General features: G+C 46.3%; 13 non-coding genes across 13 annotated transcripts; all 13 read left to right on the top strand.

Annotated features, from left to right (window-relative positions):
- Positions 1–29292: 29292 nt before the first annotated feature.
- On the top strand, positions 29293–29364 carry trnae-uuc (transfer RNA glutamic acid (anticodon UUC)). Its single transcript has one exon. It is a non-coding gene; the product is annotated as a tRNA-Glu (tRNA).
- A 5279-nt stretch (positions 29365–34643) lies between these two features.
- On the top strand, positions 34644–34714 carry trnag-gcc (transfer RNA glycine (anticodon GCC)). Its single transcript has one exon. It is a non-coding gene; the product is annotated as a tRNA-Gly (tRNA).
- Positions 34715–35670: 956 nt separating this feature from the next.
- On the top strand, positions 35671–35742 carry trnae-uuc (transfer RNA glutamic acid (anticodon UUC)). The gene has a single exon. It is a non-coding gene; the product is annotated as a tRNA-Glu (tRNA).
- Positions 35743–36778: 1036 nt separating this feature from the next.
- On the top strand, positions 36779–36849 carry trnag-gcc (transfer RNA glycine (anticodon GCC)). The gene has a single exon. It is a non-coding gene; the product is annotated as a tRNA-Gly (tRNA).
- Positions 36850–37803: 954 nt separating this feature from the next.
- Positions 37804–37875, top strand: trnae-uuc (transfer RNA glutamic acid (anticodon UUC)). The gene has a single exon. It is a non-coding gene; the product is annotated as a tRNA-Glu (tRNA).
- A 4172-nt stretch (positions 37876–42047) lies between these two features.
- On the top strand, positions 42048–42119 carry trnae-uuc (transfer RNA glutamic acid (anticodon UUC)). Its single transcript has one exon. It is a non-coding gene; the product is annotated as a tRNA-Glu (tRNA).
- A 1018-nt stretch (positions 42120–43137) lies between these two features.
- trnag-ucc (transfer RNA glycine (anticodon UCC)) lies at positions 43138–43208 on the top strand. Its single transcript has one exon. It is a non-coding gene; the product is annotated as a tRNA-Gly (tRNA).
- Positions 43209–46274: 3066 nt separating this feature from the next.
- Positions 46275–46346, top strand: trnae-uuc (transfer RNA glutamic acid (anticodon UUC)). The gene has a single exon. It is a non-coding gene; the product is annotated as a tRNA-Glu (tRNA).
- A 2041-nt stretch (positions 46347–48387) lies between these two features.
- Positions 48388–48459, top strand: trnae-uuc (transfer RNA glutamic acid (anticodon UUC)). The gene has a single exon. It is a non-coding gene; the product is annotated as a tRNA-Glu (tRNA).
- A 1035-nt stretch (positions 48460–49494) lies between these two features.
- Positions 49495–49565, top strand: trnag-gcc (transfer RNA glycine (anticodon GCC)). Its single transcript has one exon. It is a non-coding gene; the product is annotated as a tRNA-Gly (tRNA).
- A 954-nt stretch (positions 49566–50519) lies between these two features.
- trnae-uuc (transfer RNA glutamic acid (anticodon UUC)) lies at positions 50520–50591 on the top strand. Its single transcript has one exon. It is a non-coding gene; the product is annotated as a tRNA-Glu (tRNA).
- Positions 50592–51627: 1036 nt separating this feature from the next.
- trnag-gcc (transfer RNA glycine (anticodon GCC)) lies at positions 51628–51698 on the top strand. Its single transcript has one exon. It is a non-coding gene; the product is annotated as a tRNA-Gly (tRNA).
- Positions 51699–69374: 17676 nt separating this feature from the next.
- trnae-uuc (transfer RNA glutamic acid (anticodon UUC)) lies at positions 69375–69446 on the top strand. Its single transcript has one exon. It is a non-coding gene; the product is annotated as a tRNA-Glu (tRNA).
- The last annotated feature ends 268 nt before the right edge of the window (positions 69447–69714 follow it).

Here is a 69714-nt window from a genome sequence, read left to right as displayed (position 1 = left end):
AGGTAGCAGTGGGGAAATTAAAAACCAGAGCGTGTCAGGAAGGGGCAGAAGGTATGGAGTAAAAGGTAAAGTAATAAAAAGGGCAACAGCAGGAACTAAGTGACACAAAACATATTTGAAAGTTCTCTATCTGAATGCACGTAGCATTCGTAACAAAATAGACGAGTTAATGGCACAAATAACTACATATGTGTATGATCTTGTGGCCATTACAGAAACATGGCTGCAGGGTGACAATACCTGGGAATTAAACATACCAGGTTATTTAACGATCAGGCAGGATAGGCAGGAAGGAAGGGGAGGTGGGCTGGCTATGTTAATAAAGGAAGGAATCACTGTAATACAGAGAAATGATATTGGGTCAAAAGATCAGGAAAATGAAACAGTTTGGGTGGAGGTAAGGAATAATAAGGGGAAATAAACACTAGTGGGCGTATTCTATAGGCCTCCGAACAGTGGCAACTCTGTTGGACGGAGTATCAATCAGGAAATAATTGAGGCTTGTAATAAGGGAACATCTATAATTATGAGGGATTTTAACTGTCATATTAATTGGGCAAATCAAATTGGGCAGGGCTGCCTTGAGGATGAGTTCATTGAGTGTATTAGGAATGGTTTTCTTGAGCAGTATGTAACTGAACCGACCAGGGGGCAAGCAACCTTAGATCTGGACCTTTGTAACGAGACAGGATGAATTAAAAATGTCGTAGTAAAGTATCCCCTTGGAATAAATTACCATAACATGGTTGAATTCCATATTCAATTAGAGGGTGAAAAGGTTGGATCTCAAACAAGCGTGCTAAGCTTGAATAAAGGAGACTATGAAGGTATGAGAGCGGAATTGAGTAGAGTGGATTGGGAAAATAGATTAAAGGGTAAGACGATACATGATCAGTGGTGTATTTTAAGGAGTTATTTTACAACTTCCAAAAAAAATATATTCCACTGAGAAGAAAAGGGTGTATAAGGAAAGACAGCTATCCGTGGCTAAGTAAAGAAATTAAGGAGAGCATTCGACTAAAATCAAGGGCATATGAGGTAGCCAAATCTAGTGGGAGGATAGAGGATTGGGAAAACTTTAAAAGACAGCAAAAAATAACAAGAAGATTGATTAAGAAAGGGAAGATAGATTATGAAAGTAAATTAGCAAAAAATATAAAAACAGATAGTAAGAGTTTTTATATTTATATAAAAAGAAAAGGGGTGGCTAAAGTAAATGTTGGTCCCTTAGAGGATGAGACCGGGAAATTAATGGTGGGAAATATGGAGATGGCAAAAACACTGAATGAATATTTTATATCAGTCTTTATAGTAGAAGACACTTAGAATATCCCAACACTGGACAAACAGGGGGCTAAATCGGGGGAGGAGCTAAGCACGATCAAAATCACTAAGGAATTGGTACTCGGTAAAATAGTGGGACTCAAGGCGGATAAATCACCTGGACCTGATGGCTTAAATCCTAGGGTCTTGAGGGAAGTGGTGGTAGGGATTGTGGATGCATTGGTAATAATTTTCTAAAACTCCCTGGACTCGGCAAAGGTCCCGGCAGACTGGAAAACAGCTAATGTAGACAGGGCAGTAGACAGAATGCTGGAAACTATAGACCGGTTAGCCTAACATCTGTGGTATGTAAAATTTTGGAGTCCATTATTAAGGAGACAGTAGCAGGACATTTGGATAATCATAATTTAATAGGACAAAGTCAGCATTGTTTTATGAAGGGGAAGTCATGTTTGACAAATATGCTGGAGTTCTTTGAGGAAGTTACATATAGGGTGGATAAAAGGGGAACCAGTGGACGTAGTGTATTTAGACTTACAAAAGGCATTTGACAAGGTGCCACAAAAAAGGTTATTGCTTAAGATAAAAAATCACGGAACTGGGGGTAATATTCTGGCAAGGATAGAGGATTGGCTATCTAACAGATGGCAGAGAGTTGGGATAAATGTTTCATTCTCAGACTGGCAATCAGTAACTGGTGGTGTTCCGCAGGGGTCAGTGCTGGATCCCCAACTCTTTACAATCTATATTAACGATTTGGAGGAGGGGACCGAGTGTAACATATCAAAGTTTGCAGATGATACTAAGATGGGATGGAAAATAGTGAGTGAGGAGGACATAAAAAACTTGCAAGGGGACATAGACAGGCTAAGTAAGTGGGCAGAGATTTGGCAAATGGAATACAATACTGGAAAGTGTGAGGTTATGCACTTTGGCAGGAAAAATCGTAGAGAAAGTTATTATCTTAATGGCAAGAAAATGGAAATTACTGAAGTACAAAGGCATCTGGGGGTCCTGGTGCACGAAACTCAAAAGTTTAGTATACAGGTGCAGTAAGTGATTAAGAAGGCCAATGGAACGTTGGCTTTCATTGCTAGGGGGATAGAATATAAAAATAGGGATATATTGCTTCAGTTGTACAAGGTATTGGTGAGACCGCACCTGGAATACTGCGTACAGTTTTGGTGTCCATACTTAAGAAAGGACATACTTGCTCTCGAGTCAGTACAAAGAAGGTTCACTCGGTTAATCCCGGGGATGAGGGGATGGACATATGAGGAGAGGTGGAGTAGATTGCGACTCTACTCATTGGAGTTCAGAATAATGAGAGGCGATCTTATTGAAACATATAAGATTGTGAAGGGGTTGGATCGGCTGGATGCGGGGAGGATGTTCTCGATGATGGGTGAAAATAGAACTAGGGGGCATAGTCTTAGAATAAGGGGCTGCTCTTTCAAAACTGAGATGAGGAGGAACTACTTCACTCAGAGGGTGGTAGGTCCATGGAATATGCTGCCCCAAAAAGCTGTAGAAGCTACATCATTATATAAATTTTTAACAGAAATAGACAGTTTCCTAGAAGTAAAGGGAATTAAGGGTTACGGGGAGCAGGCAGGAATTTGGACATGAGTCTAGGTTCCGATCGGTCATGGCCCTTTGGGTAGCAGAGCGAGCCCAGGGGCCGTGTAGCCTGATCCTGCTCCTATTTCGTGTGTCTAATTATGTTAGATTCAGGAGATGCTTCTGTGATAGTGGATTGGCGGTTGGGATCAGATCAGCCATGATCTTGTTTAATGGTGGAGCAGGCTCGAGGGGCCGATTGACCTACTCATGCTCCTATTTCTTATGTTCTTATATTCTTATGTGTGTTCGGGCAGGTCATGGTTAGTGTGTCAGTTTCTGTGAGATTGGTGAGGTGGTGGTCAGTGGGTCAGTTTCACTGTGTTTCGTCTGTATTTGTTCAGTGTGTCAGTTTCTGTGTGCTCGTTCTGGTTGTGGTCAGTGTGTCAGGTTCTGTGTCTTCTGTCAGGTTGTGGTCAGTGGGTCAGTTTCTGTGTGTTCAGCCAGGTTGTGGACAGGCGGTCAGGTTCTTTGCGTTTGGTCATGTTGTGGTCAGAGTGTAAGTTTATGTGTGTTTGGTCAGGATTTGGTCAGTGTGTCAATTTCTGTGTGACCAGTAATGTTTTGGTCATTGTGTGAGTTTCTGTGTGTTCGGTCATGTTATGGTCAGATGGTCAGTTTCTGCGTGTTTTGTTGGGTTTTTGTCAGTGGCCCAGTTTCTGTTTGTTCTGTCAGGTTGTGGTCAGTGGATCCGTTTTTGTGTGTTTGGTCAGGTTGTTTTCATTTGGTCACTTTCTGTGTGTTCGGTCAGGTTTTGGTCAGTGCGTCAGTGTCTGTGTGCACCGTCAAGTTGTGGTCAGTCGTTCAGATTTGGTGTGTTCGGTCAGGATGTGTTCATTTGTTCACTTTCACTGTCTTCGGTCAGATTGTGGTCAATGGGAAAGTTTCTGTTTATTTGGACAAGTTGTGTTCAGTGGGTCCTTTTCTGTGTGTTCAGTCAAGATTTGATCAGTTAGTCAGTTTCTCTGTGTTCCGTCAGTTTGTGGCCAGTGGATCACTTTCAGTGCGCTCCATCTGTGTGTGGTCAGAAGATCAGTTTTTGCTAGTTCGGTCAAGTTGTTGTCAGAGGTTAAGTTTCTGTGTGTTCTGTCAAGATTTGTTCAGTTGGTCAGTTTCTGTGTGTTTGGCCAGGTTGTGGTCAATGTGTCAGTTTCTGTGTGTTCCCTCAGGTTGTGGTTAGAAGGTCAGTTTCTGTGTGCTTGGTCACAATATGGTCAGTGGGTCAGTTTCAGTGTTTGTTCAGTCAGGTTGTGGTCCAGGGGTCCGTTTCTGTATGTTCAGTCAGGTTGTGGTCAGTGTGTCATTTTCTCTGTTTTCGGTCAGGATATGTCAGTGGATGATATTCTGTGTATTCGATCAGGTTGTGGTAAGTGGGTCAGTTCCTCTGTACTCAGTCAGGTTATGGTGAGTGGGTCAGTTTCTGTTTGTTCATTCAGGATTTGGTCGGTGGGGCAATTCCTGTGTTCTCGGTCAGGTTATGGTCAGTGGGTCCGTTGCTGCATGTTCAGTCAGGTTGTGGTCACTGGGTCAGTTTCACTGTGTTCGGTCAGTATTTGGTCAGTGTGTCAGTTTCTGTGTGCTCGTTCAGGTTGTAGTCAGTGGGTCAGTTTCTGTGTGATCAGTCAGGTTGTGGTCTGTGGGTCAGTTTATTTGTGTTTGGTCAGGCTGTGGTCAGTGGGTAACTTTACATGTGTTCGGTCAGGATTCGGTCAGTGTGTTAATTTCTATGTAACCAGTATGGTTGTGGTCAGTGGATCTGTTTCTGTTTGTTTGGGTAGGTGGTGGTCAGTGGGTCAGTTTCTGTGTGATCGTACTGTGTATATGCTCGGGTTGTGGTCCCTGCGTCAGTTTCTGTGTGTTCAGTCAGGTTCTCGTCTGAAGGTCAGTTTCTGCATATTGGTCAGTTTGGGATCAGTGGTTCACTTTGGTTGACTTTGTTCAGTATGTGGTCAGTGGACCAGTTTCTGTTTGTTCGATCAGGTGTGTCAGTTTCTGTGTGTTCTGTCAGGTTGTGGTCAGTAGGTCAGTTTCCATTTGTTCGGTCAGGTTGTGGTCAGTGGGTCAGTTTCTGATTGTTTGGGCAGATGGTGGTCAGTGGCTCAGTTTCTGTGTGATCGTACAGTTTGTCATCAGCGGGTCAGTTTCTGTGTGGTTCGTCAGGTTGTGGTCAGTGGCTCAGTTTCTGTGTGTTCGGTCAGCTTGTGGTCAGTGGATCAGTTTATGTATGATCAGACATGTTGTGGTCAGTGTTTGGGTTTCACTGTTTGTTCCGTCAGGTTATAGTCAATGGGTTAGTTTCTGTGTGTTCTGTCAGATTGTGATCATTTGGTCACTTTCTTTGTGTTCGGTCAGCTTTTGGTCAATGGGTCAGTTTCTGTGTGTTTGGTCAGGTTGAGATAAGTGGGCCGGTTTCAGTATGCACCATCAGGTTGCGGTCAGTAGTTCAGTTTCTGTGTGCAAGGCCAAATTGTGGTCAGTGGGACAGTTTCTGTGTGCTTGTTCAGGTTGTGTTCAGTGGGTCAGGTTCTGTGTGTTCCTTCTCGTTGTGATCAGTGGGTAAGTTTCTGTGTGCACCGTCAGCTTGTGGTCAGTGGGTCAGTTTTTGTGTCTTCAGTCAGGTTGTTGTCAGAGGGTCAGTTTCTGTGTGTTCATTCAGTTGTGACCAGTGGGTAAGTTTCTGCGTGTTCTGTCAGGTTGTGGTCTGTGGGACAGTTTATGTGTGCACCATCAGGTTGTCGTCAGTGGGTCAATTGCTGTGTGTTTGGTCAGGTTGTGGTCAGTGGGTCAGTTTCTGTGTGTTCGGTCAGGTTGTAGTCAGTGGGTCAGTTTCTGTGTGCACCATCAGGTTGTGGTCAGTGGCTCAGTTTCTGTGTGCTCTGTCAGGTTGTGGTCAGTGAGACAGTTTCTCTGTGTTCTGTCAAGTTGTGGTCAGTGGGTATGTTTCAATGTGTTCAGTCAGGATGTGGTCAGTGTGTCAGTTTCTTTGTGCACCGTCAGTTTGTGGTCTGTGGGTCAGTTTATCTTTGTTCGAACATTATGTGGTCAGAGGTTCAGTTTCTGTGTGTTCAGTCAGGCGGTGGTCAGTGGGTCTGTTTCTGTCTGTTCGGTCAGTATATGGTCAGTGGATCAGTTTGGTTGAATTCGGTCAGGATGTGGTCAGTGTGTCAATTCTGTGTGTTTGGTCTGGAAGTGGTCAGTGGGCCAGTTTCTCTTTCTTCGGTCAGTTGCAGCCAATTGGTGAGTTTGGGTGCGATTGGTCAGGTTGTGTTCAGTGGGGCAGTTTCTTTGTGTTCGGATAGGATTTGGTCAGTCTGTCAGATCCTGTGTGTTCGTTCAGGTTGTCGTCATTGTGTCAGTTTCTGCTTGTTAGTCAGGTTGTGGTCAGTGGGTCAGTTTCTGTTGCTTCGGTAAGGATGTGCTCAGTGGGTCAGTTTCTGTGTGTTCGGTCAGGTTGTGGTCAATGTGTCAATTTCTGTGTGCTCGGTCAGACTGTTGCCAATGTGTCAGTTTCTGTGTGCTCGGACAGGTGGTGGTCAGTTTCTCAGTTTATTTGTGTGCTGTCAGGTTGTGGTCAGTGGGTCAGTTTCTGTGTGTTTGGTCAGTTTTTGTTCAGTGGATCAGTTTATGCGTATTTGTTCATGTTGCGGTACGGAGATCAGTTTCTATGTGTTCAGAAAGGTGGTGGTGTTTGGGTCAGTTTCTGTGTGTTCAGTCAGATCTTGGTCACAATGTCAGTTCCTGTGTGGTCGGTCAGGTTGTTGTGGGTGAGCCAGTTTATGTGTGTTCGGTCAGGTTGTGGTCAGTGTGTCAGTTTCTGTGTGTTTGGTCAGTTTGTGGTCAGTGGGTCAGTTTCCGTGTGCTCGGTCAGGTTTTGGTCAGTGGGTCAGATTCTGTGAGTTCGTTCAGGATGTGTTCAGTGGGTTAGTTTCTCTGTGTTCGGTCACTTTGCTCTCAGTGAGCCAGTTTATGTGTGTTCCGCCTGGTTGTTGTCAGTGGGTCAGTTTCTTTGTGTTTGGTCAGGTTGTGGTCAGTGTGTCAGTTCGGTGTGCTCAGTAAGGTTGTGGTCAGTTTGTCAGATTCTGTGAGTTCGGTCATGATGTGTCCAGTGGGTCAGTTTCTGTGAGTTTGGTCAGGTTGAGCTCTTTTTGTCAGTCTTCGTGTGTTTGGTCAGGTTGTGGTCAGTGGGTTTATTTCTGTGTGTTCGGTCAGGTTGTGGTCAGTGGACCATTTTCTGTCAGTTCCATCAGTGCATGATCAGTGGTACAGTTTCTGTGTGTTTGGTCAAGTTGTTGTCAGTGGGTCAGTTTCTGTGTGTTCAGTAAGGATTTGTTCAGTTGGTCACTTTCTGTGTGTTTGTCCTGGTTGTGGTCAATGGGTCAGTCTCGGTGTCTTAGGTCTGTTGTGGTCAGTGTGTGAGTCTCAGTGTTTGTTCCGTCAGGTTATGATCAATGGGTCAGTTCCTGTGTGTTCTGTCAGATTGTGATCATTTGGTCACTTTCTTTGTGTTCAGTCAGCTTGTGGTCAATGGGTCAGTTTCTGTGTGTTTGGTCAGGTTGAGGTCAGTGGGTCGGTTTCAATGTGCACCATCAGGTTGTGGTCATTAGTTCAATTTCTGTGTGCAAGGCCAGGTTGTGGTCAGTGGGACAGTTTCTGTGTGCTAATTCAGGTTGTGTTCTGTGGGTTAGGTTCTGTGTGTTCGTCCTCGTTGTGATCAGTTGGTCAGTTTCTGTGTGCACCGTCAGCTTGTGGTCAGTGGGTCAGTTATTTTGTCTTCAGTCATGTTACATAAGAACATAAGAAATAGGAGCAGGAGTAGGCCAATCGGCCCCTCGAGCCTGCTCCGCCATTCAATAAGATCATGGCTGATCTGATCCTAACCGCCAATCCACTATCCCAGAACCATATCCTGAACTAACAGAATTAGACACACGAAATAGGTCAGTGGGTCAGTTTCTGTGTGTTCAGTCAGTTGTGGCCAGTGGGTAAGTTTCTGTGTGTTCTGTCAGGTTGTGGACAGTGGGACAGTTTATGTGTGCACCATCAGGTTGTCGTCAGTGGGTCAGTTAATGTGTGTTCTGTCAGGTTGTGGTCAGTGAGACAGTTTCTGTGTGTTCAGTCAAGTTGTGGTCAGTGGGTATGTTTCAGTTTGTTCAGTCAGGATGCGGTCAGTGTGTCAGTTTCTTTGTGCACCGTCAGTTTGTGGTCTGTGGGTCAGTTTATGTTTGTTCGAACATTATGTGGTCAGAGGTTCAGTATCTGTGTTTTCAGTCAGGTGGTGGTCAATGGGTCTGTTTCTGTCTGTTCGGTCAGTTTACGTCAGTGCATCAGTTTGGTTGAATTCGGTCAGGATGTGGTCAGTGTGTCAATTTCTGTGTGTTCGGTCTGGATGTGTTCAGTGGGCCAGTTTCTCTTTCTTCGGTCAGGTGTAGCCTGTAGGTCAGTTTGGCTGCGATTGGTCAGGTTGTGTTCAGTGGGGCAGTTTCTTTGTGTTCGGACAGGATTTGGTCAGTCTTTTGGTTCATGTGTGTTCGTTCAGGTTGTGGTCATTGTGTCAGTTTCTGTTTGTTAGTCAGGTTGTGGTCAGTGTGTCAATTTCTGTGTGATCGGTCAGACTGTTGTCAATGTGTCTGTTTCTGTGTGCTCGGACAGGTGGTGGTCAGTGTGTGAGTTTCTGTGTGCTCGGACAGGTGGTGGTCAGTTTCTCAGTTTATATGTGTGCTGTCAGGTTGTGGTCAGTGGGTCAGTTACTGAGTGTTTGGTCAGTTTGTGTTCCTTGTCTCAGTTTCTGTGTGTTCGGTTCATTTTTGTTCAGTGGTTCAGTTTATGCGTATTTGTTCATGTTGCAGTGTGGAGATCAGGTTCTTTTTGTTCAGAAATGTGGTGGTGTTTGGGTCAGTTTCTGTGTGTTCAGTCAGGTCTTGGTCACTGTGTCAGTACCTGTGTGGTCGGTCAGGTGGTTGTGGGTGAGCCAGTTTATGTGTGTACGGTCAGGTTGTGGTCATTGTGTCAGTTTCTGTGTGTTTGTTCAGGTTGTGGTCAGTGGGTCACTTTCTGTGTGCTAGGTCCTGTTGTCGTCAGTGGGTCACTTTCTGTGTGTTTGTTCAGGTTCTGTTCATTGTGTCAGTGTCTGTGCATTTTGTCAGCTTGCGGTCAGTGGGTCAGTTTCTGTGTGTTCAGTCGGGACTTATCACTGTATCAGTTTCTGTGCTGTCCGTCAGGTTGTTGTGTGTGAGCCAGTTTATTTGTGCTCTGTCAGGTTGTGGTCAGTGTGTCAGTTTCTGTGTGTTTGGTCAGTTTGTGGTCAGTGGGTCAGTTTCTGTGTGCTCGGTCAGGTTTTGGTCAGTGGGTCAGATTCTGTGAGTTCATTCAGGATGTGTTCAGTGGGTCAGTTTCTTTGTGTTCGGTCATGTTGTGGTCATTGTGTCAGTCTTTCTGTGCTCGGTCAGGTTGTTGTCAGTAGATCAGTTTCTGTCGTTTCCTTCAGTTTGTGGTCAGTGGGACAGTTTCTGTGTTTTCGGTGTGGATTTGTTCTGTTGGTCACTTTCTGTGTGTTTGGCCATTTTGTAATCAATGGGTCAGTTTCGGTGTGCTCAGTCAGACTGTGATCTGTTTGTCAGTTTCAGTGTTTTTTCGGTCAGGTTGTGGTCAATGGGTCAGTTTCCGTGTGCTTGGGCAGGTTATGTTCTATCAGTCAGTTTCTATGTGTTATGTCAGGATTTGGCCCGCGGGTTAGTTTCTGTGTGCTCAGTAAGGATGTGGACAGTGGGTTAATTTCTGTCTGTTCAGTCAGGTTGTGGTCAGTGGATCAGTTTCTGTGGGTTCCGTCAGTGACCGGTCAGTGGGTCAGTTGCTGTGTGTTTGGTCAAGTTGTGATTGGGTCAGTTTCAATGTGTTCGGTCCCTGTTTGTTCAGTTGACCACTTTTGTGTTTTTGGCCAGCTTGTGGTCAATGGGTAAGTTTCTGTGTGTTCGTTTCGTATTTGTTCAGCTGGCCACTTTATGTGTTTTTGGCCAGGTTTTGGTCAATGGGTCATTTTTATTGTGTTCGGTCAGGTTGTGGTCAGTGGGTCAGTTTCTTTGTGTTTGGTAAGGTTATGATCAGTGGGTCAGTTTATGTGTGTTCAGTCAGGTTGAGGTCATTGAGTCATTTTTTTTGTGTTCGGTCAGGTTGTGATCAGTGGGTCAGTTTTTGTCTGTTCGGAAAGGATCTGGTCAGTGGGTCAGTTTCTGTTTGTTTCGTCATACTGTTGTCAGTGGGTCAGTTTCTCTGTGTTTGGTCAGGATTTGGTCAGTGGTTCAGTATCTGTGTGCTCGGTCAGGTTTTGGTCACTGGGTCAGTTTCTGTGTGCTCGGTCAGGTTGTGTTCGGTGGGCCAGTTTCCGTGTGTTCCATGAGGTTGTGGTCACTGGGTCAGTTCCTGTGTGTTTGGTCAGTTTGAGGTCAGCGGGTCAGTGTGTGTGTATTCGGTCAGGTGTGTTTTCATTGTGTCAGTTTCCGTGTGTTCAATTCAATTCAATTCAATTCAATTTTATTTGTCATATATGCAGCAGACTTGTGTACTGCACAATGAAATGTTGATTATTACGAGTTCTCTCAACATTGGAATAAATATGGCATACAATGATAAAAATACTAATAGAAATACTAATAGAAAGACAGTAATAATAAATAAAACAACAGTAATAAATAATAATAAATTAATCGTTCATGTATCTTATGGCCTGTGGGTAGAAGCTGTTTCGAAACCTGTTGGTACGAGACCGTATGCTTCAGTATCTCTTACCAGACGGGAGCAGGACGAAGAGGTTGTGGCTGGGGTGACTCACGTTTTTAATGATTCTCAGGGCCTTCCCCCGGCACCTCTCGGGTAGATATCCTGCAAAACAGGTAGTTTAATTCCAATAGTGTGTTGTGCAGCTTTCACTACCATCTGTAGAGCCTCGCGGTCTGTGGCGGTGCAGTTGCCATACCAGGCAGTGATGCAAACCGGACAGGATACTCTCGATGGTGCACCGGTAGAAGTTGGTGAGAATCTGGGGGGCCATTCCAAATTTCTTCCATCTCCTGAGGAAGAACAGGCGTTGGCATGCCTTCTTGGTTACAACGTCGATGTGATGGGACCACCTTAAGTCCTCCATAATGAATACACCCAGGAATTTGAAGCTGCCGACCCTCTCCACCTCAGCCCCTTCGATGTAGATTGGGGTGTGTCCCTCCCCCTGCCGCTTGTTATAATCCACGATAATCTCCTTTGTTTTGCTGATGTTGAGGGAGAGTTTGCTGTACATGCACCATTCCCCTAGGGCTCTTACCTCCTCCCTGTAGCCTGTCTCGTCTCCATCTGTGATCAGGTCTACAACGGTGTGGAGATGCCGGAGTTGGACTGGGGTGGACAAATGTAAGAAGTCACACAACACCAGGTTATAGTCCAACAGCTTTATTTGAAATCACAAGCTTTCGGAGCGCTGCTCCTTCTTCAGGTGAAGTGGAGAAATGCATAAAGACACAGCTTATATAGTCAGAGAATTATGTCAGATGTTTACAGGTAACCTTTCCAACTGCCATTTATCGCACCTCGGCAGAGAGATAATCACAGCAGTCAAAGGTGTGAATGGTGTCCAAACAGGTCAGTCAGGGAAACATTACATCAAAGAACAATGAGGTGGGGTCACAAGGGGTCAAATATTGCAGATGCTGGAGTCTGTATGAAAAACAAAAAAACAGACAAAAAACATTTTTTTTTTTTGGCTGGAAATCACAGCAGGTCCGGCCGCATCTGTGCAGAGAGAACAAGCCAATGTCGACTCGAGTCTGGATGACCCTGCATCAGATGGGGTTACATGTAGCGTGACATGAACCCAAGATCTCGGTTGAGGCCGTCCTCATGAGTGCGGAATTTGGCTATCAGTTTCTGCTCGACGATTTTGCATTGTCGTGTGTCTCGAAGGCCACCTTGGAGAATGCTTACCCGAAGATCGGAGGCTGAATGTCCTTGACTGCTGAAGTGTTCCCCGACTGGGAGGGAACACTCCTGCCTGGTGATTGTTGCGCGGTGTCAATTCATCCGTTGTCGCAGTGTCTGCATGGTGTCGCCGATGTACCATGCTCCGGGGCATCCTTTCCTGCAACGTATGAGGTAGACAACGTTGGCCGAGTCACATGAGTATGTACCATGTACCTGGTGGGTGGTGTCCTCATGTGTGATGATGGTATCTGTGTTGATGATCTGGCATGTCTTGCAGAGGTTGCTGTGGCAGGGTTGTGTGGTGTCGTGGTCGCTGTTCTCCTGAAAGCTGGGTAATTTGCTGCGAACGATGGTCTGTTTGAGGTTAGGCGGCTGTTTGAAAGCGAGTAGTGGAGGCGTGGGGATGGGCTTAGCGAGGTGTTCGTCGTCATCGATGACATGTTGAAGGCTGCGAAGAACATGGCGTAGTTTCTCCGCTCCGGGGAAGTACTGGACGACGAAGGGTACTCTGTTGGTTGTGTCCCGTGTTTGTCCTCTGAGGAGATCTATGCGATTTTTCGCTGTGGCCCGTCGGAACTGTCGATCGACGAGTAGAGCGTCATATCCCGTTCTTACAAGGGCGTCTTTCAGTGTCTGTAGGTGTCCATCGCGTTCCTCCTCGTCTGAGCAGATCCTGTGTATTCGCAGGGCTTGTCCATAGGGGATGGCTTCTTTAACGTGGTTAGGGTGGAAGCTGGAGAAGTGAAGCATCGTGAGGTTGTCCGTGGGCTTGCGGTAGAGTGAAGTGCTGAGGTGTCCGTCTTTGATGGAGATTCGTGTGTCCAGGAATGAGACTAATTCTGAGGAGTAGTCCATAGTGAGTTTGATGGTGGGATGGAACTTGTTGATTTTATCGTGTAGTCTTTTCAGTGATTCTTCGCCGTGGGTCCATAGGAAGAAAATGTCGTCGATGTATCTGGTGTATAGCGTTGGTTGGAGATCCTGTGCAGCGAAGAAGTCTTGCTCGAACTTGTGCATGAAGATGTTTGCATATTGGGGTGCGAATTTGGTCCCCATGGCTGTTCTGTGTGTTTGGGTAAAGAACTGGTTGTCGAAGGTGAAGACATTGTGATCAAGGATGAAGCAGATGAGTTGTAGGATGGCGTCTGGAGATTGGCTGTTGTTGGTGTTGAGTACTGAGGCTGTCGCAGCGATGCCGTCATCGTGGGGGATACTGGTGTAGAGTGCCGAGACGTCCATCGTGGCGAGGAGTGTTCCTGGTTCAATTGGACCACAATGTCTTCACCTTCGACAACCAGTTCTTTACCCAAACACACGGAACAGCCATGGGGACCAAATTCGCACCCCAATACGCAAACATCTTCATGCACAAGTTCGAGCAAGACTTCTTCGCTGCACAGGATCTCCAACCAACGCTATACACCAGATACGTCGACGACATTTTCTTCCTATGGACCCACGGCGAAGAATCACTGAAAAGACTACACGATAACATCAACAAGTTCCATCCCACAATCAAAATCACTATGGACTACTCCTCAGAATTAGTCTCATTCCTGGACACACGAATCTCCATCAAAGACGGACACCTCAGCACTTCACTCTACCGCAAGCCCACGAACAACCTCACGATGCTTCACTTCTCCAGCTTCCACCCTAACCACGTTAAAGAAGCCATCCCCTATGGACAAGCCCTGCGAATACACAGGATCTGCTCAGATGAGGAGGAACGCGATGGACACCTACAGACACTGAAAGACGCCCTTGTAAGAACGGGATATGACGCTCGACTCGTCGATCGACAGTTCCGACGGGCCACAGCGAAAAATCGCATAGACCTCCTCAGAAGACAAACACGGGACACAACCAACAGAGTACCCTTCATCGTCCAGTACTTCCCCGGAGCAGAGAAACTATGCCATGTTCTTCACAGCCTTCAAGATGTCATCGATGACGACGAACACCTCGCTAAGGCCATCCCCACGCCTCCACTGCTCGCTTTCAAACAGCTGCCTAACCTCAAACAGACCATCGTTCGCAGCAAATTACCCAGCTTTCAGGAGAACAGCGACCACGACACCACACAACCCTGCCACAGCAACCTCTGCAAGACATGCCAGATCATCAACACAGATACCATCATCACACGTGAGGACACCACCCACCAGGTACATGGTACATACTCATGTGACTCGGCCAACGTTGTCTACCTCATACGTTGCAGGAAAGAATGCCCCGGAGCATGGTACATCGGCGAGACCATGCAGACACTGCGACAACGGATGAATGGACACCGCGCAACAATCACCAGTCAGGAGTGTTCCCTCCCAGTCGGGGAACACTTCAGCAGTCAAGGACATTCAGCCTCCGATCTTCGGGTAAGCATTCTCCAAGGTGGCCTTCGAATCACACGACAAGGCAAAATCGTCGAGCAGAAACTGATAGCCAAATTCCGCACTCATGAGGACGGCCTCAACCGAGATCTTGGGTTCATGTCACGCTACATGTAACCCCACCTGATGCAGGGTCATCCAGACTCGAGTCGACATTGGCTTGTTCTCTCTACACAGATGCGGCCGGACCTGCTGTGATTTCCAGCCAAAAAAAAAATGTTTTTTGTCTGTTTTTTTGTTTTTCATACAGACCCCAGCATCTGCAATATTTGACCCCTTGTGACCCCACCTCATTGTTCTTTGATGTAATGTTTCCCTGACTGACCTGTTTGGACACCATTCACACCTTTGACTGCTGTGATTATCTCTCTGCCGAGGTGCGATAAATGGCAGTTGGAAAGGTTACCTGTAAACATCTGACATGATTCTCTGACTATATAAGCTGTGTCTTTATGCATTTCTCCACTTCACCTGAAGAAGGAGCAGCACTCTGAAAGCTTGTGATTTCAAATGAAGCTGTTGGACTATAACCTGGTGTTGTGTGACTTCTTACACAGGTCTACAACGGTAGTGGCATCAGCAAACTTGATGATGGAGTTGAAGTTGTGTGTGGCCACGCCATCGTGAGTGAACAGGGAGTACAGAAGGGGACTGAGCACACAACCCTGGGGAGTTCCGTGTTCAGGATCATTGTGGGGGAGTTGTTTCTGCCTATTTTCACCACCTGGTGCCTTCCTGTCAGGAAGTCCAGGGTCCAGTTGCATAGGGAGGTGTTAAGTTCCAGCTCACTGAGCTTATTGACAAGATTGGAGGCGATAATGGTATTGAATGCTGAACTATAATCAATGAACAACATTCACACATAGGTGTTCCTCTTATCCAGCGGTGATAAGGCAGTGTGCAGTACAGTGGCGATGGCATCATCGCTAGATCTGTTTGGGCGGTAGGCAAATTGGAGTGGGTCCAGTGTGTCAGGTAGTAACGACTTGATGTGGGTTTTGACCAGCCTCTCAAAGCAGTTCATGATGACAGAAGTGAGTGCTATGGGGCGGTAGTCGTTTAAACAGGTTACTTTTGATTTTATGGGGACTGGAATAACCGATGTCATCTTGAAGTTGTGGGGACTACAGACTGGTACAGTGAATGGTTGAATACATCCTTAAACACGGCTGCCAGCTGGTCAGCGCCTGCTCTAAGGACACGCCCAGGGATTCCATCTGGACCGGGTGCTTTATGGGTGTTCACTCTCTCAAAGGTCTTGCTCACGTCAGCCACAGAGTTTGACAAGACCCGGTCGTCCTGAGCCGCGGGCGCCCTTGTAACAGGCCAGTTGTTGTTGGCCTGAAACCGGGCGTAAAAAGTGTTAAGCTCATCTGGGAGAGAGGCATTGCTGGGCATGACACAGTTGGGTTTCCCTTTGTAGTCTGTAATAGATTGTAGTCCACTCCACATCCTACGCGAATCTGTGCTGTGATAGTGTGACTCCACTTTGTCCGTGTATTGTCTTTTTGCATTTTTGATGGTTTTTCTGAGGTCGTACCTTGATTTCTTGTGCTCGTCCATGTCCCCAGAGTTGAATGCGATGGACCGTGCTTTTAGCATAGCACGGATATTGCCATTTACCCATGGTTTCTGGTAGGGAAATGTTCGTACAACAATCCTCGGAACAACGTCGTCTATGCACTTGTTTATGAAACTAATGACCGAATCTGTATATGTGTTGATGTCATTGTCCAAGGCATTCCGGAACATATCCCAGTCAGTGGAACCAAAGCAGTCTTGTAACATAGCGTCTGATTGATACGACCAGCGTTGTAGAGATCTCATCACAGGCTTTTCCTGTTTCAGTTTCTGCCTATAGGTGGGTAGCAGCAGGATGGAGTTGTGATTTGATTTGCCGAAGGGAGGGCGGGGGAGGGCCTTGTATCTATCCCGGAATGGAGTGTAAATGTGATCTAGTGTGTTCTTGGCTCGAGTTGGGCAGGTGATATGCTGATGGTATTTAGGCAGTGCTTTCCTCAGCTTGGCTTTGTTGAAATCGCCAGCCACGATGAATGCAGCCTCTGGATGGGAACTTTCAAGCCTGCTAATGATCCCATACAGCTCGTTTAGTACCCTATTTGCGTTGGCCTAGTGGTGGAACATACACCACTGTAATTATCACGGATGAGAACTCTCTCGGGAGGTAGAATGGTCGGCATTTGATCATCAGGTGTTCAAGATCGGGTGAACAAGAAGATGTAAGTAGTTCCACGTTGGAACACCAAGAATTGTTGATCATAAAGCATACTCCACCCCCTCTATTCCTCCCCGAGTCTTTTGTTTGGTCTAGCCGGTGAATGTTGAATCCCTCTGGTTGAATGGCCAAAGCTGGTGTCGATGGATCAAGCCAAGTCTCAGTAAAAATCAAGACATTGCAGTTCTTAATGTCTCGCTGTAAGGTGAGCCTCCCTCCTTCGTCCAGCTTATTGTCCAGTGACTGCACATTCGCCAGGAGAATAATCGGAGGGGGGTGGTGTTCACGTCGCATCAGCTTCACTAATGCACCTGCTCGTCTGCCCCGCTTGCGCCGTCGTCGCGTCCTGATCACAGGAATGAAGTCAGGTAAGCAGGTGGGAGGGTTGATGGTAGTAGCAGCAGAATCACAGTTCGAAAAATCGGGGGTAAGTCCTATATCTCCGGACGATCTTATATCCAGAAGTGATTGACTGTCGTAGCAGATAAGTGAAGAAACAGTACTGACAGAATTGTTTAATAATAACAATAAAATAATTAATAAAGTGGAAAATTGTGGATGAGTTCGTAAAACAGCGGCTACCCTCATGAAGCATACAGGTCGTTTAAACAGTAGAATATTTTTTTAAAAACAACTAAACTATTAATAATAAAACTAGAATGCTAAATACTAAACAGTAGAATACTAAAAAACAGCCAGGTTGTGGTCAATGGGTCAGTTTCTGTGTGTTAGGACAGGTGTTGGTCTCTGTGTCAGTTTCTGTGTGTTCGGTCAGGTTTTCGCCAGAGGGTCAATTTTTGGTTGCTCTGTCAGGTGGTGATCAGTAAGTCAGATTCAGTGTTTTCAGTAAGTTTATGGTCAGTGTTCAAGTTTCTGTGGGTTCCATCAGTGTGTAGTCAGTGGGTCAGTTTTTGTTCGTTCGGTCAAGTTGCTTCAGTGGTTCAGTGTCTGTGTGTTCAGTCAGGATTTGTTCAGTTCGTCAGTTTATCTGTGTTTGGCCAGGTTGTGGTCAATGGGTCAGTTTCGGTGTGTTGGGTCAGGTTTTGGTATGAAGTCCCTTTTCTGTGAGCTCGGACAGGTTCTGGTCAGTGAGTCAGTTTCAGTTTTTTTCATTCAGGTTGTGGTCAGTAGGTCAGTTTCAGTGTTTGTTCAGTCAGGTTGTGGTCCATGGGTCAGTTTATTTGTGTTCGGTCAGATTGGGCTCAGTGGGACATTATCAGTGCTTTCGGTCAGGTTATGTCAGTGGGTCAGCTTCTGTGTGATCGGTCAGCTTGTGTTCAGTGGTTCCGATTCTGTTTGCTCGGACTGGTTGTGGTCATTGCTTAAGTTTATGTGTGTTCGGTAAGGATTTGGTCAGTGGGTCAATTTCTGAGTCTTCGGTCAGGTTGTGGTCAGTGGGTAAGTTTCTGTGTGTTCGTTCAGGTTGTGGTCAGTGTGCCAGTTTCTGTGTGATCGGTCAGTTGTGGTCAGTGGATCAGTTTCTTTGTGGTTGGTCAGGATCTGTTCAGTGGGTCCGTTTCTGTGTGCTAGATCAGGTTGTGGTCAGTGGGTTTCTTTCTGTGTGTTTGTTCAGGTTGTGGTCATTGTGTCAGTGTCTGTGTGTTTTGTCAGGTTGTGGTCAGTCGTCATTTTCTATGTGTTCACTCAGGTCTAGGTCACTGAGTCAATTTTTGTGTGTTCAGTCAGGTTAAGATCAGTGTGACAGTTTCTGCATGTTCGGTCAGGTTGTTGGCAGTGTGTCATTTTCTGTGTGTTTCATCAGGTTGTGGTCAGTGGGTGAGTTTGTGTGTGTTTGGTCAGGTTGTGGTCAGTGGGTCAGTTACTGTGTGCTCGGTCAGGTTTTGGTCAGTGTGTCAGATTCTATGAGTTCGTTCAGGAGGTGTTCAGTGGGTCAGTTTCTGTGTGTTCAGTCAGGTTGTGGTTAGTGGATCAATTTCTGTCGATTCCTCCCGTTTGTGGTCAGTGGGACAGATTCTGTGTGTTCAGTCATGTAATTGTCAGTGTTCCAGGTCATGTGTGTTCGGTCAGGATTTGTTCAGTTGATCACTTTCTGTGTGTTTGGCCAGGTTGTGGCCAATGGGTCAGTTTCAGTGTGCTCGGTGAGATAGTGGTCAGTGTGTGAGATTCAGTGTTTGTTCAGTCAGGTTGTGGTCAACGGGTCAGTGTCTGTGTGATTGGGCATTTTGAGTTATGTGGGTCAGTTTCTGTGTGTTTGGTCAGGATTTAGTCCGTGGGTCAATTTCTGGTTCTCAGTAAGTATGTGGACCGTGGGTCAGTTTATGTGTGCTCGGAAAGATGGTGATCAGTGGGTCAGTTTCTGTGTTTTCGGCCAGTAGGTGAACAGTGGGTCAGTTTCTGTCTGTTCAGTCATGATGTTGTCAGTGGATCAGTTTCTGTGGGTTCCGTCAGTGTGTGGTCAGTCGGACAGTTTCTGTATGCTCGTTCAAGTTATTGTCATTGGGTCAGTTTCTGTGTGTTCGGTCCATATTTGTTCAGCTGGCCACTTTCTGAGTGTTTGGCCAGGTTGTGGTCAATGGTTCAGTTTTGTTGTGTACAGTCAGGTTGTGTTCAGTGGGTCAGTTCCTGTGTGTGCATTCATGTTAATTTCAGTGGGTTAGTTTCTGTGTGTTCGTTCATGTTGTGGTCAATGGGGAAGTTTTTGTGTGTTCGGTCAGGTTGTCGCCAGTGGGTCAATTTTTGTTTGCTCGGTCAGGTTGTGGTCAGTTAGTCAGTTTCAGTGTGTTCAGTCAGTTTATGGTCAGTGGATACGTTTCTGTGGGTTCCATCAGTGTGTGGTCAGTGGGTCAGTTTCTGTTTGTTTGGTAAAGTTGTTTCTGTGGTTCAGTTTCTGTGTGTTCGGTCAGGATGTGTTCAGTTGGTCAGTTTCTCTGTTTTCGGCCAGGTTGGCGTCAATGGGTAACTTTCGTTGTGTTGGGTCAGGTTTTGGTAGGAAGGACCTTTTCTGTGAGCTCGGTCAGGTTGTGGTCAGTGGGTTATTTACAGTTTTTACTCATTCAGTTTGTGGTCAGTGGGTCAGTTTCAGTGTTTGTTCAGTCACGTTGTGTTCCATGGGTAAGTTTCTGTGTGTTCGGTCAGTTTGTGCTCAGTGTGACATTATCAGTGCATTCGGTCAGGTTGTGGTCAGTGGGTCGTTTCCTGCGTGATCGATCAGGTTGTGTTCAGTGGGTCAGCTTCTTTGTGTTCGGTCAGTTTGTGGTCTGTGGGTCCGGTTATGTTTGCTCGGTCCGGTTGTGGTCAGTGGGTCAGCTTCTGTGTGTTCGGTCAGGATTTGGTCAGTGGGTCTGTTTCTGTGTGTTTGGCCAAGATGTAGTCAGTGGGTCAGCTTATGTGTGTTCAGTCAGGATTTGTTCACTGCGTCAGTTTCTGTGTGTTCATTAAGGTAGTGGTCAGCGTGGCAGTTTCTGTGTGATCGGTCAGTTGTGGTCAGTGGGTCAGTTTCTATGTGTTAGGTCAGGATGTGTTCAATGGGTCAGTTTTGGCGTGCTAGATAAGATTGTCGTCAGTGGGTCCCTTTCTGTGTGTTTGTTCAGGTTGTGGTCATTGTGTCAGTTTATGTGTCTTTTGTCAGGATGTGGTCAGTGGGTCATTTTCTGTATGTTCAGTCAGGACTTGGTCACTGTGTCAGTTTTTGCGTGTTCAGTCAGGGTGAGGTCAGGTTGACAGTTTCTGTGTTTTCGGTCAGGTTGTGGGCAGTGTGTCAGTTTCTGTGTGTTCGGTCAGGTTGTGGTCAGTGGGTCCGTTTCTGTGTGTATCTTCAGAATGTTGTCAGTGGGTCAGTTTCTGTGTGTTCGGCCAGGATTTGTTCAGTGGGTCAGATTCTATGTGTTCTGCCAGGTTCTGGTCAGTGGGACAGTTTCTGTGTGCTCAGTCTGGCTGTGGTATGTGGGCCAGTTTCTCTGTGTTCCATCAGGTTGGGGTTAGTGGATCAGTTTCTGTGTGTTCGGTCAGTTTGTGGTCATTGGTCAGTTTGTGTGTTTCGGCCAGGTTGTGTTCATGAGTCAGTTTCTGTGTCTTCAGCCAGGTTGTTGTCAGTGGGTCAGTTTCTGTGTGTATTGACAGGTGCTGGTCTACGGGTCACTTTTTGCATGTTTGGTCAGGTTGACGTCAGTGGGTCAATTCCTGTGTGTTCATTCAAGTTGTGGTCAGTGTGTCAGTTTCTGTGTGTTCGGTCAGTTTGTGGTCAGTTGCTCAGTTTCTGTGTGGTCGATCAGGTTGTGGTCAGTGGGTCCGTTTCTGTGTGTTTGGTCAGGTTGTGGTCAGTGAGTCAGGATCTGTGTGTTCGGTAAGGTTGTGGTCAATGGGAGAGTTTGTGTGTGTTTGGTCAGGTTGTGGTTACTGGGTCAGTTACTGTGTGCTCGGCCAGATTTTTGTCAGTGGGTCATATTCTGTGAGTCCGTTCAGAATGTGTTAAGTGGGTCAGTTTCTGTGTGTTCAGTCAGGTTGTGGTCAGTGGAACAATTTCTGTCGATTCCTTCAGTTTGTGGTCAGTGGGTCAGTTTCTGTGTGTTCAGTCAAGTTTTTGTTAGTGTCCCAGTTTCTGTGTGTTCGGTCAGGATTTGCTCAGTGTGTCAGTTCCTATGTACTCGGTCAGGTTGTGTTCAATGGGTCAATTTCTGTCTGTTCGGAGAGGATCTGGTCAGTGGGTCAGTTTCTGTGTGTATCGTCAAAACGTTGTCAGTGGGTCAGTTTCTGTGTGTTCGGCCAGGATTTGTTCAGTGGGTCAGATTCTATGTGTTCTGTCAGTTTCTGGTCAGTGGGACAGTTTCTGTGTGCTCAGTCTGGCTGTGGTATGTGGGCCAGTTTCTCTGTGTTCCATCAGGTTGGGGTTAGTGGATCAGTTTCTGTGTGTTCGGTCAGTTTGTGGTCATTGGTCAGTTTGTGTGTTTCGGCCAGGTTGTGTTCATGAGTCAGTTTCTGTGTCTTCAGCCAGGTTTTTGTCAGTGGGTCAGTTTCTGTGTGTATTGACAGGTGCTGGTCTACGGGTCGCTTTTTGCATGTTTGGTCAGGTTGTCGTCAGTGGGTCAATTCCCGTGTGTTCATTCAAGTTGTGGTCAGTGTGTCAGTTTCTGTGTGTTCGGTCAGTTTGTGGTCAGTTGCTCAGTTTCTGTGTGGTCGATCAGGTTGTGGTCAGTGGGTCCGTTTCTGTGTGTTTGGTCAGGTTGTGGTCAGTGAGTCAGGATCTGTGTGTTCGGTAAGGTTGTGGTCAATGGGTGAGTTTGTGTGTGTTTGGTCAGGTTGTGGTTACTGGGTCAGTTACTGTTTGCTCGGTCAGATTTTTGTCAGTGCGTCATATTCTGTGAGTCCGTTCAGAATGTGTTAAGTGGGTCAGTTTCTGTGTGTTCAGTCAGGTTGTGGTCAGTGGAACAATTTCTGTCGATTCCTTCAGTTTGTGGTCAGTGGGTCAGTTTCTGTGTGTTCAGTCAAGTTTTTGTTAGTGTCCCAGTTTCTGTGTGTTCGGTCAGGATTTGCTCAGTGTGTCAGTTCCTATGTACTCGGTCAGGTTGTGTTCAATGGGTCAATTTCTGTCTGTTCGGAGAGGATCTGGTCAGTGGGTCAGTTTCTGTGTGTATCGTCAAAACGTTGTCAGTGGGTCAGTTTCTGTGTGTTCGGCCAGGATTTGTACAGTGGGTCAGATTCTATGTGTTCTGTCAGGTTCTGGTCAGTGGGACAGTTTCTGTGTGCTCAGTCTGCCTGTGGTATGTGGGCCAGTTTATCTGTGTTCCATCAGGTTGTGGTTAGTGGGTCAGTTTCTGTTTGTTCGGTCAGTTTGTGGTCATTGGTCAGTTTGTGGGTGTTCGGCCAGGTTGTGTTCATGAGTGAGTTTCTGTGTCTTCAGCCAGGTTGTTGTCAGTGGGTCAGTATCTGTGTGTTTTGACAGGTGCTGGTCTATGGGTCACTTTCTGCGTGTTTGGTCAGGTTGTCGCCAGTGGGTCAATTCCTGTGTGTTCATTCAAGTTGTGGTCAGTGTGTCAGTTTCTGTGTGCTCAGTCAGGAGTTGGTCATTGTATCAGTTTCTGTGTGTTCGGTCAGGTTGTGGTCAATGGGTCAGTTTCTGTTTGTTCACTCAGGTTGTGGTTATTTTGTCAGTTTCGGTGTGTTCAGTCAGGTTGTTGTCAGTGGGTTAGTTTCTCTGTGTTGGGACTAGCTGTGGTCAATGGGTCAGTTTCTGTATTGTGAGTCAGGATTTGATCAGTGTTTCAGTTTCTGTCTGATCGGTCAGGATGTGTTCCATGCGTAAGTTTCTGCGTGTGTGGTCAATCTGTTATCAGTGGGTCACTTACTGTGTGCTTGGACAGGTGGTGGTCACTGGGTCAGGTTCTGTCTGCTCGGAGAGGCGGTGATCAGTAAGTCAGTTTCTGTGTGTTCTGTCAGGTTGTGGTCATTTGGTCACTTTCTGTGTGTTCGGTCAGGGTCTGGTCAGTGCGTCAGTTTCTCTGTGCACCGTCAGGTTGTTGTCAGTGGTTCAGTTTTGGCGTACTCGGTGAGGTTTTGGTCACTTGGTCACTTTGAGTGTATTGGGTCAGATTGTGGTCAATGGGCCAGTGTTTGTCTGTTCGGACAAGTTGTTTTTAGTGTGTCAAGTTCCATGTGTTTGGTCCGAATATGGTCAGTTGGTCAGTTTCTGTGTGTTCAGTCAATTTGTGGTCAGCGGATCAGTTTCTGTGGGTTCCGTCATTGTGTGGCCAGTAGGTCAGTTTCTGTCTGTTCCATCAAGTTGTTGTCAGATGTTCAGTTTCTGTGTGTTCTGTCAGGATTTGTTCATTTGGTCAGTTGCTGTGTGTTTGGCCAGGTTGCGGTCAATGGGTCGGTTTTTGTGTTCGGTCAGGTTGTGCTAGGAAGGTCAGTTTTTGTGTGCTTGGTCATGTTATGGTCAGTGGTTCAGTTTCAGTGTTTTTTCGGTCAGGTTGTGGTCAATGTGTCAGTTTCTGTTTGTTCGGTCAGGTTGTCGTCAGTTTGTCACATTCTGTGTGTTTGGTCAGGTTGTGGTCAGTGGGTCTGTTTCTGTGTTCTCGGTCAGGTTGTGCCCAGTGGGTTTGTTTATGTGTGTTCGGTCAGGTTGTGGTCAGTGGATATATTTCTGTCAGTTTCGTCAGTGTGTGGTCCGTGGATCAGTTTCTGTGTGTTCAGTCAAGTTGTCAGGATTTTATCAGTTGGTCAGTTACTGTGTGTTTGTAAAGGTTGTGGTCAATGGGTCGGTTACTCTGTGTTCGCTCAGGTTGTGGTTTGAAGGTCAGTTTTTGTGCGCTCTATCATGTTTTGATCAGTGGGTCAGTTTCAGTGTTTGTTCGGTCAGGTTGTGGTCAATGGGTCAGTTTCTGTGTGTTCGGTCATGTTCTGGTCAGTGAGTCAGTTTCTCTGTGCACCGTCAGGTTGTATCAGTGGTTCAGTTTTGGTGTACTCGGTCAGGTTATGGTCATTTGGTCACTGTGAGTGTATTGGGTCAGATTGTGGTCAATGGGTCAATGTTTCTCTGTTCGGACAAATTGTGGTCAGTGTGTCAATTTCTGTGTGTTTGGTCCAAATATGGTCAGTTAGTCAGTTTCTGTGTGTTCAGTCAGTTTGTGGTCAGCGGATCAGTTTCTGCGGGTTCCGTCATTGTGTGGTCAGTGGGTTAGTTTCTGTCTGTTCCGTCAAGTTGTTGTCCAATGTTCATTTTCTGTGTGTTCTGTCAGGATTTGTTCATTTGGTCAGTTGCTGTGTGTTTGGCCAGGTTTCGGTGAATGGGTCGGTTTCTGTGTGTTCGGTCAGCTTGTGGTAGGTAGGTCAGTTTCTGTGTGCTTGGTCATGTTATGGTCAGTGGGTCAGTTTCAGTGTTTTTTCGGTCAGGTTGTGGTCAATGTGTCAGTTTCTGTTTGTTCGGTCAGGTTGTCATCAGTTTGTCAGATTCTGTGTGTTTGGTCAGGTTGTGGTCAGTGGGTCAGTTTCTGTGTGCTCGGTCAGTTTGTGCCCAGTGGGTTTGTTTATGGGTGTTCGGTCAGGTTGTGGTCAGTGGATAATTTTCTGTCAGTTCTGTCAGTGTGTGGTCCGTGGATCAATTTCTGTGTGTTCAGCCAAGTTGTCAGGATTTGTTCAGTTGGTCAGGTTGTGGTCAATGGGTCGGTTGCTTTGTGTTCACTCAGGTTGTGGTTGGAAGGTCAGTTTCTGTGTGCTTTCTCATGTTTTGGTCAGTGGGTCAGTTTCAGTGATTGTTCGGTCAGGTTGTGGTCAATGGGTCAGTTTCTGTCTGTTCGGTCAGGTTGTGGTCAGTGGATCATATCCTGTGTTTTCGGTCTGGATATGTCAGTGTGTGATACTCTGCATGTTCGGTCAGGTTGTGGTCAGTTGCTCAGTCTGGTTGAGTTCGGTCAGTATGTGGTCAGTGGGCCAGTTTCTGTTTGTTCGATCAGGTTGTGGTCAGTGGGTCAGTTTGTGTGTGATTGGTCAGCTTGTGGCCAGTTGCTCAGTTACTGCGTGCTCTCTCAGGTTGTGCTCAGTGGGTCAGTTTCACTGTGTTCGTTCAGTATTTGTTCAGTGTGTCAGTTTCTGTGTGCTCGTTCAGGTTGTGGTCATTGTGTCAGGTTCCGTGTTTTCTGTCAGGTTGTGGTCAGTGGGTCAGTTTCTGTGTGTTCAGCCAGGTTGTTGACAGTGGGTCAGGTACTTTGTGTTTGGTCATGTTGTGGTCAGTCGGTCAGTTTCTGTGTCTTCGCTCAGGTCATGGCCAGAAGGTCAGTTTCTGCATGTTTTGTCAGGTTGTGGTCAGTGGCTCAGTCTGGTTCAGTTCGGTCAGGTTGTGGTCAATGGGCCAGTTTCTATTTGTTCTGTCATGTGTTGTCAATGGGTCAGTTTCTGTGTGTTCAGTCAGGTTCTGCTCAGTGGGTCAGTTTCTGTGTGTTCAGTCAGATTGTGGTCAGTGGGTCAGTTTCTATGTGATTGGTCAGGATGTGGTCAGTTGCTCAATTTCTGTGTGCTCGTTCAATTTGTGGTCAGTGTGTCAGTTTCAGTGTCTTTGGTCAGGTTGTGGTCAGTGGGACAGTTTTTGTGTGTTCAGCCAGGTTGTGGTCAGTGGGTCAGTTTCTTTGTGTTTGGTAAGGCTGTGGTCAGAGTGACAGTTTCTGTGTTTTTGATCAGGTTCTGGTCCGTTGGTCAGTTTCTGTGTGTTCGGTCAGGTTGTGTTCAGTTGGCCAGTTTCTGCATGTCCGGCCAGGTTATCATCAGAAGGTCAGTTTCTGAGTTTTGGGCAGTCTGTGATCAGTGGTTCAGTTTGGTTGACTTTGGTCAGTATGTGGTCAGTGGATCAGTTTCTGTTTGTTTGGAAAGGTGGTGGTTAATGGGTCAGTTTCTGTGTGATCGTACAGGTTGCCGTCAGTGTGTCAGTTGCTGTGTGGTCTGTCAGGTTGTGGTCAGTGGGTCAGTTTCTGTGTGTTCGGTCAATTTGTGGTCAGTGGGTCAGTTTATGTGTGATCGGACATGTTGTGGTCAGTGGTTTTGTTTCTGTGTGTTTGGTCATGTTGTGGTTAGTGGGCCAGTTTCTGTGTGTTTTGTCAGGTTGTGGTCAGTGGGTCAGTTTCTGTGTGTTCAGTCAGGACTTGGTCACTGTGTCAGTTTATGTTTGATCAGCCAGGTTGTGGTCAGTGGGTCAGTTTCTGTGCTTTCGGTCTGGTTGTGGTCAGTGGGATCGTTTCTGTGTGTTCGGTCACTTTTTGGTCAGTATGTCAGTTTATGTGCGTTCAGTCACGTTGTGGTTAGTGTATCAGAATCAGTATGTTCGATCAGGTTGTGGACAGTGTGTCAGTTACTTTGTGTTCGGTCAGGTTGTGGTAAGTGAGCCAATTTATGTGTGTTACGTCTGGTTGTCTTCAGTGGTTCAGTTTCTTTGTGTTTGTTCAAGTTTTGGTCAGTGGGTCAGTTCTGTGTGCTCAGTAAGGTTGTTGTCATTTTGTCAGATTCTGTGAGTTCGGTCATGTTGTGTCCGGTGGGTCAGTTTCTGTGAGTTTGTTCAGGTTGAGCTCATTGTGCCAGTCTTTGTGTGCTCGGTCAGTTTGTGGTCAGTGTGTTTGTTTCTTTGTTTTCGGTCAGTTTGTGGTCAGTGGATCATTTTCTGTCAGTTCCATCAGTGTTTGATCAGTGGTACAGTTTCTCTGTGTTCGGTTAAGTTGTTGTCAGTGGGTCAGTTTCTGTTTCTTCAGTCATGATTTGTTCAGTTGGTCACTTTCTGTGTGTTTGTCCAGGTTGTGGTCAATGGGTCACTTTCGGTGTCTTAGGTCAGTTTGTGGTCAGTGTGAGAGTTTCAGTGTTTGTTCCATCAGGTTTTAGTCAATGGGTCAGTTTCTGTGTGTTCTTTCAGATTGTGATCATTTGGTCACTTTCTTTGTGATCGGTCAGCTTGTGGTCAGTGGGTCAGAAGCAAATAGATTTCAGGTGGATGCCTACCCGCACTTGATGCTGTGGGTTCCTGAACATGTCCTTTGTGATCCCGCCTAAAAAATGTCATCTTGTACGAAAAGATGCCTGGCGTGGAAGTGACCTGAATTTCAAAGAAGCATGGAGGAAAGACTGCATTGTTCTGCTTGCTGGCAGGACGCTTTTCGCAGTTTCCCTGGTGGTATAGTGGTTCGGATTCGGCGCTTTCACCACCGCGACCCGAATTCGATTACCCGGTCAGGAAAATAGTGCGTTTTCTGGCAGTTTAAAATGCCAGCAATCAAAGCCAAAACAATGCATCAACTTTTCAACTTTCCACACCGCTGCTGTTGCCTCAACAGTCAGCAGTGCATCATTCGGTATCGAGGTGCAACATTCACTTGCCTTGCATTCTGTAAAATGCCTGCTGTTTCAAAGTCAGCAGGAAATGACATTGGGAACAAGGCACTTGAATTGCCCACATTTATGTGTACCTCACAGTGTCAGAACAGTCACGGTTATTATCCGCCTTCCATGTATTATTTTGCCGAATTCATCTCCCTAACAAACTTAGCTGATCACAGCACGGCTATCAGTCAACTCATTGCCAGTGTCAAAAATGCCACATTAGCAACGTGTGCAAGACTCGAATGACAGAGTACCTGGGCCGTGATAACTTATCCTGATATTCATGAGGCCTTAACATTCGCTGCATAAGACAATTCTACCTCTGGTTACCATCCCTTCTGCCATTGGAAAGCTTTTGTCTTTATTTCCTCTATCAAAACCCACTGTAATATTGCAAGCCTCTATTAAATTTCCTCTTAGCCTCCAGGGGAAAGCAATCCCAGCTTCTCCACACAATCAACATAACTGAAGTCGCTTGTCCATCGGGCCACACTCTAAGCCGTCAAACGGGTTCTGTATGTCGGGGAGTCAAGGGTTATGGGGAGCGGGCGGAAAAGTTGCGTTGTGTCGAAGATCTCATCAGCCACGAAATTATTAAATGACGGGGCTCGAGGGGCCGAATGGCCCAATCCTGCTCCTATTTATTCTTTTGGGGAAGGTTAGTTTCTGAATTATGTAATTTTTGAGCAGCTAAACAACGTTGGAAGGAAACTCCCACGGCACCTAGAAAAGTGCAAAATCTTAGCTCTGCCGTGAGCTCATGCACCTGAGAGGTTAACCCTGTAATTCTCTGTCCACAGATCTTCCAGGACCTTCGAAGTGTTTCCAGCATTTGTCAACAATTCCAGATGCAGTATCTGCTGCATTTAGCTTTTTATGTTAACGCAGTGTCCCCGCTTGTGTTAACAAAAGCCAAAAATAAATTGTAGCTACCAGAAAATATAATTTGTTAACTCGGCGTGCATTGGTGGTTCAGGGGTAGAATTCTCGCCTGCCACGCGGGTGACCCGGGTTCGATTCCCGGCCAATGCAGGTTAACATTTTAAACAATTCATTTCATAGCAAACACATCACTTGAGCATGAATAATATATTAGCTGTATCTGTGCAACTGGATCAAGGGTATGAATGTTCTGCTCCTGTTCCTGTGCAACAGCTTTCAGAGGCTAAATGGCATCCTGTTTCTGTGTCACAGGCTCGATTCTTACTCTGACAGACATTACATTGCTCACTTCCTCGTCAGTACAGTTGTGAGTATCCCCACCTGTCACGCGGGAGACCGGGGTGAAATTCCCCGACGGGAAGGAATTTTAACATCCCCAATTTTAAACGTTTTGGCAGCACCTTAAAGCGCTCCTTGGAAAAGATCAACAGCGAAAGATTGAACCTAAAACAATTTTAAACGGTGAGAAACTGCATAAAAACCTCCTGCATCAATTCCTCGTTAGCATAGTGTTCTCCTTCTGTTTGTCTTTTGTGCGGGGCACTGCGGAACGAGAGAGGACAGGGAAATGCAGATAACAGCGGGAGAAAGCACGTCTGAACTTTCAAGTGGACAGCACTGGCACGATTGGCCGAATGGCCTCACACTGTACTGCACGCCTCCATGAATCATATGGATATCTGAGACATACTCACACAAAGTGAGCACACATCTGTGTTCGTGCATATGTTTGAGTCTTTGTCTCAAGCAGTGCATTACTGTTTCCTCTGTATTGTCCTTGATATTTTGGTGCTGATTATTCAATATCCCGACGGCTTTTCTCTGACTGTGTATCTCTGAGAAAAGCACAGAAGCAAATAGATTTCAGGTGGACGTCTACACGCACTTGATGCTGTGGTTTCCTGAACATGTCCTTTGTGAACTCGCCTAAAAAATGTCATCTTGTCCGAAAAGTTTGCCTGGCGTGAAAGTGACCTGAATTTCAAAGCAGCAAGGAGGAAAGACTGCCTTGTTCTGCTTGCTGGCAGGCCGCTTCTCACAGCTTCCCTGGTGGTCTAGTGGATAGGATTCGGCGCTTTCACCGCCGCGGCCCGGGTTCGATTCCCGGTCAGGGAACCAGTGCGTTTTCTGGCTGTTTGAAATGCCAGCCATCAAAGCACCCGCGCGAAACAATGCTTGCACCTCATCAACCTTTCAATTTTCCACACCGCTGCTGTTGCCTCAACAGTCAGCAGCGCATCATTCGGTACCGAGGTGCAGCATTCGCTTCCTTGCCTCGCAGTGTCAGAACAGTCACGGTTATTATCCGTCTTCCATGTATTATTTTGCCGACTGCATCTCCCTAACAAACTTAGCTGATCAGAGCACGGCTATCAGTCAACTCATTGCCAGTGTGAAAAATGCCACATTAGCAACGTGTGCAAGACTCGAATGACAGAGTAACTGGGCCGTGATAACTTATCCTGATATTCATGAGGCCTTAACATTCGCTGCATAAGACAATTCTACCTTTGGTTACCATCCCTCCTGCCATTGGAAAGCGTTTGTCTTTATTTCCTCTATCAAAACCCATTGTAATTTTGCAAGCCTCTATTAAATTTCCTCTTAGCCTCCAGAGGAAAGCAATCCCAGCTTCTCCACACTATCCCTCGGGCCACACTGTAAGACGTCAAACGGGTTCTGTATGTCTGATAGACATATATTTCAGCTACAGGGGAGTCAAAGGTTATGGGGAACGGGCGGCAAAGTTGCGTTGTGTCGAAGATCTCATCAGCCACGAACTTTTTAAATGGCGGGCTCGAGGGGCCGAATGGCCCAATCCTGCTCCTATTTTTTCTTTTGGGGAAGGTTAGTTTCTTAATTATGTAATTTTTGAGCAGCTAAACAACGTTGGAAGGAAACTCCCACGGGACGTAGAAAAGTGCAAAATCTTAGCTCTACCGAGAGCTCATGCACTGAGAGGTTAACCCTGTGTTTCTCTGTCCACAGATCTTCCAGGACCATCGTAGTGTTTCCAGCATTTAATCAACAATTCCAGATGCAGTATCTGCTGCATATTGCTTTTTATGTTAACGCAGTGTCCCCGCTTGTATTAACAAAAGTCAAAAATAAATTGTAGCTACCAGAAAATAGAATTGATTAAGTCGGCGTGCATTGGTGGTTCAGGAGTAGATTTCTCGCCTGCCACGCGGGAGACCCGGGTTCGATTCCTGGCCAATGCAGGCTAAATTTTTTAACAATTCATTTCATAGCAAACACATCACATGAGCATAAATAATTTATTAGCTGTACCTGTGCAAGTGGATCAAGGGTATGAATGTTCTGCTCCTGTTGCTGTGCAACAGCTTTGAGGGGCTGAATGGCATCCTGTTCCTGTGTAACAGGCTCGATTCTTACTCTGACAGACATTGCATTGCTCACTTCCTCGTTAGTCTCGTTGTGAGTATCCCCGCCTGTCACGCGGGAGACCGGGGTGAAATTCCCCGACGGGAAGGAATTTTAACATCCCCAATTTTAAACGTTTTGGCAGCACCTTAAAGCGCTCCTTGGAAAAGATCAACAGCGAAAGATTGAACCTAAAACAATTTTAAACGGTGAGGAACTGCATAAAAACCTCCTGCATCAATTCCTCGTTAGCATAGTGTTCTCCTTCTGTTTGTCTTTTGTGCGGGGCACTGCGGAACGAGAGAGGACAGGGAAATGCAGATAACAGCGGGAGAAAGCACGTCTGAACTTTCAAGTGGACAGCACTGGCACGATTGGCCGAATGGCCTCACACTGTACTGCACGCCTCCATGAATCATATGGATATCTGAGACATACTCACACAAAGTGAGCACACATCTGTGTTCGTGCATATGTTTGAGTCTTTGTCTCAAGCAGTGCATTACTGTTTCCTCTGTATTGTCCTTGATATTTTGGTGCTGATTATTCAATATCCCGACGGCTTTTCTCTGACTGTGTATCTCTGAGAAAAGCACAGAAGCAAATAGATTTCAGGTGGACGCCTACACGCACTTGATGCTGTGGTTTCCTGAACATGTCCTTTGTGAACTCGCCTAAAAAATGTCATCTTGTCCGAAAAGTTTGCCTGGCGTGAAAGTGACCTGAATTTCAAAGCAGCAAGGAGGAAAGACTGCCTTGTTCTGCTTGTTGGCAGGCCGCTTCTCACAGCTTCCCTGGTGGTCTAGTGGATAGGATTCGGCGCTTTCACCGCCGCGGCCCGGTTCGATTCCCGGTCAGAGAACCAGTGCGTTTTCTGGCTGTTTGAAATGCCAGCAATCAAAGCACCCGCGCGAAACAATGCTTGCACCTCATCAACCTTTCAATTTTCCACACCGCTGCTGTTGCCTCAACAGTCAGCAGCGCATCATTCGGTACCGAGGTGCAGCATTCGCTTCCTTGCCTCGCAGTGTCAGAACAGTCACGGTTATTATCCGTCTTCCATGTATTATTTTGCCGACTGCATCTCCCTAACAAACTTAGCTGATCAGAGCACGGCTATCAGTCAACTCATTGCCAGTGTGAAAAATGCCACATTAGCAACGTGTGCGAGACTCGAATGACAGAGTAACTGGGCCGTGATAACTTATCCTGATATTCATGAGGCCTTCACATTCGCTGCATAAGACAATTCTACCTCTGGTTACCATCCCTCCTGCCATTGGAAAGCGTTTGTCTTTATTTCCTCTATCAAAACCCATTGTAATTTTGCAAGCCTCTATTAAATTTCCTCTTAGCCTCCAGAGGAAAGCAATCCCAGCTTCTCCACACTATCCCTCGGGCCACACTGTAAGACGTCAAACGGGTTCTGTATGTCTGATAGACATATATTTCAGCTACAGGGGAGTCAAAGGTTATGGGGAACGGGCGGCAAAGTTGCGTTGTGTCGAAGATCTCATCAGCCACGAACTTTTTAAATGGCGGGCTCGAGGGACCGAATGGCCCAATCCTGCTCCTATTTTTTCTTTTGGGGAAGGTTAGTTTCTTAATTATGTAATTTTTGAGCAGCTAAACAACGTTGGAAGGAAACTCCCACGGGACGTAGAAAAGTGCAAAATCTTAGCTCTACCGAGAGCTCATGCACCTGAGAGGTTAACCCTGTGTTTCTCTGTCCACAGATCTTCCAGGACCATCGTAGTGTTTCCAGCATTTAATCAACAATTCCAGATGCAGTATCTGCTGCATATTGCTTTTTATGTTAACGCAGTGTCCCCGCTTGTATTAACAAAAGTCAAAAATAAATTGTAGCTACCAGAAAATAGAATTGATTAAGTCGCCGTGCATTGGTGGTTCAGGGGTAGATTTCTCGCCTGCCACGCGGGAGACCCGGGTTCGATTCCTGGCCAATGCAGGCTAATTTTTTTAACAATTCCTTTCATAGCAAACACATCACATGAGCATAAATAATTTATTAGCTGTACCTGTGCAAGTGGATCAAGGGTATGAATGTTCTGCTCCTGTTGCTGTGCAACAGCTTTGAGGGGCTGAATGGCATCCTGTTCCTGTGTAACAGGCTCGATTCTTACTCTGACAGACATTGCATTGCTCACTTCCTCGTTAGTCTCGTTGTGAGTATCCCCGCCTGTCACGCGGGAGACCGGGGTGAAATTCCCCGACGGGAAGGAATTTTAACATCCCCAATTTTAAACGTTTTGGCAGCACCTTAAAGCGCTCCTTGGAAAAGATCAACAGCGAAAGATTGAACCTAAAACAATTTTAAACGGTGAGGAACTGCATAAAAACCTCCTGCATCAATTCCTCGTTAGCATAGTGTTCTCCTTCTGTTTGTCTTTTGTGCGGGGCACTGCGGAACGAGAGAGGACAGGGAAATGCAGATAACAGCGGGAGAAAGCACGTCTGAACTTTCAAGTGGACAGCACTGGCACGATTGGCCGAATGGCCTCACACTGTACTGCACGCCTCCATGAATCATATGGATATCTGAGACATACTCACACAAAGTGAGCACACATCTGTGTTCGTGCATATGTTTGAGTCTTTGTCTCAAGCAGTGCATTACTGTTTCCTCTGTATTGTCCTTGATATTTTGGTGCTGATTATTCAATATCCCGACGGCTTTTCTCTGACTGTGTATCTCTGAGAAAAGCACAGAAGCAAATAGATTTCAGGTGGACGCCTACACGCACTTGATGCTGTGGTTTCCTGAACATGTCCTTTGTGATCTCGCCTAAAAAATGTCATCTTGTCCGAAAAGTTTGCCTGGCGTGAAAGTGACCTGAATTTCAAAGCAGCAAGGAGGAAAGACTGCCTTGTTCTGCTTGCTGGCCGGCTGCTTCTCACAGCTTACCTGGTGGTCTAGTGGATAGGATTCGGCGCTTTCACCGCCGCGGCCCGGGTTCGATTCCCGGTCAGGGAACCAGTGCGTTTTCTGGCTGTTTGAAATGCCAGCAATCAAAGCACCCGCGCGAAACAATGCTTGCACCTCATCAACCTTTCAATTTTCCACACCGCTGCTGTTGCCTCAACAGTCAGCAGCGCAGCATTCGCTTCCTTGCCTCGCAGTGTCAGAACAGTCACGGTTATTATCCGTCTTCCATGTATTATTTTGCCGACTGCATCTCCCTAACAAACTTAGCTGATCAGAGCACGGCTATCAGTCAACTCATTGCCAGTGTGAAAAATGCCACATTAGCAACGTGTGCAAGACTCGAATGACAGAGTTATGGGCCGTGATAACTTATCCTGATATTCATGAGGCCTTAACATTCGCTGCATAAGACAATTCTACCTCTGGTTACCATCCCTCCTGCCATTGGAAAGCGTTTGTCTTTATTTCCTCTATCAAAACCCATTGTAATTTTGCAAGCCTCTATTAAATTTCCTCTTAGCCTCCAGAGGAAAGCAATCCCAGCTTCTCCACACTATCCCTCGGGCCACACTGTAAGACGTCAAACGGGTTCTGTATGTCTGATAGACATATATTTCAGCTACAGGGGAGTCAAAGGTTATGGGGAACGGGCGGCAAAGTTGCGTTGTGTCGAAGATCTCATCAGCCACGAACTTTTTAAATGGCGGGCTCGAGGGGCCGAATGGCCCAATCCTGCTCCTATTTTTTCTTTTGGGGAAGGTTAGTTTCTTAATTATGTAATTTTTGAGCAGCTAAACAACGTTGGAAGGAAACTCCCACGGGACGTAGAAAAGTGCAAAATCTTAGCTCTACCGAGAGCTCATGCACCTGAGAGGTTAACCCTGTGTTTCTCTGTCCACAGATCTTCCAGGACCATCGAAGTGTTTCCAGCATTTAATCAACAATTCCAGATGCAGTATCTGCTGCATATTGCTTTTTATGTTAACGCAGTGTCCCAGCTTGTATTAACAAAAGTCAAAAATAAATTGTAGCTACCAGAAAATAGAATTGATTAAGTCGGCGTGCATTGGTGGTTCAGGGGTAGAATTCTCGCCTGCCACGCGGGAGACCCGGGTTCGATTCCCGGCCAATGCAGGCTAATTTTTTTAACAATTCATTTCATAGCAAACACATCACATGAGCATAAATAATTTATTAGCTGTACCTGTGCAAGTGGATCAAGGGTATGAATGTTCTGCTCCTGTTGCTGTGCAACAGCTTTGAGGGGCTGAATGGCATCCTGTTCCTGTGTAACAGGCTCGATTCTTACTCTGACAGACATTGCATTGCTCACTTCCTCGTTAGTCTCGTTGTGAGTATCCCCGCCTGTCACGCGGGAGACCGGGGTGAAATTCCCCGACGGGAAGGAATTTTAACATCCCCAATTTTAAACGTTTTGGCAGCACCTTAAAGCGCTCCTTGGAAAAGATCAACAGCGAAAGATTGAATCTAAAACAATTTTAAACGGTGAGGAACTGCATAAAAACTCCTGCATCAATTCCTCGTTAGCATAGTGTTCTCCTTCTGTTTGTCTTTTGTGCGGGGCACTGCGGAGAACGAGAGAGGACAGGGAAATGCAGATAACAGCGGGAGAAAGCACGTCCTGATCTTTCAAGTGGACAGCACTGGCACGATTGGCCGAATGGCCTCACACTGTACTGCACGCCTCCATGAATCATATGGATATCTGAGACATACTCACACAAAGTGAGCATACATCTGTGTTCGTGCATATGTTTGAGTCTTTGTCTCAAGCAGTGCATTACTGTTTCCTCTGTATTGTCCTTGATATTTTGGTGCTGATTATTCAATATCCCGACGGCTTTTCTCTGACTGTGTATCTCTGAGAAAAGCACAGAAGCAAATAGATTTCAGGTGGACGCCTACACGCACTTGATGCTGTGGTTTCCTGAACATGTCCTTTGTGATCTCGCCTAAAAAATGTCATCTTGTCCGAAAAGTTTGCCTGGCGTGAAAGTGACCTGAATTTCAAAGCAGCAAGGAGGAAAGACTGCCTTGTTCTGCTTGCTGGCAGGCCGCTTCTCACAGCTTCCCTGGTGGTCTAGTGGATAGGATTCGGCGCTTTCACCGCCGCGGCCCGGGTTCGATTCCCGGTCAGGGAACCAGTGCGTTTTCTGGCTGTTTGAAATGCCAGCAATCAAAGCACCCGCGCGAAACAATGCTTGCACCTCATCAACCTTTCAATTTTCCACACCGCTGCTGTTGCCTCAACAGTCAGCAGCGCATCATTCGGTACCGAGGTGCAGCATTCGCTTCCTTGCCTCGCAGTGTCAGAACAGTCACGGTTATTATCCGTCTTCCATGTATTATTTTGCCGACTGCATCTCCCTAACAAACTTAGCTGATCAGAGCACGGCTATCAGTCAACTCATTGCCAGTGTGAAAAATGCCACATTAGCAACGTGTGCAAGACTCGAATGACAGAGTAACTGGGCCGTGATAACTTATCCTGATATTCATGAGGCCTTAAGATTCGCTGCATAAGACAATTCTACCTCTGGTTACCATCCCTCCTGCCATTGGAAAGCGTTTGTCTTTATTTCCTCTATCAAAACCCATTGTAATTTTGCAAGCCTCTAATAAATTTCCTCTTAGCCTCCAGAGGAAAGCAATCCCAGCTTCTCCACACTATCCCTCGGGCCACACTGTAAGACGTCAAACGGGTTCTGTATGTCTGATAGACATATATTTCAGCTACAGGGGTGTCAAAGGTTATGGGGAACGGGCGGCAAAGTTGCGTTGTGTCGAAGATCTCATCAGCCACGAACTTTTTAAATGGCGGGCTCGAGGGGCCGAATGGCCCAATCCTGCTCCTATTTTTTCTTTTGGGGAAGGTTAGTTTCTTAATTATGTAATTTTTGAGCAGCTAAACAACGTTGGAAGGAAACTCCCACGGGACGTAGAAAAGTGCAAAATCTTAGCTCTACCGAGAGCTCATGCACCTGAGAGGTTAACCCTGTGTTTCTCTGTCCACAGATCTTCCAGGACCATCGAAGTGTTTCCAGCATTTAATCAACAATTCCAGATGCAGTATCTGCTGCATATTGCTTTTTATGTTAAAGCAGTGTCCCCGCTTGTATTAACAAAAGTCAAAAATAAATTGTAGCTACCAGAAAATAGAATTGATTAAGTCGGCGTGCATTGGTGGTTCAGGGGTAGAATTCTCGCCTGCCACGCGGGAGACCCGGGTTCGATTCCCGGCCAATGCAGGCTAATTTTTTTAACAATTCATTTCATAGCAAACACATCACATGAGCATAAATAATTTATTAGCTGTACCTGTGCAAGTGGATCAAGGGTATGAATGTTCTGCTCCTGTTGCTGTGCAACAGCTTTGAGGGGCTGAATGGCATCCTGTTCCTGTGTAACAGGCTCGATTCTTACTCTGACAGACATTGCATTGCTCACTTCCTCGTTAGTCTCGTTGTGAGTATCCCCGCCTGTCACGCGGGAGACCGGGGTGAAATTCCCCGACGGGAAGGAATTTTAACATCCCCAATTTTAAACGTTTTGGCAGCACCTTAAAGCGCTCCTTGGAAAAGATCAACAGCGAAAGATTGAACCTAAAACAATTTTAAACGGTGAGGAACTGCATAAAAACCTCCTGCATCAATTCCTCGTTAGCATAGTGTTCTCCTTCTGTTTGTCTTTTGTGCGGGGCACTGCGGAACGAGAGAGGACAGGGAAATGCAGATAACAGCGGGAGAAAGCACGTCTGATCTTTCAAGTGGACAGCACTGGCACGATTGGCCGAATGGCCTCACACTGTACTGCACGCCTCCATGAATCATATGGATATCTGAGACATACTCACACAAAGTGAGCACACATCTGTGTTCGTGCATATGTTTGAGTCTTTGTCTCAAGCAGTGCATTACTGTTTCCTCTGTATTGTCCTTGATATTTTGGTGCTGATTATTCAATATCCCGACGGCTTTTCTCTGACTGTGTATCTCTGAGAAAAGCACAGAAGCAAATAGATTTCAGGTGGACGCCTACACGCACTTGATGCTGTGGTTTCCTGAACATGTCCTTTGTGATCTCGCCTAAAAAATGTCATCTTGTCCGAAAAGTTTGCCTGGCGTGAAAGTGACCTGAATTTCAAAGCAGCAAGGAGGAAAGACTGCCTTGTTCTGCTTGCTGGCAGGCCGCTTCTCACAGCTTCCCTGGTGGTCTAGTGGATAGGATTCGGCGCTTTCACCGCCGCGGCCCGGGTTCGATTCCCGGTCAGGGAACCAGTGCGTTTTCTGGCTGTTTGAAATGCCAGCAACCAAAGCACCCGCGCGAAACAATGCTTGCACCTCATCAACCTTTCAATTTTCCACACCGCTGCTGTTGCCTCAACAGTCAGCAGCGCAGCATTCGCTTCCTTGCCTCGCAGTGTCAGAACAGTCACGGTTATTATCCGTCTTCCATGTATTATTTTGCCGACTGCATCTCCCTAACAAACTTAGCTGATCAGAGCACGGCTATCAGTCAACTCATTGCCAGTGTGAAAAATGCCACATTAGCAACGTGTGCAAGACTCGAATGACAGAGTAACTGGGCCGTGATAACTTATCCTGATATTCATGAGGCCTTAACATTCGCTGCATAAGACAATTCTACCTTTGGTTACCATCCCTCCTGCCATTGGAAAGCGTTTGTCTTTATTTCCTCTATCAAAACCCATTGTAATTTTGCAAGCCTCTATTAAATTTCCTCTTAGCCTCCAGAGGAAAGCAATCCCAGCTTCTCCACACTATCCCTCGGGCCACACTGTAAGACGTCAAACGGGTTCTGTATGTCTGATAGACATATATTTCAGCTACAGGGGAGTCAAGGTTATGGGGAACGGGCGGCAAAGTTGCGTTGTGTCGAAGATCTCATCAGCCACGAACTTTTTAAATGGCGGGCTCGAGGGGCCGAATGGCCCAATCCTGCTCCTATTTTTTCTTTTGGGGAAGGTTAGTTTCTTAATTATGTAATTTTTGAGCAGCTAAACAACGTTGGAAGGAAACTCCCACGGGACGTAGAAAAGTGCAAAATCTTAGCTCTACCGAGAGCTCATGCACCTGAGAGGTTAACCCTGTGTTTCTCTGTCCACAGATCTTCCAGGACCATCGTAGTGTTTCCAGCATTTAATCAACAATTCCAGATGCAGTATCTGCTGCATATTGCTTTTTATGTTAACGCAGTGTCCCCGCTTGTATTAACAAAAGTCAAAAATAAATTGTAGCTACCAGAAAATAGAATTGATTAAGTCGGCGTGCATTGGTGGTTCAGGGGTAGATTTCTCGCCTGCCACGCGGGAGACCCGGGTTCGATTCCTGGCCAATGCAGGCTAAATTTTTTAACAATTCATTTCATAGCAAACACATCACATGAGCATAAATAATTTATTAGCTGTACCTGTGCAAGTGGATCAAGGGTATGAATGTTCTGCTCCTGTTGCTGTGCAACAGCTTTGAGGGGCTGAATGGCATCCTGTTCCTGTGTAACAGGCTCGATTCTTACTCTGACAGACATTGCATTGCTCACTTCCTCGTTAGTCTCGTTGTGAGTATCCCCGCCTGTCACGCGGGAGACCGGGGTGAAATTCCCCGACGGGAAGGAATTTTAACATCCCCAATTTTAAACGTTTTGGCAGCACCTTAAAGCGCTCCTTCGAAAAGATCAACAGCGAAAGATTGAACCTAAAACAGTTTTAAACGGTGAGGAACTGCATAAAAACCTCCTGCATCAATTCCTCGTTAGCATAGTGTTCTCCTTCTGTTTGTCTTTTGTGCGGGGCACTGCGGAACGAGAGAGGACAGGGAAATGCAGATAACAGCGGGAGAAAGCACGTCTGAACTTTCAAGTGGACAGCACTGGCACGATTGGCCGAATGGCCTCACACTGTACTGCACGCCTCCATGAATCATATGGATATCTGAGACATACTCACACAAAGTGAGCACACATCTGTGTTCGTGCATATGTTTGAGTCTTTGTCTCAAGCAGTGCATTACTGTTTCCTCTGTATTGTCCTTGATATTTTGGTGCTGATTATTCAATATCCCGACGGCTTTTCTCTGACTGTGTATCTCTGAGAAAAGCACAGAAGCAAATAGATTTCAGGTGGACGCCTACACGCACTTCATGCTGTGGTTTCCTGAACATGTCCTTTGTGAACTCGCCTAAAAAATGTCATCTTGTCCGAAAAGTTTGCCTGGCGTGAAAGTGACCTGAATTTCAAAGCAGCAAGGAGGAAAGACTGCCTTGTTCTGCTTGTTGGCAGGCCGCTTCTCACAGCTTCCCTGGTGGTCTAGTGGATAGGATTCGGCGCTTTCACCGCCGCGGCCCGGTTCGATTCCCGGTCAGGGAACCAGTGCGTTTTCTGGCTGTTTGAAATGCCAGCAATCAAAGCACCCGCGCGAAACAATGCTTGCACCTCATCAACCTTTCAATTTTCCACACCGCTGCTGTTGCCTCAACAGTCAGCAGCGCATCATTCGGTACCGAGGTGCAGCATTCGCTTCCTTGCCTCGCAGTGTCAGAACAGTCACGGTTATTATCCGTCTTCCATGTATTATTTTGCCGACTGCATCTCCCTAACAAACTTAGCTGATCAGAGCACGGCTATCAGTCAACTCATTGCCAGTGCGAAAAATGCCACATTAGCAACGTGTGCGAGACTCGAATGACAGAGTAACTGGGCCGTGATAACTTATCCTGATATTCATGAGGCCTTCACATTCGCTGCATAAGACAATTCTACCTCTGGTTACCATCCCTCCTGCCATTGGAAAGCGTTTGTCTTTATTTCCTCTATCAAAACCCATTGTAATTTTGCAAGCCTCTATTAAATTTCCTCTTAGCCTCCAGAGGAAAGCAATCCCAGCTTCTCCACACTATCCCTCGGGCCACACTGTAAGACGTCAAACGGGTTCTGTATGTCTGATAGACATATATTTCAGCTACAGGGGAGTCAAAGGTTATGGGGAACGGGCGGCAAAGTTGCGTTGTGTCGAAGATCTCATCAGCCACGAACTTTTTAAATGGCGGGCTCGAGGGACCGAATGGCCCAATCCTGCTCCTATTTTTTCTTTTGGGGAAGGTTAGTTTCTTAATTATGTAATTTTTGAGCAGCTAAACAACGTTGGAAGGAAACTCCCACGGGACGTAGAAAAGTGCAAAATCTTAGCTCTACCGAGAGCTCATGCACCTGAGAGGTTAACCCTGTGTTTCTCTGTCCACAGATCTTCCAGGACCATCGTAGTGTTTCCAGCATTTAATCAACAATTCCAGATGCAGTATCTGCTGCATATTGCTTTTTATGTTAACGCAGTGTCCCCGCTTGTATTAACAAAAGTCAAAAATAAATTGTAGCTACCAGAAAATAGAATTGATGAAGTCGGCGTGCATTGGTGGTTCAGGGGTAGATTTCTCGCCTGCCACGCGGGAGACCCGGGTTCGATTCCTGGCCAATGCAGGCTAATTTTTTTAACAATTCATTTCATAGCAAACACATCACATGAGCATAAATAATTTATTAGCTTTACCTGTGCAAGTGGATCAAGGGTATGAATGTTCTGCTCCTGTTGCTGTGCAACAGCTTTGAGGGGCTGAATGGTATCCTGTTCCTGTGTAACAGGCTCGATTCTTACTCTGACAGACATTGCATTGCTCACTTCCTCGTTAGTCTCGTTGTGAGTATCCCCGCCTGTCACGCGGGAGACCGGGGTGAAATTCCCCGACGGGAAGGAATTTTAACATCCCCAATTTTAAACGTTTTGGCAGCACCTTAAAGCGCTCCTTGGAAAAGATCAACAGCGAAAGATTGAACCTAAAACAATTTTAAACGGTGAGGAACTGCATAAAAACCTCCTGCATCAATTCCTCGTTAGCATAGTGTTCTCCTTCTGTTTGTCTTTTGTGCGGGGCACTGCGGAACGAGAGAGGACAGGGAAATGCAGATAACAGCGGGAGAAAGCACGTCTGAACTTTCAAGTGGACAGCACTGGCACGATTGGCCGAATGGCCTCACACTGTACTGCACGCCTCCATGAATCATATGGATATCTGAGACATACTCACACAAAGTGAGCACACATCTGTGTTCGTGCATATGTTTGAGTCTTTGTCTCAAGCAGTGCATTACTGTTTCCTCTGTATTGTCCTTGATATTTTGGTGCTGATTATTCAATATCCCGACGGCTTTTCTCTGACTGTGTATCTCTGAGAAAAGCACAGAAGCAAATAGATTTCAGGTGGACGCCTACACGCACTTGATGCTGTGGTTTCCTGAACATGTCCTTTGTGAACTCGCCTAAAAAATGTCATCTTGTCCGAAAAGTTTGCCTGGCGTGAAAGTGACCTGAATTTCAAAGCAGCAAGGAGGAAAGACTGCCTTGTTCTGCTTGCTGGCAGGCCGCTTCTCACAGCTTCCCTGGTGGTCTAGTGGATAGGATTCGGCGCTTTCACCGCCGCGGCCCGGGTTCGATTCCCGGTCAGGGAACCAGTGCGTTTTCTGGCTGTTTGAAATGCCAGCAATCAAAGCACCCGCGCGAAACAATGCTTGCACCTCATCAACCTTTCAATTTTCCACACCGCTGCTGTTGCCTCAACAGTCAGCAGCGCAGCATTCGCTTCCTTGCCTCGCAGTGTCAGAACAGTCACGGTTATTATCCGTCTTCCATGTATTATTTTGCCGACTGCATCTCCCTAACAAACTTAGCTGATCAGAGCACGGCTATCAGTCAACTCATTGCCAGTGTGAAAAATGCCACATTAGCAACGTGTGCAAGACTCGAATGACAGACTAACTGGGCCGTGATAACTTATCCTGATATTCATGAGGCCTTTTAACATTCGCTGCATAAGACAATTCTACCTCTGGTTACCATCCCTCCTGCCATTGGAAAGCGTTTGTCTTTATTTCCTCTATCAAAACCCATTGTAATTTTGCAAGCCTCTATTAAATTTCCTCTTAGCCTCCAGAGGAAAGCAATCCCAGCTTCTCCACACTATCCCTCGGGCCACACTGTAAGACGTCAAACGGGTTCTGTATGTCTGATAGACATATATTTCAGCTACAGGGGAGTCAAAGGTTATGGGGAACGGGCGGCAAAGTTGCGTTGTGTCGAAGATCTCATCAGCCACGAACTTTTTAAATGGCGGGCTCGAGGGGCCGAATGGCCTAATCCTGCTCCTATTTTTTCTTTTGGGGAAGGTTAGTTTCTTAATTATGTAATTTTTGAGCAGCTAAACAACGTTGGAAGGAAACTCCCACGGGACGTAGAAAAGTGCAAAATCTTAGCTCTACCGAGAGCTCATGCACCTGAGAGGTTAACCCTGTGTTTCTCTGTCCACAGATCTTCCAGGACCATCGAAGTGTTTCCAGCATTTAATCAACAATTCCAGATGCAGTATCTGCTGCATATTGCTTTTTATGTTAACGCAGTGTCCCCGCTTGTATTAACAAAAGTCAAAAATAAATTGTAGCTACCAGAAAATAGAATTGATTAAGTCGGCGTGCATTGGTGGTTCAGGGGTAGAATTCTCGCCTTCCACGCGGGAGACCTGGGTTCGATTCCCGGCCAATGCAGGCTAATTTTTTTAACAATTCATTTCATAGCAAACACATCACATGAGCATAAATAATTTATTAGCTGTACCTGTGCAAGTGGATCAAGGGTATGAATGTTCTGCTCCTGTTGCTGTGCAACAGTTTTGAGGGGCTGAATGGCATCCTGTTCCTGTGTAACAGGCTCGATTCTTACTCTGACAGACATTGCATTGCTCACTTCCTCGTTAGTCTCGTTGTGAGTATCCCCGCCTGTCACGCGGGAGACCGGGGTGAAATTCCCCGACGGGAAGGAATTTTAACATCCCCAATTTTAAACGTTTTGGCAGCACCTTAAAGCGCTCCTTGGAAAAGATCAACAGCGAAAGATTGAACCTAAAACAATTTTAAACGGTGAGGAACTGCATAAAAACCTCCTGCATCAATTCCTCGTTAGCATAGTGTTCTCCTTCTGTTTGTCTTTTGTGCGGGGCACTGCGGAACGAGAGAGGACAGGGAAATGCAGATAACAGCGGGAGAAAGCACGTCTGATCTTTCAAGTGGACAGCACTGGCACGATTGGCCGAATGGCCTCACACTGTACTGCACGCCTCCATGAATCATATGGATATCTGAGACATACTCACACAAAGTGAGCACACATCTGTGTTCGTGCATATGTTTGAGTCTTTGTCTCAAGCAGTGCATTACTGTTTCCTCTGTATTGTCCTTGATATTTTGGTGCTGATTATTCAATATCCCGACGGCTTTTCTCTGACTGTGTATCTCTGAGAAAAGCACAGAAGCAAATAGATTTCAGGTGGACGCCTACACGCACTTGATGCTGTGGTTTCCTGAACATGTCCTTTGTGATCTCGCCTAAAAAATGTCATCTTGTCCGAAAAGTTTGCCTGGCGTGAAAGTGACCTGAATTTCAAAGCAGCAAGGAGGAAAGACTGCCTTGTTCTGCTTGCTGGCCGGCTGCTTCTCACAGCTTACCTGGTGGTCTAGTGGATAGGATTCGGCGCTTTCACCGCCGCGGCCCGGGTTCGATTCCCGGTCAGGGAACCAGTGCGTTTTCTGGCTGTTTGAAATGCCAGCAATCAAAGCACTCGCGCGAAACAATGCTTGCACCTCATCAACCTTTCAATTTTCCACACCGCTGCTGTTGCCTCAACAGTCAGCAGCGCAGCATTCGCTTCCTTGCCTCGCAGTGTCAGAACAGTCACGGTTATTATCCGTCTTCCATGTATTATTTTGCCGACTGCATCTCCCTAACAAACTTAGCTGATCAGAGCACGGCTATCAGTCAACTCATTGCCAGTGTGAAAAATGCCACATTAGCAACGTGTGCAAGACTCGAATGACAGAGTTATGGGCCGTGATAACTTATCCTGATATTCATGAGGCCTTAACATTCGCTGCATAAGACAATTCTACCTCTGGTTACCATCCCTCCTGCCATTGGAAAGCGTTTGTCTTTATTTCCTCTATCAAAACCCATTGTAATTTTGCAAGCCTCTATTAAATTTCCTCTTAGCCTCCAGAGGAAAGCAATCCCAGCTTCTCCACACTATCCCTCGGGCCACACTGTAAGACGTCAAACGGGTTCTGTATGTCTGATAGACATATATTTCAGCTACAGGGGAGTCAAAGGTTATGGGGAACGGGCGGCAAAGTTGCGTTGTGTCGAAGATCTCATCAGCCACGAACTTTTTAAATGGCGGGCTCGAGGGGCCGAATGGCCCAATCCTGCTCCTATTTTTTCTTTTGGGGAAGGTTAGTTTCTTAATTATGTAATTTTTGAGCAGCTAAACAACGTTGGAAGGAAACTCCCACGGGACGTAGAAAAGTGCAAAATCTTAGCTCTACCGAGAGCTCATGCACCTGAGAGGTTAACCCTGTGTTTCTCTGTCCACAGATCTTCCAGGACCATCGAAGTGTTTCCAGCATTTAATCAACAATTCCAGATGCAGTATCTGCTGCATATTGCTTTTTATGTTAACGCAGTGTCCCAGCTTGTATTAACAAAAGTCAAAAATAAATTGTAGCTACCAGAAAATAGAATTGATTAAGTCGGCGTGCATTGGTGGTTCAGGGGTAGAATTATCGCCTGCCACGCGGGAGACCCGGGTTCGATTCCCGGCCAATGCAGGCTAATTTTTTTAACAATTCATTTCATAGCAAACACATCACATGAGCATAAATAATTTATTAGCTGTACCTGTGCAAGTGGATCAAGGGTATGAATGTTCTGCTCCTGTTGCTGTGCAACAGCTTTGAGGGGCTGAATGGCATCCTGTTCCTGTGTAACAGTCTCGATTCTTACTCTGACAGACATTGCATTGCTCACTTCCTCGTTAGTCTCGTTGTGAGTATCCCCGCCTGTCACGCGGGAGACCGGGGTGAAATTCCCCGACGGGAAGGAATTTTAACATCCCCAATTTTAAACGTTTTGGCAGCACCTTAAAGCGCTCCTTGGAAAAGATCAACAGCGAAAGATTGAACCTAAAACAATTTTAAACGGTGAGGAACTGCATAAAAACCTCCTGCATCAATTCCTCGTTAGCATAGTGTTCTCCTTCTGTTTGTCTTTTGTGCGGGGCACTGCGGAACGAGAGAGGACAGGGAAATGCAGATAACAGCGGGAGAAAGCACGTCTGAACTTTCAAGTGGACAGCACTGGCACGATTGGCCGAATGGCCTCACACTGTACTGCACGCCTCCATGAATCATATGGATATCTGAGACATACTCACACAAAGTGAGCACACATCTGTGTTCGTGCATATGTTTGAGTCTTTGTCTCAAGCAGTGCATTACGGTTTCCTCTGTATTGTCCTTGATATTTTGGTGCTGATTATTCAATATCCCGACGGCTTTTCTCTGACTGTGTATCTCTGAGAAAAGCACAGAAGCAAATAGATTTCAGGTGGACGCCTACACGCACTTGATGCTGTGGTTTCCTGAACATGTCCTTTGTGATCTCGCCTAAAAAATGTCATCTTGTCCGAAAAGTTTGCCTGGCGTGAAAGTGACCTGAATTTCAAAGCAGCAAGGAGGAAAGACTGCCTTGTTCTGCTTGCTGGCAGGCCGTTTCTCACAGCTTCCCTGGTGGTCTAGTGGATAGGATTCGGCGCTTTCACCGCCGCGGCCCGGGTTCGATTCCCGGTCAGGGAACCAGTGCGTTTTCTGGCTGTTTGAAATGCCAGCAATCAAAGCACCCGCGCGAAACAATGCTTGCACCTCATCAACCTTTCAATTTTCCACACCGCTGCTGTTGCCTCAACAGTCAGCAGCGCAGCATTCGCTTCCTTGCCTCGCAGTGTCAGAACAGTCACGGTTATTATCCGTCTTCCATGTATTATTTTGCCGACTGCATCTCCCTAACAAACTTAGCTGATCAGAGCACGGCTATCAGTCAACTCATTGCCAGTGTGAAAAATGCCACATTAGCAACGTGTGCAAGACTCGAATGACAGAGTAACTGGGCCGTGATAACTTATCCTGATATTCATGAGGCCTTAACATTCGCTGCATAAGACAATTCTACCTCTGGTTACCATCCCTCCTGCCATTGGAAAGCGTTTGTCTTTATTTCCTCTATCAAAACCCATTGTAATTTTGCAAGCCTCTATTAAATTTCCTCTTAGCCTCCAGAGGAAAGCAATCCCAGCTTCTCCACACTATCCCTCGGGCCACACTGTAAGACGTCAAACGGGTTCTGTATGTCTGATAGACATATATTTCAGCTACAGGGGAGTCAAAGGTTATGGGGAACGGGCGGCAAAGTTGCGTTGTGTCGAAGATCTCATCAGCCACGAACTTTTTAAATGGCGGGCTCGAGGGGCCGAATGGCCTAATCCTGCTCCTATTTTTTCTTTTGGGGAAGGTTAGTTTCTTAATTATGTAATTTTTGAGCAGCTAAACAACGTTGGAAGGAAACTCCCACGGGACGTAGAAAAGTGCAAAATCTTAGCTCTACCGAGAGCTCATGCACCTGAGAGGTTAACCCTGTGTTTCTCTGTCCACAGATCTTCCAGGACCATCGAAGTGTTTCCAGCATTTAATCAACAATTCCAGATGCAGTATCTGCTGCATATTGCTTTTTATGTTAACGCAGTGTCCCCGCTTGTATTAACAAAAGTCAAAAATAAATTGTAGCTACCAGAAAATAGAATTGATTAAGTCGGCGTGCATTGGTGGTTCAGGGGTAGAATTCTCGCCTGCCACGCGGGAGACCTGGGTTCGATTCCTGGACAATGCAGGCTAATTTTTTTAACAATTCATTTCATAGCAAACACATCACATGAGCATAAATAATTTATTAGCTGTACCTGTGCAAGTGGATCAAGGGTATGAATGTTCTGCTCCTGTTGCTGTGCAACAGTTTTGAGGGGCTGAATGGCATCCTGTTCCTGTGTAACAGGCTCGATTCTTACTCTGACAGACATTGCATTGCTCACTTCCTCGTTAGTCTCGTTGTGAGTATCCCCGCCTGTCACGCGGGAGACCGGGGTGAAATTCCCCGACGGGAAGGAATTTTAACATCCCCAATTTTAAACGTTTTGGCAGCACCTTAAAGCGCTCCTTGGAAAAGATCAACAGCGAAAGATTGAACCTAAAACAATTTTAAACGGTGAGGAACTGCATAAAAACCTCCTGCATCAATTCCTCGTTAGCATAGTGTTCTCCTTCTGTTTGTCTTTTGTGCGGGGCACTGCGGAACGAGAGAGGACAGGGAAATGCAGATAACAGCGGGAGAAAGCACGTCTGATCTTTCAAGTGGACAGCACTGGCACGATTGGCCGAATGGCCTCACACTGTACTGCACGCCTCCATGAATCATATGGATATCTGAGACATACTCACACAAAGTGAGCACACATCTGTGTTCGTGCATATGTTTGAGTCTTTGTCTCAAGCAGTGCATTACTGTTTCCTCTGTATTGTCCTTGATATTTTGGTGCTGATTATTCAATATCCCGACGGCTTTTCTCTGACTGTGTATCTCTGAGAAAAGCACAGAAGCAAATAGATTTCAGGTGGACGCCTACACGCACTTGATGCTGTGGTTTCCTGAACATGTCCTTTGTGATCTCGCCTAAAAAATGTCATCTTGTCCGAAAAGTTTGCCTGGCGTGAAAGTGACCTGAATTTCAAAGCAGCAAGGAGGAAAGACTGCCTTGTTCTGCTTGCTGGCAGGCCGCTTCTCACAGCTTCCCTGGTGGTCTAGTGGATAGGATTCGGCGCTTTCACCGCCGCGGCCCGGGTTCGATTCCCGGTCAGGGAACCAGTGCGTTTTCTGGCTGTTTGAAATGCCAGCAATCAAAGCACCCGCGCGAAACAATGCTTGCACCTCATCAACCTTTCAATTTTCCACACCGCTGCTGTTGCCTCAACAGTCAGCAGCGCATCATTCGGTACCGAGGTGCAGCATTCGCTTCCTTGCCTCGCAGTGTCAGAACAGTCACGGTTATTATCCGTCTTCCATGTATTATTTTGCCGACTGCATCTCCCTAACAAACTTAGCTGATCAGAGCACGGCTATCAGTCAACACATTGCCAGTGTGAAAAATGCCACATTAGCAACGTGTGCAAGACTCGAATGACAGAGTAACTGGGCCGTGATACCTTATCCTGATATTCATGAGGCCTTAACATTCGCTGCATAAGACAATTCTACCTCTGGTTACCATCCCTCCTGCCATTGGAAAGCGTTTGTCTTTATTTCCTCTATCAAAACCCATTGTAATTTTGCAAGCCTCTATTAAATTTCCTCTTAGCCTCCAGAGGAAAGCAATCCCAGCTTCTCCACACTATCCCTCGGGCACACTGTAAGACGTCAAACGGGTTCTGTATGTCTGATAGACATATATTTCAGCTACAGGGGAGTCAAAGGTTATGGGGAACGGGCGGCAAAGTTGCGTTGTGTCGAAGATCTCATCAGCCACGAACTTTTTAAATGGCGGGCTCGAGGGGCCGAATGGCCCAATCCTGCTCCTATTTTTTCTTTTGGGGAAGGTTAGTTTCTTAATTATGTAATTTTTGAGCAGCTAAACAACGTTGGAAGGAAACTCCCACGGGACGTAGAAAAGTGCAAAATCTTAGCTCTACCGAGAGCTCATGCACCTGAGAGGTTAACCCTGTGTTTCTCTGTCCACAGATCTTCCAGGACCATCGAAGTGTTTCCAGCATTTAATCAACAATTCCAGATGCAGTATCTGCTGCATATTGCTTTTTATGTTAACGCAGTGTCCCCGCTTGTATTAACAAAAGTCAAAAATAAATTGTAGCTACCAGAAAATAGAATTGATTAAGTCGGCGTGCATTGGTGGTTCAGGGGTAGAATTCTCGCCTGCCACGCGGGAGACCCGGGTTCGATTCCCGGCCAATGCAGGCTAATTTTTTTAACAATTCATTTCATAGCAAACACATCACATGAGCATAAATAATTTATTAGCTGTACCTGTGCAAGTGGATCAAGGGTATGAATGTTCTGCTCCTGTTGCTGTGCAACAGATTTGAGGGGCTGAATGGCATCCTGTTCCTGTGTAACAGGCTCGATTCTTACTCTGACAGACATTGCATTGCTCACTTCCTCGTTAGTCTCGTTGTGAGTATCCCCGCCTGTCACGCGGGAGACCGGGGTGAAATTCCCCGACGGGAAGGAATTTTAACATCCCCAATTTTAAACGTTTTGGCAGCACCTTAAAGCGCTCCTTGGAAAAGATCAACAGCGAAAGATTGAATCTAAAACAATTTTAAACGGTGAGGAACTGCATAAAAACCTCCTGCATCAATTCCTCGTTAGCATAGTGTTCTCCTTCTGTTTGTCTTTTGTGCGGGGCACTGCGGAACGAGAGAGGACAGGGAAATGCAGATAACAGCGGGAGAAAGCACGTCTGATCTTTCAAGTGGACAGCACTGGCACGATTGGCCGAATGGCCTCACACTGTACTGCACGCCTCCATGAATCATATGGATATCTGAGACATACTCACACAAAGTGAGCATACATCTGTGTTCGTGCATATGTTTGAGTCTTTGTCTCAAGCAGTGCATTACTGTTTCCTCTGTATTGTCCTTGATATTTTGGTGCTGATTATTCAATATCCCGACGGCTTTTCTCTGACTGTGTATCTCTGAGAAAAGCACAGAAGCAAATAGATTTCAGGTGGACGCCTACACGCACTTGATGCTGTGGTTTCCTGAACATGTCCTTTGTGAACTCGCCTAAAAAATGTCATCTTGTCCGAAAAGTTTGCCTGGCGTGAAAGTGACCTGAATTTCAAAGCAGCAAGGAGGAAAGACTGCCTTGTTCTGCTTGCTGGCAGGCCGCTTCTCACAGCTTCCCTGGTGGTCTAGTGGATAGGATTCGGCGCTTTCACCGCCGCGGCCCGGGTTCGATTCCCGGTCAGGGAACCAGTGCGTTTTCTGGCTGTTTGAAATGCCAGCAATCAAAGCACCCGCGCGAAACAATGCTTGCACCTCATCAACCTTTCAATTTTCCACACCGCTGCTGTTGCCTCAACAGTCAGCAGCGCATCATTCGGTACCGAGGTGCAGCATTCGCTTCCTTGCCTCGCAGTGTCAGAACAGTCACGGTTATTATCCGTCTTCCATGTATTATTTTGCCGACTGCATCTCCCTAACAAACTTAGCTGATCAGAGCACGGCTATCAGTCAACTCATTGCCAGTGTGAAAAATGCCACATTAGCAACGTGTGCAAGACTCGAATGACAGAGTAACTGGGCCGTGATAACTTATCCTGATATTCATGAGGCCTTAAGATTCGCTGCATAAGACAATTCTACCTCTGGTTACCATCCCTCCTGCCATTGGAAAGCGTTTGTCTTTATTTCCTCTATCAAAACCCATTGTAATTTTGCAAGCCTCTATTAAATTTCCTCTTAGCCTCCAGAGGAAAGCAATCCCAGCTTCTCCACACTATCCCTCGGGCCACACTGTAAGACGTCAAACGGGTTCTGTATGTCTGATAGACATATATTTCAGCTACAGGGGTGTCAAAGGTTATGGGGAACGGGCGGCAAAGTTGCGTTGTGTCGAAGATCTCATCAGCCACGAACTTTTTAAATGGCGGGCTCGAGGGGCCGAATGGCCCAATCCTGCTCCTATTTTTTCTTTTGGGGAAGGTTAGTTTCTTAATTATGTAATTTTTGAGCAGCTAAACAACGTTGGAAGGAAACTCCCACGGGACGTAGAAAAGTGCAAAATCTTAGCTCTACCGAGAGCTCATGCACCTGAGAGGTTAACCCTGTGTTTCTCTGTCCACAGATCTTCCAGGACCATCGAAGTGTTTCCAGCATTTAATCAACAATTCCAGATGCAGTATCTGCTGCATATTGCTTTTTATGTTAACGCAGTGTCCCCGCTTGTATTAACAAAAGTCAAAAATAAATTGTAGCTACCAGAAAATAGAATTGATTAAGTCGGCGTGCATTGGTGGTTCAGGGGTAGAATTCTCGCCTGCCACGCGGGAGACCCGGGTTCGATTCCCGGCCAATGCAGGCTAATTTTTTTAACAATTCATTTCATAGCAAACACATCACATGAGCATAAATAATTTATTAGCTGTACCTGTGCAAGTGGATCAAGGGTATGAATGTTCTGCTCCTGTTGCTGTGCAACAGCTTTGAGGGGCTGAATGGCATCCTGTTCCTGTGTAACAGGCTCGATTCTTACTCTGACAGACATTGCATTGCTCACTTCCTCGTTAGTCTCGTTGTGAGTATCCCCGCCTGTCACGCGGGAGACCGGGGTGAAATTCCCCGACGGGAAGGAATTTTAACATCCCCAATTTTAAACGTTTTGGCAGCACCTTAAAGCGCTCCTTGGAAAAGATCAACAGCGAAAGATTGAACCTAAAACAATTTTAAACGGTGAGGAACTGCATAAAAACCTCCTGCATCAATTCCTCGTTAGCATAGTGTTCTCCTTCTGTTTGTCTTTTGTGCGGGGCACTGCGGAACGAGAGAGGACAGGGAAATGCAGATAACAGCGGGAGAAAGCACGTCTGATCTTTCAAGTGGACAGCACTGGCACGATTGGCCGAATGGCCTCACACTGTACTGCACGCCTCCATGAATCATATGGATATCTGAGACATACTCACACAAAGTGAGCACACATCTGTGTTCGTGCATATGTTTGAGTCTTTGTCTCAAGCAGTGCATTACTGTTTCCTCTGTATTGTCCTTGATATTTTGGTGCTGATTATTCAATATCCGGACGGCTTTTCTCTGACTGTGTATCTCTGAGAAAAGCACAGAAGCAAATAGATTTCAGGTGGACGCCTACACGCACTTGATGCTGTGGTTTCCTGAACATGTCCTTTGTGATCTCGCCTAAAAAATGTCATCTTGTCCGAAAAGTTTGCCTGGCGTGAAAGTGACCTGAATTTCAAAGCAGCAAGGAGGAAAGACTGCCTTGTTCTGCTTGCTGGCAGGCCGCTTCTCACAGCTTCCCTGGTGGTCTAGTGGATAGGATTCGGCGCTTTCACCGCCGCGGCTCGGGTTCGATTCCCGGTCAGGAAACCAGTGCGTTTTCTGGCTGTTTGAAATGCCAGCAATCAAAGCACCCGCGCGAAACAATGCTTGCACCTCATCAACCTTTCAATTTTCCACACCGCTTCTGTTGTCTCAACAGTCAGCAGCGCATCATTCGGTACCGAGGTGCAGCATTCGCTTCCTTGCCTCGCAGTGTCAGAACAGTCACGGTTATTATCCGTCTTCCATGTATTATTTTGCCGACTGCATCTCCCTAACAAACTTAGCTGATCACAGCACGGCTATCAGTCAACTCATTGCCAGTGTGAAAAATGCCACATTAGCAACGTGTGCAAGACTCGAATGACAGAGTAACTGGGCCGTGATAACTTATCCTGATATTCATGAGGCCTTAACATTCGCTGCATAAGACAATTCTACCTCTGGTTACCATCCCTCCTGCCATTGGAAAGCGTTTGTCTTTATTTCCTCTATCAAAACCCATTGTAATTTTGCAAGCCTCTATTAAATTTCCTCTTAGCCTCCAGAGGAAAGCAATCCCAGCTTCTCCACACTATCCCTCGGGCCACACTGTAAGACGTCAAACGGGTTCTGTATGTCTGATAGACATATATTTCAGCTACAGGGGAGTCAAAGGTTATGGGGAACGGGCGGCAAAGTTGCGTTGTGTCGAAGATCTCATCAGCCACGAACTTTTTAAATGGCGGGCTCGAGGGGCCGAATGGCCCAATCCTGCTCCTATTTTTTCTTTTGGGGAAGGTTAGTTTCTTAATTATGTAATTTTTGAGCAGCTAAACAACGTTGGAAGGAAACTCCCACGGGACGTAGAAAAGTGCAAAATCTTAGCTCTACCGAGAGCTCATGCACCTGAGAGGTTAACCCTGTGTTTCTCTGTCCACAGATCTTCCAGGACCTTCGAAGTGTTTCCAGCATTTAATCAACAATTCCAGATGCAGTATCTGCTGCATATTGCTTTTTATGTTAACGCAGTGTCCCCGCTTGTATTAACAAAAGTCAAAAATAAATTGTAGCTACCAGAAAAAAGAATCGATTAAGTCGGCGTGCATTGGTGGTTCAGGGGTAGAATTCTCGCCTGCCACGCGGGAGACCCGGGTTCGATTCCCGGCCAATGTAGGCTAATTTTTTTAACAATTCATTTCATAGCAAACACATCACATGAGCATAAATAATTTATTAGCTGTACCTGTGCAAGTGGATCAAGGGTATGAATGTTCTGCTCCTGTTGCTGTGCAACAGCTTTGAGGGGCTGAATGGCATCCTGTTCTCTGTGTAACAGGCTCGATTCTTACTCTGACAGACATTGCATTGCTCACTTCCTCGTTAGTCTCGTTGTGAGTATCCCCGCCTCTCACGCGGGAGACCGGGGTGAAATTCCCCGACGGGAAGGAATTTTAACATCCCCAATTTTAAACGTTTTGGCAGCACCTTAAAGCGCTCCTTGGAAAAGATCAACAGCGAAAGATTGAACCTAAAACAATTTTAAACGGTGAGGAACTGCATAAAAACCTCCTGCATCAATTCCTCGTTAGCATAGTGTTCTCCTTCTGTTTGTCTTTTGTGCGGGGCACTGCGGAACGAGAGAGGACAGGGAAATGCAGATAACAGCGGGAGAAAGCACGTCTGATCTTTCAAGTGGACAGCACTGGCACGATTGGCCGAATGACCTCACACTGTACTGCACGCCTCCATGAATCACATGGATATCTGAGACATACTCACACAAAGTGAGCACACATCTGTGTTCGTGCATATGTTTGAGTCTTTGTCTCAAGCAGTGCATTACTGTTTCCTCTGTATTGTCCTTGATATTTTGGTGCTGATTATTCAATATCCGGACGGCTTTTCTCTGACTGTGTATCTCTGAGAAAAGCACAGAAGCAAATAGATTTCAGGTGGACGCCTACACGCACTTGATGCTGTGGTTTCCTGAACATGTCCTTTGTGATCTCGCCTAAAAAATGTCATCTTGTCCGAAAAGTTTGCCTGGCGTGAAAGTGACCTGAATTTCAAAGCAGCAAGGAGGAAAGACTGCCTTGTTCTGCTTGCTGGCAGGCCGCTTCTCACAGCTTCCCTGGTGGTCTAGTGGATAGGATTCGGCGCTTTCACCGCCGCGGCTCGGGTTCGATTCCCGGTCAGGAAACCAGTGCGTTTTCTGGCTGTTTGAAATGCCAGCAATCAAAGCACCCGCGCGAAACAATGCTTGCACCTCATCAACCTTTCAATTTTCCACACCGCTTCTGTTGTCTCAACAGTCAGCAGCGCATCATTCGGTACCGAGGTGCAGCATTCGCTTCCTTGCCTCGCAGTGTCAGAACAGTCACGGTTATTATCCGTCTTCCATGTATTATTTTGCCGACTGCATCTCCCTAACAAACTTAGCTGATCACAGCACGGCTATCAGTCAACTCATTGCCAGTGTGAAAAATGCCACATTAGCAACGTGTGCAAGACTCGAATGACAGAGTAACTGGGCCGTGATAACTTATCCTGATATTCATGAGGCCTTAACATTCGCTGCATAAGACAATTCTACCTCTGGTTACCATCCCTCCTGCCATTGGAAAGCGTTTGTCTTTATTTCCTCTATCAAAACCCATTGTAATTTTGCAAGCCTCTATTAAATTTCCTCTTAGCCTCCAGAGGAAAGCAATCCCAGCTTCTCCACACTATCCCTCGGGCCACACTGTAAGACGTCAAACGGGTTCTGTATGTCTGATAGACATATATTTCAGCTACAGGGGAGTCAAAGGTTATGGGGAACGGGCGGCAAAGTTGCGTTGTGTCGAAGATCTCATCAGCCACGAACTTTTTAAATGGCGGGCTCGAGGGGCCGAATGGCCCAATCCTGCTCCTATTTTTTCTTTTGGGGAAGGTTAGTTTCTTAATTATGTAATTTTTGAGCAGCTAAACAACGTTGGAAGGAAACTCCCACGGGACGTAGAAAAGTGCAAAATCTTAGCTCTACCGAGAGCTCATGCACCTGAGAGGTTAACCCTGTGTTTCTCTGTCCACAGATCTTCCAGGACCTTCGAAGTGTTTCCAGCATTTAATCAACAATTCCAGATGCAGTATCTGCTGCATATTGCTTTTTATGTTAACGCAGTGTCCCCGCTTGTATTAACAAAAGTCAAAAATAAATTGTAGCTACCAGAAAAAAGAATCGATTAAGTCGGCGTGCATTGGTGGTTCAGGGGTAGAATTCTCGCCTGCCACGCGGGAGACCCGGGTTCGATTCCCGGCCAATGTAGGCTAATTTTTTTAACAATTCATTTCATAGCAAACACATCACATGAGCATAAATAATTTATTAGCTGTACCTGTGCAAGTGGATCAAGGGTATGAATGTTCTGCTCCTGTTGCTGTGCAACAGCTTTGAGGGGCTGAATGGCATCCTGTTCTCTGTGTAACAGGCTCGATTCTTACTCTGACAGACATTGCATTGCTCACTTCCTCGTTAGTCTCGTTGTGAGTATCCCCGCCTCTCACGCGGGAGACCGGGGTGAAATTCCCCGACGGGAAGGAATTTTAACATCCCCAATTTTAAACGTTTTGGCAGCACCTTAAAGCGCTCCTTGGAAAAGATCAACAGCGAAAGATTGAACCTAAAACAATTTTAAACGGTGAGGAACTGCATAAAAACCTCCTGCATCAATTCCTCGTTAGCATAGTGTTCTCCTTCTGTTTGTCTTTTGTGCGGGGCACTGCGGAACGAGAGAGGACAGGGAAATGCAGATAACAGCGGGAGAAAGCACGTCTGATCTTTCAAGTGGACAGCACTGGCACGATTGGCCGAATGACCTCACACTGTACTGCACGCCTCCATGAATCACATGGATATCTGAGACATACTCACACAAAGTGAGCACACATCTGTGTTCGTGCATATGTTTGAGTCTTTGTCTCAAGCAGTGCATTACTGTTTCCTCTGTATTGTCCTTGATATTTTGGTGCTGATTATTCAATATCCGGACGGCTTTTCTCTGACTGTGTATCTCTGAGAAAAGCACAGAAGCAAATAGATTTCAGGTGGACGCCTACACGCACTTGATGCTGTGGTTTCCTGAACATGTCCTTTGTGATCTCGCCTAAAAAATGTCATCTTGTACGAAAAGTTTGCCTGGCGTGAAAGTGACCTGAATTTCAAAGCAGCAAGGAGGAAAGACTGCCTTGTTCTGCTTGCTGGCAGGCCGCTTCTCACAGCTTCCCTGGTGGTCTAGTGGATAGGATTCGGCGCTTTCACCGCTGCGGCCCGGGTTCGATTCCCGGTCAGAGAATCAGTGCGTTTTCTGGCTGTTTGAAATGCCAGCAATCAAAGCACCCGCGCGAAAAAATGCTTGCACCTCATCAACCTTTCAATTTTCCACACCGCTGCTGTTGCCTCAACAGTCAGCAGCGCATCATTCGGTACCGAGGTGCAGCATTCGCTTCCTTGCCTCGCAGTGTCAGAACAGTCACGGTTATTATCCGTCTTCCATGTATTATTTTGCCGACTGCATCTCCCTAACAAACTTAGCTGATCACAGCACGGCTATCAGTCAACTCATTGCCAGTGTGAAAAATGCCACATTAGCAACGTGTGCAAGACTCGAATGACAGAGTAACTGGGCCGTGATAACTTATCCTGATATTCATGAAGCCTTAACATTCGCTGCATAAGACAATTCTACCTCTGGTTACCATCCCTCCTGCCATTGGAAAGCTTTTGTCTTTATTTCCTCTATCAAAACCCATTGTAATTTTGCAAGCCTCTATTAAATTTCCTCTTAGCCTCCAGAGGAAAGCAATCCCAGCTTCTCCACACTATCCCTCGGGCCACACTGTAAGACGTCAAACGGGTTCTGTATGTCTGATAGACATATATTTCAGCTACAGGGGAGTCAAAGGTTATGGGGAACGGGCGGCAAAGTTGCGTTGTGTCGAAGATCTCATCAGCCACGAACTTTTTAAATGGCGGGCTCGAGGGGCCGAATGGCCCAATCCTGCTCCTATTTTTTCTTTTGGGGAAGGTTAGTTTCTTAATTATGTAATTTTTGAGCAGCTAAACAACGTTGGAAGGAAACTCCCACGGGACGTAGAAAAGTGCAAAATCTTAGCTCTACCGAGAGCTCATGCACCTGAGAGGTTAACCCTGTGTTTCTCTGTCCACAGATCTTCCAGGACCTTCGAAGTGTTTCCAGCATTTAATCAACAATTCCAGATGCAGTATCTGCTGCATATTGCTTTTTATGTTAACGCAGTGTCCCCGCTTGTATTAACAAAAGTCAAAAATAAATTGTAGCTACCAGAAAATAGAATCGATTCAGTCGGCGTGCATTGGTGGTTCAGGGGTAGAATTCTCGCCTGCCCCGCGGGAGACCCGGGTTCGATTCCCGGCCAATGAAGGCTAATTATTTTAACAATTCATTTCATAGCAAACACATCACATGAGCATAAATAATTTATTAGCTGTACCTGTGCAAGTGGATCAAGGGTATGAATGTTCTGCTCCTGTTGCTGTGCAACAGCTTTGAGGGGCTGAATGGCATCCTGTTCCTGTGTAACAGGCTCGATTCTTACTCTGACAGACATTGCATTGCTCACTTCCTCGTTAGTCTCGTTGTGAGTATCCCCGCCTGTCACGCGGGAGACCGGGGTGAAATTCCCCGACGGGAAGGAATTTTAACATCCCCAATTTTAAACGTTTTGGCAGCACCTTAAAGCGCGATTGGCCGAATGGCCTCACACTGTACTGCACGCCTCCATGAATCATATGGATATCTGAGACATACTCACACAAAGTGAGCACACATCTGTGTTCGTGCATATGTTTGAGTCTTTGTCTCAAGCAGTGCATTACTGTTTCCTCTGTATTTTCCTTGATATTTTGGTGCTGATTATTCAATATCCCGACGGCTTTTCTCTGACTGTGTACCTCTGAGAAAAGCACAGAAGCAAATAGATTTCAGGTGGACGCCTGCACGCACTTGATGCTGTGGTTTCCTGAACATGTCCTTTGTGATCTCGCCTAAAAAATGTCATCTTGTACGAAAAGTTTGCCTGGCGTGAAAGTGACCTGAATTTCAAAGCAGCAAGGAGGAAAGACTGCCTTGTTCTGCTTGCTGGCAGGCCGCTTCTCGCAGCTTCCCTGGTGGTCTAGTGGATAAGATTCGGCGCTTTCACCGCCGGGGCCCGGGTTCGATTCCCGGTCAGGAAACCAGTGCGTTTTCTGGCTGTTTGAAATGCCAGCAATCAAAGCACCCGCGCGAAACAATGCTTGCACCTCATCACCCTTTCAATTTTCCACACCGCTGCTGTTGCCTCAACAGTCAGCAACGCATCATTCGGTACCGAGCTGCAGCATTCGCTTCCTTGCCTTCAAAAAATGCCTGCTGTTTCAAAGTCAGCAGGAAATGACGTTGGGAACAAGACACTTTAAATGCCCACATTTATGTGTACCTCACAGTGTCAGAACAGTCACGGTTATTATCCGTCTTCCATGTATTATTTTGCCGACTGCATCTCCCTAACAAACTTAGCTGATCACAGCACGGCTATCAGTCAACTCATTGCCAGTGTGAAAAATGCCACATTAGCAACGTGTGCAAGACTCGAATGACAGAGTAACTGGGCCGTGATAACTTATCCTGATATTCATGAGGCCTTAACATTCGCTGCATAAGACAATTCTACCTCTGGTTACCATCCCTCCTGCCATTGGAAAGCGTTTGTCTTTATTTCCTCTATCAAAACCCATTGTAATTTTGCAAGCCTCTATTAAATTTCCTCTTAGCCTCCAGAGGAAAGCAATCCCAGCTTCTCCACACTATCCCTCGGGCCACACTGTAAGACGTCAAACGGGTTCTGTATGTCTGATAGACATATATTTCAGCTACAGGGGAGTCAAAGGTTATGGGGAACGGGCGGCAAAGTTGCGTTGTGTCGAAGATCTCATCAGCCACGAACTTTTTAAATGGCGGGCTCGAGGGGCCGAATGGCCCAATCCTGCTCCTATTTTTTCTTTTGGGGAAGGTTAGTTTCTTAATTATGTAATTTTTGAGCAGCTAAACAACGTTGGAAGGAAACTCCCACGGGACGTAGAAAAGTGCAAAATCTTAGCTCTACCGAGAGCTCATGCACCTGAGAGGTTAACCCTGTGTTTCTCTGTCCACAGATCTTCCAGGACCTTCGAAGTGTTTCCAGCATTTAATCAACAATTCCAGATGCAGTATCTGCTGCATATTGCTTTTTATGTTAACGCAGTGTCCCCGCTTGTATTAACAAAAGTCAAAAATAAATTGTAGCTACCAGAAAATAGAATCGATTCAGTCGGCGTGCATTGGTGGTTCAGGGGTAGAAATCTCGCCTGCCACGCGTGAGACCCGGGTTCGATTCCCGGCCAATGCAGGCTAATTTTTTTAACGATTCATTTCATAGCAAACACATCACATGAGCATAAATAATTTATTAGCTGTACCTGTGCAAGTGGATCAAGGGTATGAATGTTCTGCTCCTGTTGCTGTGCAACAGCTTTGAGGGGCTGAATGGCATCCTGTTCCTGTGTAACAGGCTCGATTCTTACTCTGACAGACATTGCATTGCTCACTTCCTCGTTAGTCTCGTTGTGAGTATCCCCGCCTGTCACGCGGGAGACCGGGGTGAAATTCCCCGACGGCAAGGAATTTTAACATCCCCAATTTTAAACGTTTTGGCAGCACCTTAAAGCGCTCCTTGGAAAAGATCAACAGCGAAAGATTGAACCTAAAACAATTTTAAACGGTGAGGAACTGCATAAAAACCTCCTGCATCAATTCCTCGTTAGCATAGTGTTCTCCTTCTGTTTGTCTTTTGTGCGGGGCACTGCGGAACGAGAGAGGACAGGGAAATGCAGATAATAGCGGGAGAAAGCACGTCTGATCTTTCAAGTGGACAGCACTGGCACGATTGGCCGAATGGCCTCACACTGTACTGCACGCCTCCATGAATCATATGGATATCTGAGACATACTCACACAAAGTGAGCACACATCTGTGTTCGTGCATATGTTTGAGTCTTTGTCTCAAGCAGTGCATTACTGTTTCCTCTGTATTGTCCTTGATATTTTGGTGCTGATTATTCAATATCCCGAAGGCTTTTCTCTGACTGTGTATCTCTGAGAAAAGCACAGAAGCAAATAGATTTCAGGTGGACGCCTACACGCACTTGATGCTGTGGTTTCCTGAACATGTCCTTTGTGATCTCGCCTAAAAAATGTCATCTTGTACGAAGAGTTTGCCTGGCGTGAAAGTGACCTGAATTTCAAAGCAGCAAGGAGGAAAGACTGCCTTGTTCTGCTTGCTGGCAGGCCGCTTGTCACAGCTTCCCTGGTGGTCTAGTGGATAGGATTCGGCGCTTTCACCGCCGCGGCCGGGGTTCGATTCCCGGTCAGGGAACCAGTGCGATTTCTGGCTGTTTGAAATGCCAGCAATCAAAGCACCCGCGCGAAATAATGCTTGCACCTCATCAACCTTTCAATTTTCCACACCGCTGCTGTTGCCTCAACAGTCAGCAGCGCATCATTCGGTACCGAGGTGCAGCATTCGCTTCCTTGCCTCGCAGTGTCAGAGAGTCACGGTTATTATCCGTCTTCCATGTATTATTTTGCCGATTGCATCTCCCTAACAAACTTAGCTGATCACAGCACGGCTATCAGTCAACTCATTGCCAGTGTGAAACATGCCACATTAGCAACGTGTGCAAGACTCGAATGACAGAGTAACTGGGCCGTGATAACTTATCCTGATATTCATGAGGCCTTAACATTCGCTGCATAAGACAATTCTACCTCTGGTTACCATCCCTCCTGCCATTGGAAAGCGTTTGTCTTTATTTCCTCTATCAAAACCCATTGTAATTTTGCAAGCCTCTATTAAATTTCCTCTTAGCCTCCAGAGGAAAGCAATCCCAGCTTCTCCACACTATCCCTCGGGCCACACTGTAAGACGTCAAACGGGTTCTGTATGTCTGATAGACATATATTTCAGCTACAGGGGAGTCAAAGGTTATGGGGAACGGGCGGCAAAGTTGCGTTGTGTCGAAGATCTCATCAGCCACGAACTTTTTAAATGGCGGGCTCGAGGGGCCGAATGGCCCAATCCTGCTCCTATTTTTTCTTTTGGGGAAGGTTAGTTTCTTAATTATGTAATTTATGAGCAGCTAAACAACGTTGGAAGGAAACTCCCACGGGACGTAGAAAAGTGCAAAATCTTAGCTCTACCGAGAGCTCATGCACCTGAGAGGTTAACCCTGTGTTTCTCTGTCCACAGATCTTCCAGGAACTTCGAAGTGTTTCCAGCATTTAATCAACAATTCCAGATGCAGTATCTGCTGCATATTGCTTTTTATGTTAACGCAGTGTCCCCGCTTGTATTAACAAAAGTCAAAAATAAATTGTAGCTACCAGAAAATAGAATCGATTCAGTCGGCGTGCATTGGTGGTTCAGGGGTAGAATTCTCGCCTGCCACGCGGGAGACACGGGTTCGATTCCCGGCCAATGCAGGCTAATTTTTTTAACGATTCATTTCATAGCAAACACATCACATGAGCATAAATAATTTATTAGCTGTACCTGTGCAAGTGGATCAAGGGTATGAATGTTCTGCTCCTGTTGCTGTGCAACAGCTTTGAGGGGCTGAATGGCATCCTGTTCCTGTGTAACAGGCTCGATTCTTACTCTGACAGACATTGCATTGCTCACTTCCTCGTTAGTCTCGTTGTGAGTATCCCCGCCTGTCACGCGGGAGACCGGGGTGAAATTCCCCGACGGCAAGGAATTTTAACATCCCCAATTTTAAACGTTTTGGCAGCACCTTAAAGCGCTCCTTGGAAAAGATCAACAGCGAAAGATTGAACCTAAAACAATTTTAAACGGTGAGGAACTGCATAAAAACCTCCTGCATCAATTCCTCGTTAGCATAGTGTTCTCCTTCTGTTTGTCTTTTGTGCGGGGCACTGCGGAACGAGAGAGGACAGGGAAATGCAGATAACAGCGGGAGAAAGCACGTCTGATCTTTCAAGTGGACAGCACTGGCACGATTGGCCGAATGGCCTCACACTGTACTGCACGCCTCCATGAATCATATGGATATCTGAGACATACTCACACAAAGTGAGCACACATCTGTGTTCGTGCATATGTTTGAGTCTTTGTCTCAAGCAGTGCATTACTGTTTCCTCTGTATTGTCCTTGATATTTTGGTGCTGATTATTCAATATCCCGACGGCTTTTCTCTGACTGTGTATCTCTGAGAAAAGCACAGAAGCAAATAGATTTCAGGTGGACGCCTACACGCACTTGATGCTGTGGTTTCCTGAACATGTCCTTTGTGATCTCGCCTAAAAAATGTCATCTTGTACGGAAAGTTTGCCTGGCGTGAAAGTGACCTGAATTTCAAAGCAGCAAGGAGGAAAGACTGCCTTGTTCTGCTTGCTGGCAGGCCGCTTCTCACAGCTTCCCTGGTGGTCTAGTGGATAGGATTCGGCGCTTTCACCGCCGCGGCCTGGGTTCGATTCCCGGTCAGGGAACCAGTGCGTTTTCTGGCTGTTTGAAATGCCAGCAATCAAAGCACCCGCGCGAAACAATGCTTGCACCTCATCAACCTTTCAATTTTCCACACCGCTGTTGTTGCCTCAACAGTCAGCAGCGCATCATTCGGTACCGAGGTGCAGCATTCGCTTCCTTGCCTCACAGTGTCAGAACAGTCACGGTTATTATCCGTCTTCCATGTATTATTTTGCCGACTGCATCTCCCTAACAAACCTAGCTGATCACAGCACGGCTATCAGTCAACTCATTGCCAGTGTGAAAAATGCCACATTAGCAACGTGTGCAAGACTCGAATGACAGAGTAACTGGGCCGTGATAACTTATCCTGATATTCATGAGGCCTTAACATTCGCTGCATAAGACAATTCTACCTCTGGTTACCATCCCTCCTGCCATTGGAAAGCGTTTGTCTTTATTTCCTCTATCAAAACCCATTGTAATTTTGCAAGCCTCTATTAAATTTCCTCTTAGCCTCCAGAGGAAAGCAATCCCAGCTTCTCCACACTATCCCTCGGGCCACACTGTAAGACGTCAAACGGGTTCTGTATGTCTGATAGACATATATTTCAGCTACAAGGGAGTCAAAGGTTATGGGGAACGGGCGGCAAAGTTGCGTTGTGTCGAAGATCTCATCAGCCACGAACTTTTTAAATGGCGGGCTCGAGGGGCCGAATGGCTCAATCCTGCTCCTATTTTTTCTTTTGGGGAAGGTTAGTTTCTTAATTATGTAATTTTTGAGCAGCTAAACAACGTTGGAAGGAAACTCCCACGGGACGTAGAAAAGTGCAAAATCTTAGCTCTACCGAGAGCTCATGCACCTGAGAGGTTAACCCTGTGTTTCTCTGTCCACAGATCTTCCAGGACCTTCGAAGTGTTTCCAGCATTTAATCAACAATTCCAGATGCAGTATCTGCTGCATATTGCTTTTAATGTAAACGCAGAGTCCCCGCTTGTATTAACAAAAGTCAAAAATAAATTGTAGCTACCAGAAAATAGAATCGATTAAGTCGGCGTGCATTGGTGGTTCAGGGGTAGAATTCTCGCCTGCCACGCGGGAGACCCGGGTTCGATTCCCGGCCAAAGCAGACTAATTTTTTTAACAATTCATTTCATAGCAAACACATCACATGAGCATAAATAATTTATTAGCTGTACCTGTGCAAGTGGATCAAGGGTATGAATGTTCTGCTCCTGTTCCTGTGCAACAGCTTTGAGGTGCTGAATGGCATCCTGTTCCTGTGTAACAGGCTCGATTCTTACTCTGACAGACATTGCATTGCTCACTTCCTCGTTAGTCTCGTTGTGAGTATCCCCGCCTGTCACGCGGGAGACCGGGGTGAAATATCCCCGACGGGAAGGAATTTTAACATCCCCAATTTTAAACGTTTTGGCAGCACCTTAAAGCGCTCCTTGGAAAAGATCAACAGCGAAAGATTGAACCTAAAACAATTTTAAACGGTGAGGAACTGCATAAAAACCTCCTGCATCAATTCCTCGTTAGCATAGTGTTCTCCTTCTGTTTGTCTTTTGTGCGGGGCACTGCGGAACGAGAGAGGACAGGGAAATGCAGATAACAGCGGGAGAAAGCACGTCTGATCTTTCAAGTGGACAGCACTGGCACGATTTGCCGAATGACCTCACACTGTACTGCAAGCCTCCATGAATCACATGGATATCTGAGACATACTCACACAAAGTGAGCACACATCTGTGTTCGTGCATATGTTTGAGTCTTTGTCTCAAGCAGTGCATTACTGTTTCCTCTGTATTGTCCTTGATATTTTGGTGCTGATTATTCAATATCCCGACGGCTTTTCTCTGACTGTGTATCTCTGAGAAAAGCACAGAAGCAAATAGATTTCAGGTGGACGCCTACACGCACTTGATGCTGTGGTTTCCTGAACATGTCCTTTGTGATCTCGCCTAAAAAATGTCATCTTGTACGAAAAGTTTACCTGGCGTGAAAGTGACCTGAATTTCAAAGCAGCAAGGAGGAAAGACTGCCTTGTTCTGCTTGCTGGCAGGCCACTTCTCACAGCTTCCCTGGTGGTCTAGTGGATAGGATTCGGCGCTTTCACCGCCGCGGCTCGGGTTCGATTCCCGGTCAGGAAACCAGTGCGTTTTCTGGCTGTTTGAAATGCCAGCAATCAAAGCACCCGCGCGAAACAATGCTTGCACCTCATCAACCTTTCAATTTTCCACACCGCTTCTGTTGTCTCAACAGTCAGCAGCGCATCATTCGGTACCGAGGTGCAGCATTCGCTTCCTTGCCTCGCAGTGTCAGAACAGTCACGTTTATTATCCGTCTTCCATGTATTATTTTGCCGACTGCATCTCCCTAACAAACTTAGCTGATCACAGCACGGCTATCAGTCAACTCATTGCCAGTGTGAAAAATGCCACATTAGCAACGTGTGCAAGACTCGAATGACAGAGTAACTGGGCCGTGATAACTTATCCTGATATTCATGAGGCCTTAACATTCGCTGCATAAGACAATTCTACCTCTGGTTACCATCCCTCCTGCCATTGGAAAGCGTTTGTCTTTATTTCCTCTATCAAAACCCATTGTAATTTTGCAAGCCTCTATTAAATTTCCTCTTAGCCTCCAGAGGAAAGCAATCCCAGCTTCTCCACACTATCCCTCGGGCCACACTGTAAGACGTCAAACGGGTTCTGTATGTCTGATAGACATATATTTCAGCTACAGGGGAGTCAAAGGTTATGGGGAACGGGCGGCAAAGTTGCGTTGTGTCGAAGATCTCATCAGCCACGAACTTTTTAAATGGCGGGCTCGAGGGGCCGAATGGCCCAATCCTGCTCCTATTTTTTCTTTTGGGGAAGGTTAGTTTCTTAATTATGTAATTTTTGAGCAGCTAAACAACGTTGGAAGGAAACTCCCACGGGACGTAGAAAAGTGCAAAATCTTAGCTCTACCGAGAGCTCATGCACCTGAGAGGTTAACCCTGTGTTTCTCTGTCCACAGATCTTCCAGGACCTTCGAAGTGTTTCCAGCATTTAATCAACAATTCCAGATGCAGTATCTGCTGCATATTGCTTTTTATGTTAACGCAGTGTCCCCGCTTGTATTAACAAAAGTCAAAAATAAATTGTAGCTACCAGAAAAAAGAATCGATTAAGTCGGCGTGCATTGGTGGTTCAGGGGTAGAATTCTCGCCTGCCACGCGGGAGACCCGGGTTCGATTCCCGGCCAATGTAGGCTAATTTTTTTAACAATTCATTTCATAGCAAACACATCACATGAGCATAAATAATTTATTAGCTGTACCTGTGCAAGTGGATCAAGGGTATGAATGTTCTGCTCCTGTTGCTGTGCAACAGCTTTGAGGGGCTGAATGGCATCCTGTTCTCTGTGTAACAGGCTCGATTCTTACTCTGACAGACATTGCATTGCTCACTTCCTCGTTAGTCTCGTTGTGAGTATCCCCGCCTCTCACGCGGGAGACCGGGGTGAAATTCCCCGACGGGAAGGAATTTTAACATCCCCAATTTTAAACGTTTTGGCAGCACCTTAAAGCGCTCCTTGGAAAAGATCAACAGCGAAAGATTGAACCTAAAACAATTTTAAACGGTGAGGAACTGCATAAAAACCTCCTGCATCAATTCCTCGTTAGCATAGTGTTCTCCTTCTGTTTGTCTTTTGTGCGGGGCACTGCGGAACGAGAGAGGACAGGGAAATGCAGATAACAGCGGGAGAAAGCACGTCTGATCTTTCAAGTGGACAGCACTGGCACGATTGGCCGAATGACCTCACACTGTACTGCACGCCTCCATGAATCACATGGATATCTGAGACATACTCACACAAAGTGAGCACACATCTGTGTTCGTGCATATGTTTGAGTCTTTGTCTCAAGCAGTGCATTACTGTTTCCTCTGTATTGTCCTTGATATTTTGGTGCTGATTATTCAATACCCCGACGGCTTTTCTCTGACTGTGTATCTCTGAGAAAAGCACAGAAGCAAATAGATTTCAGGTGGACGCCTACACGCACTTGATGCTGTGGTTTCCTGAACATGTCCTTTGTGATCTCGCCTAAAAAATGTCATCTTGTATGAAAAGTTTGCCTGGCGTGAAAGTGACCTGAATTTCAAAGCAGCAAGGAGGAAAGACTGCCTTGTTCTGCTTGCTGGCAGGCCGCTTCTCACAGCTTCCCTGGTGGTCTAGTGGATAGGATTCGGCGCTTTCACCGCTGCGGCCCGGGTTCGATTCCCGGTCAGAGAATCAGTGCGTTTTCTGGCTGTTTGAAATGCCAGCAATCAAAGCACCCGCGCGAAAAAATGCTTGCACCTCATCAACCTTTCAATTTTCCACACCGCTGCTGTTGCCTCAACAGTCAGCAGCGCATCATTCGGTACCGAGGTGCAGCATTCGCTTCCTTGCCTCGCAGTGTCAGAACAGTCACGGTTATTATCCGTCTTCCATGTATTATTTTGCCGACTGCATCTCCCTAACAAACTTAGCTGATCACAGCACGGCTATCAGTCAACTCATTGCCAGTGTGAAAAATGCCACATTAGCAACGTGTGCAAGACTCGAATGACAGAGTAACTGGGCCGTGATAACTTATCCTGATATTCATGAAGCCTTAACATTCGCTGCATAAGACAATTCTACCTCTGGTTACCATCCCTCCTGCCATTGGAAAGCTTTTGTCTTTATTTCCTCTATCAAAACCCATTGTAATTTTGCAAGCCTCTATTAAATTTCCTCTTAGCCTCCAGAGGAAAGCAATCCCAGCTTCTCCACACTATCCCTCGGGCCACACTGTAAGACGTCAAACGGGTTCTGTATGTCTGATAGACATATATTTCAGCTACAGGGGAGTCAAAGGTTATGGGGAACGGGCGGCAAAGTTGCGTTGTGTCGAAGATCTCATCAGCCACGAACTTTTTAAATGGCGGGCTCGAGGGGCCGAATGGCCCAATCCTGCTCCTATTTTTTCTTTTGGGGAAGGTTAGTTTCTTAATTATGTAATTTTTGAGCAGCTAAACAACGTTGGAAGGAAACTCCCACGGGACGTAGAAAAGTGCAAAATCTTAGCTCTACCGAGAGCTCATGCACCTGAGAGGTTAACCCTGTGTTTCTCTGTCCACAGATCTTCCAGGACCTTCGAAGTGTTTCCAGCATTTAATCAACAATTCCAGATGCAGTATCTGCTGCATATTGCTTTTTATGTTAACGCAGTGTCCCCGCTTGTATTAACAAAAGTCAAAAATAAATTGTAGCTACCAGAAAATAGAATCGATTCAGTCGGCGTGCATTGGTGGTTCAGGGGTAGAATTCTCGCCTGCCCCGCGGGAGACCCGGGTTCGATTCCCGGCCAATGAAGGCTAATTATTTTAACAATTCATTTCATAGCAAACACATCACATGAGCATAAATAATTTATTAGCTGTACCTGTGCAAGTGGATCAAGGGTATGAATGTTCTGCTCCTGTTGCTGTGCAACAGCTTTGAGGGGCTGAATGGCATCCTGTTCCTGTGTAACAGGCTCGATTCTTACTCTGACAGACATTGCATTGCTCACTTCCTCGTTAGTCTCGTTGTGAGTATCCCCGCCTGTCACGCGGGAGACCGGGGTGAAATTCCCCGACGGGAAGGAATTTTAACATCCCCAATTTTAAACGTTTTGGCAGCACCTTAAAGCGCGATTGGCCGAATGGCCTCACACTGTACTGCACGCCTCCATGAATCATATGGATATCTGAGACATACTCACACAAAGTGAGCACACATCTGTGTTCGTGCATATGTTTGAGTCTTTGTCTCAAGCAGTGCATTACTGTTTCCTCTGTATTTTCCTTGATATTTTGGTGCTGATTATTCAATATCCCGACGGCTTTTCTCTGACTGTGTACCTCTGAGAAAAGCACAGAAGCAAATAGATTTCAGGTGGACGCCTGCACGCACTTGATGCTGTGGTTTCCTGAACATGTCCTTTGTGATCTCGCCTAAAAAATGTCATCTTGTACGAAAAGTTTGCCTGGCGTGAAAGTGACCTGAATTTCAAAGCAGCAAGGAGGAAAGACTGCCTTGTTCTGCTTGCTGGCAGGCCGCTTCTCGCAGCTTCCCTGGTGGTCTAGTGGATAAGATTCGGCGCTTTCACCGCCGGGGCCCGGGTTCGATTCCCGGTCAGGGAACCAGTGCGATTTCTGGCTGTTTGAAATGCCAGCAATCAAAGCACCCGCGCGAAATAATGCTTGCACCTCATCAACCTTTCAATTTTCCACACCGCTGCTGTTGCCTCAACAGTCAGCAGCGCATCATTCGGTACCGAGGTGCAGCATTCGCTTCCTTGCCTCGCAGTGTCAGAGAGTCACGGTTATTATCCGTCTTCCATGTATTATTTTGCCGATTGCATCTCCCTAACAAACTTAGCTGATCACAGCACGGCTATCAGTCAACTCA

Source organism: Somniosus microcephalus, unplaced genomic scaffold (genome assembly GCF_052327205.1).
Source record: "Somniosus microcephalus isolate GS21.2 unplaced genomic scaffold, FLI_Smic_1.0 unresolved_chr8, whole genome shotgun sequence".
NCBI lineage: Eukaryota > Metazoa > Chordata > Chondrichthyes > Squaliformes > Somniosidae > Somniosus > Somniosus microcephalus.
The sequence above is the reverse complement of the archived record's forward strand: the minus strand, read 5'-3'. Positions and strand labels throughout refer to the sequence as shown.